The sequence below is a fragment of the Xyrauchen texanus genome, chromosome 10, assembly GCF_025860055.1.
Source record: "Xyrauchen texanus isolate HMW12.3.18 chromosome 10, RBS_HiC_50CHRs, whole genome shotgun sequence".
NCBI classification, from domain to species: Eukaryota; Metazoa; Chordata; class Actinopteri; order Cypriniformes; family Catostomidae; genus Xyrauchen; species Xyrauchen texanus.
This window is the reverse complement of record NC_068285.1, coordinates 47,076,458-47,139,299: the sequence shown is the minus strand read 5'-3', so window position 1 is coordinate 47,139,299 and position 62,842 is coordinate 47,076,458. Positions and strand designations below refer to the sequence as shown.

Here is a 62,842-nt window from a genome sequence, read left to right as displayed (position 1 = left end):
GAGTGATACTTAATCTGCTTCTTGTAGATAGTTTGCCGCCAAAAGGTATTCTACTTCCTGAGAGTCATGTGATTGAAGGAACAGTCAAGAGGTATGTTCAGTTTGACTTTCCATCAGAGTAACAGGGGGGACATTCAATTCAGGGACACAACATTTTTTGAAGACTTTAAGCAATACAAATTTATTAATAAAAAAAACAAATATTTTGGTGAGGAATATTATAAATAAGAATATACAACAATATTGAAATTTTTTGAATTTGTTTGATTTTTATTACTTATATTTGTGGCTAAAGTTGTGCAAGCTTACTTGGGGACATGGCAGTTTAGCCTACTTGCACTAAAATCAGAGTGCAAGTTTTTTATTAATTAATCCTGGGTACATATTATTGTGTTCTATGGTAGAGGGGGATTAACTACGTAAAATGAGCATTTAGAAACAAATATTAGTCAATTTTTTACACCAAATATACCACATTATGTCATGGGGACTCAAATGGCACTGAATGCTAGGAATGACCCAAGTATATCACTGCGGCACATATGATGCTATCTTCTTAATACTGTATAATTAACACTTATGTTGTTTAAAATTAAAAGCAGTTCATGAGCATGTCTTTGTTATTTTGCTAGCCATCTTAAATGGATCTTTAACTTTATCTGCCGTTCTTTTGATTAACATAGTTAACTGATGAACGTAGTTACACATAGACTACGCATAATGTAGGAAAGAGGGATCCCTTCTAGACATGACCTGTAAAATCCTGGAGGGACTGAGAAGTGGTATTTTGGAAATCATTCAACGATGGATCTTGGCTGCCCTCTGTTTCTGGTACTGTGTCTGAACAATTTAATTCCCACTCAGAACTAGGTTAGACATATGGCTTTGATTTTCTAATATTTTTACATTTCAGTTTATATTTTTATAATATTTTATTTATATAAAAATGTTGTAGTAAAATTTAATTACAATAAATGTAGACTTCTATAGCTTTATTATTTCACTTTAAAAACTGCTTTCACTTGCACAATAAACTGCCATGGCAACAGAATTTAAGATATAAAATATCCTTTTACAACTTTACATTAGCAGTGCCTTGACATTTTTCTAAAGAATTTTTAAGGAATTAATGTAATTTCAAAGTCTGATAAAATTGCCTTACTTCATGGTTCCAGTTGCTGGCGCTATGACCATGACCCATAATAGCCGAATAAATGTGATCAGCCCCATTACCAAACATACTCCTGAATTTTCATCAAAATCATACAATGCACACAGAAGATATAAGGAACTTCCTGTTTCACATTTGTGCCCTTCATTTATTGCATCGCCATGTCAACACCATTCAATATATCAAAAATCAGTTTGCAATTTAGCATCTTCAGTGTCTTGGCATAATATTGCCAGTTTGGTACCAGTCACATGAATTCCCTAGTAGGACTATTCAAAAGTTCAGGGATGCAATTCAATCCAAAATATCCGACTTCCTGTTGGGTGGAGCTAATGACTGTAATTTTTTAAAATGTTGTCCAGCTTGATGAGAACAATATATGTAGCAATGTTGGTGACTGTAGAATAAACTGACCCCACCACTTTTGTCAAAATGTGGTGCTACAGAGCTGTCCAGCCACACCCATGTGTTACCTTTTGTCAAAACCCTAATGGCCAACAACTCTATATTTCTGCAAAATATATTGAAAATTCAAGAATGCCAAGTACCTCAAAACATGTGAATATACATAAAAAGGAATTATGACATTTAATGCATTGTCATGGCAACAGTATTTAAGATATCAAGAATCCCTTCACAATTTTAAATCTGCACTTTCTTGACAAAATTCTAAAAATATTTGAAGCAATTCAGGTTAACATAAGAGTGATATTTCAAAATCTGTTTAAATTGCCACACTTCCTTCTGCCAGTTGGTGGTGCTAGGACCGTGACCCACAATAGCCACATCAATGTAATCAGCCTGCAAGGCCAAAATTTGGCTCAATTTTTATGTAAATCACACAATCCACGCTGAAGATATGAGACACCTTTTTCCCATTTTTTTTTTACATTACTTTAAAGCGTCATCATGGCAACATCGTTCTATATATCATAAATCTGTTCACAATTTAGCATTGTCAATGTTTTGGCATGATGTCACCCACATTTGGTACCTGTAACAAGAAATCCCTAGGAGGATTATTTCAAATTCCAGAGCATGCATTTTTCAAACAATCCAAAATGTCTGACTTCCTGTTGGGTGGAGCTTATGACTGTCAGCACAACATTTGTCCACTTGATGAGATATTTATGTGTACAAATTTGGAGACAGTAGCTCAAATGGGATGTGCTACAGAGCCCCCAGAACATGCCCATCTTCTAGGTTGCGCTACAGACCCCTTTGCCCCCCAGCTCTAATGGCCGACGACTCTGATGTGTTTGCAAACTTTCAAGAATGTTCACGCATGTTAAGTACCCCAAAAGTACCAAAACCCTTGAAAAGAAGAATAATTTTTAAAAGAATCAATAGGGTCTCCGCACTTTCAGTGCTTGGGCCCTAATAATCCTTAGAAGAACAATGGGGTCTCCGTAATTTCAGTGCAGGGCTCTAAATAACCCACATCCTACGTTGAATGGAACACAACATAAATCGGTGGAGTTTAGGACCGCGCGGAAGTCGCTGCTTTTAGAGGGTCCTTTAACTCTGACACGCAGTACACTAACACATAGGTGTGAACGAATGCCTGGACTTTTCTGCATGTTTGCACAGAATTTCATTAGTAAAAATTTCAGTAATAAAACAACTACATGACACAAGGCTGTTAATTTGAACTAAAAATCATATTGTTTGCTAATGTTCTCCAGAGAACGGTACGTTTATCTGCATTTGATTATTTAAAACAGAAGCCTACAACATCTCGTTTGACTTAATGGAGCTGAAAGTCGCTATTCTCCTCACGCTCATACATGCTGTATGTGGTCAGTTAGAAGATGTGACTATTGATCGATACTCGATACCAACGCACTGCTCGAGAGAGGTCCAGATCGGAGATTATGTTCGGTATCATTATAACGGCACATTCACGGACGGACGGAAGTTTGACTCGAGGTGAGTGAGATCATCAGATCTGCAGCATTCTTCTGAAAGATTCATGAAGCTCTTTATGATATAAACTAGAGACGATTTGATAAGTGAGGGACACATTAGGACACGGGTCTTTAATGATAATCTTTGAGAGGATTGTAGACATCTTTAAAACTTAGGGTGTATTTATAGATAAAGATTGCTTGGGCAATGCCTTTTGAAGGCAGAATTTTTAATGAATCAGAATGATTATTTCATTTAAGCTTCACATGTAAAAGTCAGGCAAGCTTTCTGTAAATGGTACAAGGCCGTTATTCTTTTTCTCCAAAGCCTGCGTGTTCCTGGCATAGGCCATTCACTTAAAACGTTATAAAAGTGTAAAAAAAAAAAAAATGTGGCCTCTGAAAATTCATGTGAAGGCTAAATGGTACAGAATTTGAAAATCATTATCAAATCACCTTATGCACCAGAGAAACTAGCGTGCAGCCATCTTGAAAAATTTGTCTCGGAACTTCCTTTCTAGCGGATATCTATGGTGTTGATGTCAAAGTATAATTAGCTAGCGAAATGGATTTACAGGTTATAGAGTTGTCAAAAGCTATTTTGAATATTTTAAAGTGTTCATGGGGTGTCATAAGAACTGGACACAGATTGGGGAGATTTTAAAACAAGAGTACTTCATTCAAAATACACAAGATCCTACCTTCAAGATGTGGATTTACTGAAGTGCTCATTAAACTCCAAGAGACAACACAAAGTCATTAAAAATATATCGTACAACACCTCTGAACATCTTTTTGTGACATTCACCCATCATGTTATTGTTGAGATGAGCAGAGTTTTTTAGTGTTAAACCGGGATGGGGTAGGGTTGCAACCAGGGCCTGGCTCTGTTGGCACCCTAGGCGAGATTTGTGATTGGTGCCAAAATGCAGGGATTAATCTTTCATACTCACTTGAGCAGGGGTGTGCAATAATTTAGGTACAAAGGCCACATCAGCCGTTAAGTAGAACATGGAAGAGAGAAGATAAAAAGTTCTGTATAGTTGTATCTTTTAAGCCCAGAAGTACTAGAGCACTCAATGAAGGATGCACTTTACAATTTTCTGAAGTGTTTACTGATGGGACCATTCTGTTTTGCTGCTACTTTTCTATCATGTGATAAAAATATGAATTGTTTATTTCACCATACTTCAATGCAGTGGTAATTTAGGATTCAATTTAACACTGTACATCAGGAGTCTGGTTTAATAGTAAAATATATTCTGAAATTATATATTCTAAAATCTTATGTTAATGTTTGCCGCAAAGTGGATAAAGTTGTTTTATTCTGAAAACATTATCAACCTGTTTACATGCTCATAGGTCATGATGTGAGTCTCGTCAATGGTTTGTTTGGCATCCCATTCAGCACACAACTGAATAAAACAGGCTGCATGACACTGATAAATGATCACTGCCACAGTAACATTCACATACCGGAGGGACTTCCGCATTTCACAAATAACACAAAGAACAAATATATTCTTCCCTCACTTGGTTTTGCTCACGTGTCCCCTCCATGTTCAAATTATTTGAAGATCTATTGGGATTTTAATAAAGTTCTTCGCTGAAAAGGTTTGCTCGCAGACATGGCACTAAACAGCACACGCATCCTCATAAATGGACACTGAGTTCAGTTCAATTTTATTGTCAGACTCAGAGTCCATTAGCAAACATACAACATTATAACACACAGACTAGATACAATACATACAATAAAAATTGAAAATAGACATGGCCACTTTTATAAAAGATATTTATACCAATGTTTCCACAGAAGTGACTTGTATTGTACAACACTAAGCATTGGATTTGACAGCAGCATAATAATGGCGTTCTGAGAATCATCAAGTGGACAGATACATTTATACATCAGATTTCTCAATAGAGCCTGGAAAGTGTTGACTCTTGCATTACAAAACAAGTCACTTACTCTACACCACCTAGGTTTTTAAGCAAGATCTGTATATAGTCATTATAGGCAACCTGAAGCTTGTGTAGGCTTGCCTTTTTAAAGTTAGCCCACAAGGGAGCGGTGTAGAGAGGAGTGCAATATGCTCTGAAGCAGTGGTTCTCAACTGGTTTTCAGGATCCAGATTTTCCATTGGAAATCAAGTGGCGACACACAATAGTAAAACATAACCTGTATTTAATGTATCCTGGGTCGTGTTTCCTTTTTTATGTTGCGTAGTTGTTCGTGGTTTTCCAGTACAAGGACACGCATCAAGTGACATTATTTTTGTTGTTGACGTCAACAGAAGTTTTCTCTCCCCCCTTTTAAAAATTGAAGTGCATATTTACTTATATAAGCCCATTTATTATCCCATTTGTTTCCTAATTTCAAACATAATTTAAACAGAACACACATTTTACACAGGAGGAAAGGCTCCTCATTACCATGGTTAGGTCAGTGTTGCTAGTCTTGAATAATAGTAATAATAACAAATTATAGTATTTATGAAAAAATAAATACTAGTTGAAACGCATCTTGAAACGTAAACTGCCACTGTTAATATGAAATTAGGTCTAATAGATTCTAAGGATAGATTAATTCATATGAAGTTATAACATGTTGTCAAAATATAAACGTTACTTTTACTCATGTAAAATCATGAACCAATTTTGTAAAGTTGATGATGTGTAATAACAATTTTTTTTTTTTTTAAACTTTGCGCATAGCACAGTGTTGCTCTTTTCCTCCTCAGTGCTGTTTGGCATGTCTGAACGGGCCAAAAACTCTAGCCCTAGCCCGGTCCTGGCCCGTAGTATTCAAGCCCTAGCCCGGCCCTAGCCCAACAACATCTGCAATTAATCAGCCCGAGCCCGACACCAATATTTAAGCTCTCTGACGTGCGCTCTCTCTAATACACGCAAACACATGCTAATAGGTAAAGTTATTATAGGCCTCAAATATAAAGTTACAATTGCATCCACCATTGAAGGCTTCAGAGCTGTTCTCCTCTCCTCTAGTGTCCTTCCTGCTGTGCTGAAAAGGCGTTCGCTGCTACTGCTGCTTGCACGTATGCTCAACACATGATGGGCTTGACAACAAAGGAAGGGTCTTCTCATGTTCACTCCACCAACCCAGCAAATCTCTGTCGTCTGGGGTTAAGGTTGAGGTATATGTGAACCTAATCCACAGCTGTGTCATCACCCTGGGCGACATTCTCCCACTCCAATTCTAAGTTTGACAATGTTCTATTTTTTTTGCTGCCGGTGGCGGCGGGCAGCTAGCTGGCTCCTCAGTCGCATTTCCACTGGTTGCTCGATAGCTTGCGATCCAGTTCTTCTAATCTTGCAGGATGGAATCTCTCTCAGTAACACAGAACATCGGCAACTGGTTGAATTTTGGCCACAGGAATATTGCCAGTTTATGGAGTGGCTGAATTTGGCCGTTCATGTCAATCCACTCCAAGTGGCGCTGACGGATGGTGGCTTGATAAGGCATGGCTTGATAAGGCTGGGAATGATGCGTCAGCTTCTCGTGCCACAACACAAAAAGGTTCAAAGTTGGATATTGATCCCCTTCCAACTCCAGCTGGGCTTCGTAGAAGGGTTGGAGAAAAAAATACCAAAAAATCCAGAACATCTGGGGACACATCAGCCTTCTTCACGGCTCTCTGGAAATACAGTGCTGTAACGTGTTTCTCCCATCTGCATAACGGTCTTGGATAACTGGCTTGCCAGACCGCTTTGTTTCACGAACCGGACTACTTTCTTGACAGCCGGCAACGTTGCACCAACCTCTGGGACTGTTACTGACAACTCAGTGATATCCAAGGCATGTCGGAGGACCGTGTTGTAGATGTGATCCTGACAGTCCACTGTCCAAGCGCCGGTAAGGTCGTAATGCAGCAACAATATTCGAACCTTGGTCTGTTACCCACACCACCTTATCATTACTGAGGGATCAAACTTCAGAACTGACACAAGCTGCTTCTGCAATTCCTTGTGGATATTTTAAGCTGTTTTAGCATCATCGTGAGGGAACATGGCAGTTCTGAGTACATTACTCTTCAACTTGAAATCTGATATATATATATAGTGACATGTAAACACCATGTAACTGACCTTGCGGTAATCATCAGTCCACATGTCTGTGGTCATCCCAACATTAACTGAACATATCTTTTATCTCAGCAACAATCGCTTCTCTTTTTGTTGTTGCCTTTTCGTGGCATCTGCGAGAGACCGTCGTGGGGCCAGGCAGCAACTTTTCAGCAGACAAGCGACCATAGACTGCCCGACGTTAATTAGTTCCTGGGCTAACTTTATAAATACGCCTCCAGCCACCGTTTGAAATGGGCTTATGTCTTCGCAGCAGAAATCCACACACTTCTCGGTGACTTGGGATTTGGCATTAGCTGGCACTGGCTTCGAGAAGAACTCGGACATTGATAACTGTCTCGTGGTAATAGAGCTAGCTGTAGTGCAGCCGTGCTCGACATACCGTTGTAGATGAGATGTTCCTGTTTTTTTGCTGTCATGAGCAAGAATAGTTTTGCAGATTCTGCACTTCACATGATCAAATTGGCTCCTTGTTTGTTGTGGTAATTAAATTGAAATTCTTCCCCAAAATTAGGAAGTTTTAGAAACTCCCCATGCTCCAACTTCTCCCTGATGCTCTGCATGGTCAACTGTGAACTGTCACATGTATGCTAATGCACATATACATGCGTATCGGCTATGTATAATATTTATAATATTAATTATAGTATTATAATATATTATATTATTTATAATTATATACTACATATTACTTATATTACTTTATTTGGGCACAATGAAAGGAGAGAAGTTAAAGGAGTCCGACCCGAGCCCTATCTATTAAAAAATGTATTGGCCCGAGCCAGACCTGAATCGACTCAGCGTGTCGGGCTCCGTCGGGACCCGACGGGCTTACAGACCTCTAGTCAGGGCAGCTTACTGTTTGTGGAGTTTGACTTGACTTCCTCCGTAACGCTTTAAACTAGAACAATCTCACTAGAATTGAAATGGGTCACATCAGTTTTGAGGTTTGCGGGCCACAGTATCAAGGGAAGGCTGGTTGTTGCGCGTGTGCGCCAGAGAACAGAGTAGATCATGTTCGAAAGCTGATTCCGTTACACTCGTGCGAAAGTGCAAATGAGAAGCCTTTAGCTGATTGCGAGATTATCATTAAATCTGCCTCGGCAGTCCTACATAGTCTTATCACTTGGGCGGCCGCTGAAATATCTTCAATGGGAGAACCACGTCCTTGTTCTTTTCCTGCTGTCCGCGACCCAGTCCGAATAGACCTGCGACCCAACAGTTGAGAAACACTTCTCTAGAGACTTATCTTAACATGATCTGAACACATGTAGAATTGTCTTGCCAACATATTAGCTTGAGAATATAACATACGATGCTGCCTATACATATCATTGTCATCATACATTTGATCAGTAATGAAGTGCCCCGGCCTCTTTTGTTTTATTACAAACACATTGTACTTGCCCTGACAAATAAAAATCTATTTTGTTCTACATATCATGGCAACACTCGTTTTAGCATTGTATTGCACTATGTTTGCATCACACGTTTCTTTGAGCATAATATTAAGCATTTTATTTAATTTTTTTCAAAGAGGAGAGAGCATACATGGTTGCCAGATTGCACAAATTAAGTTTGACATAAGAAGAAATATTTCCTATTTGTGCATGTATAAATCTCTGATTGGGGTGTTGCATCTATTATCTGGCAATCCTGAGCATCTTAAAAACTTGTGGATGCAGGATTGGTCCCAAAGCCTGATAAATTAAAGATCTAATAAAAAAAACGTTCTAAATCGACCCGCGGGCAGTAGTTTGCCCTGGTCTGCAATTGAGGGTGCTCTAAGGTTTGTTTGAGGGTTCATGAATGCTTTAGACCAATGGCTCTCAACTGGTTTTGCTTCGGGACCCAGATTTTACACTGGACATATTATAATCCACCATAGTAACCTTTATTTAATGTATCCTGGATAGCATTTTTTTATATATTACATAGTTTTGTTCATGGTTTTCAAGTATAAATGCATTTATCAAGTGAAGAATTTCTATTCTTCTTTTTTAGAAGTTGATGAGCATATTAATTTATATATTTCCTGGTTTATTTCCTAATATCAAACATTCTAACTAAATATATTACAAAGGAGAAAAACTTTATTTCTTTTAGCGCTTTATGTATTTGGCCTCATAATGAAATATAAGTACAAGCATAAGACCATGATGGCCCCTCACTACCATAGCTAGGTCAATCTAGCTAGTCTTTCTAATAATAATAATAGTAATAATAATAAGTTATAGTGTTCATGAAAAATAGTATAGATTCCACTTATTAGAGTATTTAATATGAAACTAATAACATTTAATATATCACATTTACTGTTACTACTGTAAAATTGTGAAACATATTTGTAATTTTAAAAACAACAACTATATTTTGTCATATAGCACAGTGTTGCTATGTTCCACCTCACTGCTGTTTATGATGTCTGTTTGAGAGGTTTGACTTCCTCCATAGCGATTTAAAAGTTCTCACTAGAATTCAAATGGCATTGATGCGTAGTGAGCGCACGTACCAGAGATACAGCAGATCAGAGAGCAGAACATTGGCGTGAGTCGTTCATTACACTCACGCGAAAAACAAGATTAATCGCCTTTTTGCATGTATGAAGCACTGAAATTTCATTTTGGCAGCCGGGGAAAAATTTTCAATGACAGAACAATGGCATGTTCTTTCCCTGCTGTCCGTGACCCAGTGTAGTTTTGGGTCGTGACCCACCAGTTGAGAAACACTGATTTGGTCTACAGTCCTAATCATTCTTTTAAAAGAAGACACTTTGGAGTTTTTTGAATGCAAGCAGCAATATAACTGAAATTAAAACAACATTATTGAAGCTAAAAGGTGCAATATGTAACAATTTTCATGTAATATTTGCCTTTTTTTCCCCAATGTGTGAATGGCTTGTAATGCAACTTAAAAAATGAGCCCTTCCCAGACTTCCTAGGTTTCCTATTAAAACCTGTAGACTGATTTTCATGCGAAGGTATCGGGTTGGCTTTGCCGGGTGTGGAGTGGAGGTAACGCCGCTCCACACTCCTCCCGGCGTTACCTCAGGCCGGGGTGTCAACGGTCCAGGGGTGTCTGGGGAGGGGTGTGCTTTGCGCCCTGTCTGATCATCCCCGCCTTCCTCGACCTGGGAGGAGACTGGAGGGGAAAACAACAAAAAAAACTAAATAGGAAAGGGAAAAGGCCAACACGGTGCGAAAGAGAGAGAGAGAGGTGAGAGAGAGAAAAATGAGAAAAGGGCCGTTCCCTACTTCCGGGCGGTCGGGCTACTCTGTCACCCGGCAGATGGCAGCGGCGCTCCCCTGGGTGGACAGTAGTGTCGAGGACTCTGCGACGGGCATCCCTCCTCCTTCCCGGGTTTCAGCACCAATGTAAGGGGGTTAAGATGGGCAAGGAGGAGGCGAGAACCGGCTTGTCAATATAAATAATAATTTAATGAAAACTTAAACCAAAACACACAAACGTAAACACACACATGATGGACATGCCCGTAGTTCTCTCTCTCTCGTCGTCACCGGCCGCCATTATCCCTCGCGCACTCATCAGGCCGATTGGTGACCGGCGTGCTACATTCCAGCCCGTGTGATGTTTATGCGCGCTCCCGAGTGCCTTGCCTCAGACAGCGACAACAAAATGCAACACTAGGTAACTTTAACTTAGAGATGGAATCCAGCAAATGGCCAGCTCCCAGAAAAACAACACCGACTCCTACACAAACTCAGAGTAAGCCAAACACACTGTAGAGTATCTAGGTCAGGTTTGGGGAATGTACGACTAATATTAATGATCGTAATCAATGATTAATCATATGGTTTTGACTAGATAACAATACATACAAAAACGCCCCAAAGAGGGCTTATATAGTCCAAGAGTCTGCTTCAAATATATATAGATAATTAAACACAACGAATTATAATTAATTAGGAATATACAACATATGCAGACAGGCTATATTAATTTTAATAACACCTTAATGGAATTGACCCGTAGGCTACCGCAACCAGTCAGTTCGTCCAGCGAACCGCTTTGCTAAATACTCCTGATCAATTCTCCAGAAGGTTTATTTTTAGTATAAGCTTATTCATCAAAAGCACGTTAACTTACTTTGATAATATCAGCTCGTAGCTTAAAATCGCACATTAAAGAGGCTTTGTTTTATGACCAACAAACACAGACAATCAAGCGTATAATTGGGTTTAATACAAGGAACTAGGATATATCACTACACTTAACAAACAAACATTTAACATATAACATAAAATGAACAAAGTAAACACAATAAGGAAAATAAAGAGATTATTATAGAGATAGTAAACTTATTTCAACAGTTAACCCTTGAGAGCCAGCACGGAAATTACACACTGTAACGCATTTGAATTTTAATGAAATAATACTTGCACAATGGACCTTTGTGTAGCTGAGCAAGACTGCGTGTATGTCGTGTCCTCGTGGCATCCGTGAGATGGAGGATTTCTCTTGGTGTTTCCCCGAGCGTGGGTCGCTCGCGGGAAGTTCAAAGCGTCTTAAGAGTACCTGCTGACGAGTTGAGTGTTCCGGAGGGTTGAAGTGTTCAGGAGAGTCCGAGGGAGGAGAAGGGAGCCGGGGTGAGGGAGAGAGAGGGTCCGAAGAGGTCCAGAAGAACGGGGGAAGAGTGCAGAAGAGAAGAGAAGAGAGATGCTAGAGGTAAGAGGCCGATTCAATGCTGGGGCCGGACTTTTATGGTATGCAGGTCACCCCTCCTTTGGGAGAAGTGACCCAATGAGACTCCTCCGTTTTGGGCGTGAGTTTATTGCGTTTTTCGTTTTTTGGGGATTAAACATATTTCCTTAAAAATAAGCCCTTCTAGGTTTTAAATGAGAGACACACACTTTGTTGCCAACTTTTCACGTGCCTTTCTCACATCGTAAAGCACGAGGATTTGGATTGTCCATCTGTCAATAGCGCATTGTACTTTACAGAGTAGCTGGTGCCATTTCAGTGATCTTACAGGGGTTCTTTGTATTCAGAATCGATGAGTCCACTGATTCTCCACCATACTTTACAACACACACACAAAAACATTTATCTACTGAATCCCGCCTGGCTAAGCAGGAACATCGGCAGGGTATTTGATTCCCGGAGGGACCTTAGTTCTGTTTTGGGATCAAAACCGACCCTGAATTGGCCTTCTTCTTATTGGACAGGTAAGTTTACATAACTGCAAAGAATGTGCACTAAATATAGTGCCATAAGGATTGATCTGTGTAATTTTAGCTAACTTGATCTTGCTTGCTAATGCTGACAAAGTGCAAGCTACCTTGCTTCGTAACTTTCAAATAATTTCAACAATCTTCTCTTTATTCTAAACGTCAGGTATACAGGATACATTTAAGGAAAAATGCTGATTTATTGATCATAGTGCAACATAACAGTGCAGTGCAACAGTAAACTGTCTAGTATAGTTCTGTAGTATGTAGCTGTATGTGTGTATCAGTATGCTATGTTAGCTGATAAGTAGTTTTAGTTTAGTTTCAAAGTTCGTAGTAAAACAATCAAAACTGTATAATTTGATTTATGCTACCTCATTTGTCAGCATGATGCCGGTGGATCACGTTAGTCTCTATGTATGATACGCTCGCATGCGTCCCTATGAAGTGTGTGCACGAGCGTGATCACGAGCAACAGGTAGCTGCTGCAGTTCACTTTACGGCCACATGTGTAATTAATAACAAGGGTTTCTGAATCTTACATACTGCACCTTTAAGTTTATTTGAATAAATTACACTGCACTTAACTTGCACTAAATTAAATAAAATAATAAAAACAGCCCACCATGTCTGTTAAGAGGTTCTAAATAAGATATATATAAACATCAATGGCTGACGTGAACAGTCGTTAACTTGTGATTCTTACCTTTTATATTGTATATTTATATACAAATTTTGTCCACATATGGTAAGAATACGATATATCGTGTATAAATGTGTATATATAATCGTGTAGCGCTAGTGCTCAATATATGGGTAGAGGGGTGCATAGTTGTCACGAGAGGGTGCATTTAAAAAAAAAAAAAAAAACTCATGCAGCGGCTCTGTCATTTTGCACCGTAGGCAACCGCTTATGTCGCCTATGCCACGGGCCGGCCCTGGGTGCAACTATATACATGTGAAAGTGTATGTTTTATTTTATATTATGTTTATAGCAATTTTAATCACATTTAAGCCTCTAAAAAGTTTATGGTGATAAATTAATTTTAAAAAGTAAAATTGTAATTTTCTTTAATGTTGAACTTGGATGTGTAAGGATACGAGCTGTCACTTTTGGAAATGTCATATCAACTACACATTTTAACACATTATTAACAAGTTGAAACCTAAAAATAAGCAGAATTACACTTATAACAATTTAACACTTGTATTGTGAAAAAGTTAATTGTCATATCTGTCTGAATGTGATCTGCCAGGTCCAATTTACATCCACAGGTGTAACGGAAAACACCTCATGAGCATTTTCACGTAGTAAAGGGGTGCTATAGACTCACACCATCAACTCTTGGTGAAAAATACTTTCTGTGCTCCCACATGTAATTCATTTTGATCGACTCTTCTCAGTAGCTTCAATTCAAACAGGAAGTTGGATGACAAAATTTGGAAGAGCAGAGTGCGGAAATGTGCAGGGCTGAATAAAGTGAATAGTATACAGAATTTCCCATGCTGCTCTACTGCATGATATAATTTTGTAATGGCATAACATGAACTGAAAGACCCTTTAGCTCGCGTTCTCTCTCTCTCTCTCTCTCTCTCTCTCTCTCTCTCAGTCTGGATAAGGGTTTTCCAATCGTTGGCCAAGTCGGTGTTGAATCTAAAGTTATCCCGGGTTTGGATAAAGGAGTTCAGGGAATGTGTGTGAACGAGCGAAGGAAGGTCACCATACCACCTCACTTCGCCTATGGAGTCTTGGGAGCTGGTAACATTATCTTCTGCTTTTCTGTAAAAATAAATAAATAACCTCTTAAGACCAGAGCATGACTGTGTTGTGCATTTTTTCATTTCCCTTTTTGGTTTGTAACTAGCGACACCTTATAAACATGCAAAATAAATAAATAAATTCTAGAGCAAATATTTAGCGGGACTAATTTGTAATTAAAAAAAATAAGAATTATATACATTCTTTTTTTTTTTTTTATCAAATTGTCTATTATTTTCCAGGAGTGTTAATTCATGTTTTTGAGATGTTTCAGACATTACAGCTGATTTTCTATAAAGCTGCTTTGGAGCAATGTGTATTGAAAGCACAAAAGCTACACAATTAAAAATGATTTGACTTGATTTGACTTTATATTTACCTAATTGCCTGATGAAGGTCGTGTGACCGAAACGTTGCAATAAAAGTTTTGTGATATTCTTTGCAAGCTAAGGTAGTGTGCTGGAATAGTTTATTTTATTTGTTCCAGCAATGGAAAAGTACATCAAAACTGTTAATCACATTCAAACCACGGGCGGCATTGTCGCTTGGTGTCGCTAGAAGCCCTGTTCCCACCACCAGCAGCATAGTATGACGAAGCAACACGATCCCATTCATTTTCAACGAGACCACAGTGACTTCCGTCGACATTGTTGACTATTGGCAACAGAGATTGCCCTGGGGAGCAATAAGTGAAGTTGAGAAAATTTCACCTTTTATGCAAATGATGAGCGACATTCCCGTGCGACTACCAATGAAAGTGAAGACAGTCTCCAAGCAGGGTGAGTGTGAGACACTGGAGTACAGGCAAGATGGAGAAGTTAAAAGTTTCTGTGAGGGATTTCACTGTTCTGTATAATTTGTCTGTAACCACATACATGGATTTGGAATAATAAAATGATGCGTGGAAAACTGTCGGCATTCTGAGTTTGATACATATATTGATATAACGTTCATCTTGTTTAATGATATGATGCATGAAGCACTGCTGCATTTTATATACAGTGGATTAAGAATGTATTCAGATTTTTTCACATTTTATGTTGCAGCCTTATGCTAAAATGCTTTAAATAATTTTTTCACATCAATCTACACTCCATACCCTATAATGACAAAGCAAAAAACTGATTTTCTGATTCCCTATTCCACTCTTGCAGTGTCTTAGCTGTGTGCTTAGGGTCATTGTCCTGTTGGAATGTGAACTTTCGGCACAGTCTGAGATCCTGAGTGCTCTGGACAAGGTTTTCATTAAGGATATCTCTGTATTTTGCTACATTCAGCTTTCCTTCAACCCTGACCAGTCCCTGCCGCTGAAAAACACCCCACAGCATGATGCTACCAACACCATGCTTCACTGTTGTGATGGTATTGCTCAGGTGATGAGTGGTGCCTGGTTTCCTCCAGATATGACACTTGGAATTGAGGGAAAACCGTTCAATCTTCATTTCTTCAGACCAGATAATCTTGTTTCTCACAGTGTGAGAGTCCTTTAGGTGCTTTTTGTACTTCTTGCACTGAGGAGAGGCTTCCGTCTGGCCAATCTGCCATAAAGCCCAGATCGATGGAGTGTTGCAGTGATGGTTGTCCTTCTGCAAGTTTCTCCCATCTCCACACATGATCTCTGGAGCTCAACCAGACTGACCATCAGGTTCTTGGTCACCTCTCTGAAGTGGAGCGACAACAATTTTCCCTCTCCGCTCAAAACATTATTTTATCACTCCCAGCTCAATTCCGGTTTGTCCATTTCCCCCTGCCCATGTTCACTCCATGGTCAAATTAGCACCTAACTCCCTCTCCACTGTGAAGTTATTTCAGTCAGCTTTTAAATATCACAACTTTTCATACAGAAGATGTATTAAATTAAAAATAAATACACAATACTAGACAAAAAGCTACAATATGCTTTATTGGAACACTAACGTTAGCCAAGGACTAAATTAAATAGTTTTTATAGCTTACTTTTGAAACATGTCAGCAGCATTCTCTGGGTTTGATCAATTATATAAATTACTAGATTCATTTTTTTTAATTATTAAATTAAAAATAAAAATTACCAAACAAAAAAGTACCAGAACAAAAACAAAACATTAAATCTGTAACGAATCCCGCTCCTCTAGTTCTCCCCGCTTCATCGAGCTCACAGGCTCGCTCCCCGAGCTCACACGCTCACTCCCAATCACCCCCCTCTGGCTCTCATGCACGCTCCCAATCACCAGAGTATTAGTTTCACCTGTACTCGTCCCAATCACCTGGTTATTCGTTTCACCTGCACCGCTCATTTTCTCCCCTATATATCACAACCCTTTCGTTTCACTCTTGTTGGTTATTGTTTAGTTTACCCCTTCGCTTTGCCAGCTCTAGTGTTCCCCTAGCTCCCCTGTCTATTCTACTTACCTGTTATACTGATTCTGATTTCCCCGGCTTCGACCTTACGCTTTCCTCGACCACTCTTCTGTAGATTCGCCCCTTTGCCATATCCTGATTCCCCGGCTTCGACGTATCGCTCCCCATTACTACTCTTCTCTGGCTTTGCCCTTTTGTACTTTTGCCTGCTCTTTAATAAAAGCAGTTTTCTTTTACATTGTGACTGTCTCTTCTTGTGCGGGTTACAGAATAACCAACCATACAGAAGACAGTCACAATGGAATCCATTGAGGATCTCCGCAGCTCGCTAGAGCGGATTTGCATGGCGCTTTCTGCCCAAGGATCTACGGTTGGGAAACACGACCAAGCGCTCACGGCTCAGGGACAGCAAATACAGGAAATACTGCAAACGGTACGTACCATTTCCGATCAGTTTCAACCTGTTCCACCTGTGTCTGTCCCTGTACCCGTTGATGTTCCCACCGCATTTCCCAGCGCCGCAAGCTTTCAACCCCCCGAGCGGTTTGACGGTTCGTCGGAAGCTTGTCAGGGTGTTTTAATGCAATGTACTGTTTATATGACGTATCACCCCCTTTTAAGCACTGACAGTGAGAGAGTAAATTTTTTAATCTCACTGCTCTCGGGTAAGGCACGGCAATGGGCCACTGCATTGTGGACTGCCGAGAGCCCCCTTTTGACGTCATATGATCAGTTTTGTCACCAGATTGCCGTGGTTTTTAATCACCCGGCAGCTGGTAGGGATGTAGGCAGCCGCCTCGTGTTTTTGAAACAGGCGTCACGCACAGCCGCTGCCTACGCACTTGATTTCCGCACCCTTGCCGCGGGTAGCGGGTGGAGCGACCCCGCTTTGTTGACTGTGTACCGCCTGGGTTTGAATGACCAGCTCCAAATGGAATTGGCATGTCGAGGAGAATCGCTGTCGCTGGAGAACTATATTCAGCTCTCCATCACAGTGGATAACCTGCTTCGCGACCGTGCTTGTCGGAGCCCCTCTGTCGTCCAAGAGCCTCTGCCTATACTGTGGCACCCAGGGTCACCAAATTGACTCATGCCTAGCCGGTCCCCGGCGTTCCCTTTCCAAAAGCCAGGTGAGAACGTCTGTCTTTCTCAACGTTACCCAGAAACAAGTCTGCCTCCCGGTAATGTTGAGTTTTAACAATGTCTCTTTTTCTACTCCAGCCCTAGTGGATTCCGGGGCAGCGGGAAATTTTTTTAGACGATGGCTTGGTCCAGAAACTATCCATCCCACTCAGTCCGGTCGTGCCACCTCTCAGAGTTAACTCTCTAGATGGGGCACCCCTCGGTTCGGGTCTCATTTCCTTCCAGACCATGCCATTGTCCCTCCAGGTGGGCTTGTTTCACAAGGAGCTCATCCAGTTTTTTATAGTGCACTCACCTAGAGACCCTGTGGTTTTAGGCCACCCCTGGTTAGCGCTTCATGACCCCCACATTTCCCGGCGCACAGGGGAGCTGTTGCGCTGGACCGACCACTGTTTGTCACATTGTATTTCCCTTCCGGTGTCCTCCACCTCCGTAGAGAGCCCCGAAGTGAAGTCTCCTGTCTCCATCCCTCTTGAGTACTCCTCCTACGCTGATGTGTTCGAGAAGACCCAGGTTAGTCTCCCCCCACATCGCAGTGTGGACTGCGCCATCGATCTCCTTCCGGGGTCCCCACTCCCTAAGAGCCGAGTGTACCCCTTAACGCTACCCGAAACCAAAGCCATGGAGGACTACATCGACGAGGCGCTCAGTCTAGGCATCATTCGGCCGTCCACCTCCCCGGTGGCATCTGGCTTCTTTTTCGTGGGCAAGAAGGATGGCGGGCTTCGCCCCTGCATCGATTACCGGGCCCTAAATAAGGCTACGGTGAAGTTCAGCCTACCCCTGCCTCTCATCCAACCGTCCCTCGAGCAGGTCAGTAAGGCTAAGATCTTTACTAAGCTCGACCTCAGGAGCGCGTACAACCTTGTATGCATCCGCAAGGGAGACGAGTGGAAGACTGCGTTCATCACCACCAGGGGGCACTACGAGTACTTGGTGATGCCGTACGGCCTCGCCAACTCCCCCTCGGTGTTCAAGTCATTCATGAATGACGTCTTCCGGGACATGCTAGACCTCTTCCTCATCGTCTACATCGACGACCTTTTAATTTACTCCTCCACACTCTCTGAACACACCGTTCACGTCTCGAGAGTGTTACAGAGACTGCGAGAACACGACCTGTTCGTGAAGGCAGAGAAGTGTGCCTTTCACCGCCCCTCCGTCTCCTTCTTGGGCTACGTCTTATCTGCTGGAACTATGGAGATGGAGACCGACAAGGTTGCCGCAGTCCTGTCCTGGGCCGTGCCCAGCACGCTTAAAGAACTCCAACGATTCCTGGGTTTCGTCAACTACTACCGGCGTTTTATTAGAAACTTCGGCAAGATCGCCGCACCCCTCACGTCCCTGACCCGAGGCAACCCGAAGTTCCTCACTTGGAACACACCCGCCCAGCAGGCCTTCCAGGCCCTAAAGGAGGCCTTTACAACCTCCCCAGTTCTCCAACAACCCGACCCCACTCTGCCGTTCATGGTAGAGGTGGATGCCTCAGAGGTGGGGGTGGGAGCTGTACTCTCCCAACCACACGGGACTCCCGCCAAGCTATAACTTTGCGCTTTCTATTCCCATAAACTGTCCTCCCCCGAACAGAACTACGACGTTGGGAATAGAGAGCTGCTGGCCATCAAGCTAGCCCTGGAGGAGTGGCGTCACTGGTTGGAGGGCTCTAGGTTCCCTTTTGTCGTTTTTACCGACCATAAGAACCTGGAGTACCTCCGCTCAGCCAAGAGGTTGAACCCTCGACAGGCCAGGTGGGCGATGTTCTTTACCCGCTTTAACTTTTCTGTCACTTTTCGGCCGGGCTCCCAGAACATCAAGGCTGACGCCCTCTCTTGTCTCTTCGACCATGGCTCAGAACCCCCGGGGTCGGAGACAATCCTCCCCATGTCGTGCATCATCGCACCCGTTAGGTGGGAACTGACGGAGGCCATCCTGCAGGCTCAAGGCGACGAGCCCGCGCCTCCTCAAACGCCCCCCAACAGGATGTATGTACCCACCATTATTCGCCCCCAGCTCATGCAATGGGTTCACACTTCCCTCTGTTCTGGCCACCCGGGGATTACCCATACTACCGAGCTCCTTGCTAGGAGATTTTGGTTGCCCTCGCTCAAGGACGACGTCCACGACTACGTCCTCTCATGTCCGGTCTGTGCCCAGTCCAAAACACCTCGTCACCTTCCCACAGGACTCCTCCAACCGTTACCTATCCCTGACCGACCATGGTCCCACATCGCCATGGACTTTATTACCAACTTGCCCCCCTCTGACGGCCGGGCAAGTAATCCTTGTGGTAATAGACCGTTTCTCCAAAATGTGCCGCCTGATTCCCCTACCTGGGTTACCCAACGCGACACAACTGGCCGACCACATGATCACCCACATCTTCCGAAACTTCGGTATTCCCGAGGAGATCACTTCCGATCAGGGTACCCAGTTCACGTCTCGCTTCTGGCGGGCCTTCAGTGACAGACTGGGTATCCAACTCAACTTCTCCTCGGGATACCACCCCCAGACCAATGGCCAGACCGAGCGTCTCAACCAGGAGATTGGCAGGTACCTGCGAGCCTACTGCGCCCAGAGCCAAGGCAGCTGGCACACCTATCTCCCCTGGGCCGAATACGCCCAGAACAGCCTGGTCAGCTCTTCTACTGGTCTTACCCCTTTCCAGTGCGTCCTGGGCTACCAACCACCCCTTTTCCCGTGGGAAGCGGATCCCAGTGATGTTCCGGCGGTGGATGCCTGGGCCCGAAGATGTGCCCAGGTCTGGAGAGCCACCCATGACCGGATTCAATGCTCCACCCAGACCCAGAAGACTAAGGCAGACCACCGACGCCGTCCTGCACCCCTGTTCCATCCGGGCCAAAGGGTTTGGCTCTCGACCCGAGACATCCGCCTCCGTCTCCCGTGTAAGAAGCTAAGCCCCAAGTATGTCGGCCCTTTTAAAATTATTAAACGTATTAACCCAGTCACTTACCAATTACTTTTGCCACCCGCTACAAAATTTGTCCTGTGTTTCATGTTTCCCTTTTGAAGCCCGTGTTCTATAGCCCCATGTTCCGCCCACGGCAGCCCAAACACCCCTCCACCACTTTCGATGTCGGTGGTCAACCCGCCTATCACGGTCCGGGCCTTGCTAGACTCCCGGCGTCGGGGTGGCGAGTTGCAGTATCTGGTCGACTGGGAGGGCTACGGACCTGAGGAACAGTCGTGGGTACGATCGAGAGATGTCCTGGACCAGGCTCTCAAGCTAGACTACCATCGCCAACATCCCGATCGTCCAGCACTGCTTCCCAGAGGTCGCGCTCCTGCAACCGCAGCGGCCGTCCGGAGCCGTCCGTAGCAGAGGGGAGTACTGTAACGAACCCCGCTCCTCTAGTTCTCCCGCTTCATCAAGCTCACAGGCTCGCTCCCCGAGCTCACACGCTCACTCCCAATCACCCCCCTCTGGCTCTCATGCACGCTCCCAATCACCAGAGTATTAGTTTCACCTGTACTCGTCCCAATCACCTGGTTATTCGTTTCACCTGCACCGCTCGTTTTCTCCCCTATATATATATCACAACCCTTTCGTTTCACTCTTGTTGGTTATTGTTTAGTTTACCCCTATGCTTTGCCTGCTCTAGTGTTCCCCTAGCTCCCCTGTCTATTCTACTTACCTGTTATACTGATTCTGATTTCCCCGGCTTCGACCTTACGCTTTCCTCGCCCACTCTTCTGTAGATTCGCCCCTTTGCCATATCCTGATTCCCCGGCTTCGACCTATCGCTCCCCATTACTACTCTTCTCTGGATTTGCCCTTTTGTACTTTTGCCTGCTCTTTAATAAAAGCAGTTTTCTTTTACATTGTGACTGTCTCTTCTTGTGCGGGTTACAGAATAACCAACCATACAGAAGACAGTCACAATGGAATCCATTGAGGATCTCCGCAGCTCGCTAGAGCGGATTTGCACGGCGCTTTCTGCCCAAGGATCTACGGTTGGGAAACACGACCAAGCGCTCACGGCTCAGGGACAGCAAATACAGGAAATACTGCAAACGGTACGTACCATTTCTGATCAGTTTCAACCTGTTCCACCTGTGTCTGTCCCTGTACCCGTTGATGTTCCCACCGCATTTCCCAGCGCTGCGAGCTTTCAACCCCCCCGAGCGGTTTGACGGTTCGTCGGAAGCTTGTCAGGGTGTTTTAAGGCAATGTACTGTTTATATGACGTATCACCCCCTTTTAAGCACTGACAGTGAGAGAGTACATTTTTTAATCTCACTGCTCTCGGGTAAGGCACGGCAATGGGCCACTGCATTGTGGACTGCCGAGAGCCCCCTTTTGACGTCATATGATCAGTTTTGCCACCAGATTGCTGTGGTTTTTAATCACCCGGCAGCTGGTAGGGATGTAGGCAGCCACCTTGTGTTTTTGAAACAGGCGTCACGCACAGCCGCTGCCTACGCACTTGATTTCCGCACCCTTGCCGCGGGTAGCGGGTGGAGCGACCCCGCTTTGTTGACTGTGTACCGCCTGGGTTTGAATGACCAGCTCCAAATGGAATTGGCATGTCGAGGAGAATCGCTGTCGCTGGAGAACTATATTCAGCTCTCCATCACAGTGGATAACCTGCTTCGCGACCGTGCTTGTCAGAGCCCCTCTGTCGTCCAAGAGCCTGCTACGGGTCTCAATTCGCCTAAACTCGTTTCTCCCGAGTGCTCTTCCAAATCCGAACCCATGCAACTTGGTCGCGCTCCACTAACCCAGGCAGAACGAGCTAGACGGTTGACACAGAGCCTCTGCCTATACTGTGGCACCCCGGGTCACCGAATTGACTCATGCCCAGCCGGTGCCCGGCGTTCCCTCTCCAAAAGCCAGGTGAGAACGTCATACTGATTCTGATTTCCCCGGCTTCGACCTTACGCTTTCCTCGCCCACTCTTCTGTAGATTCGCCCCTTTGCCATATCCTGATTCCCCGGCTTCGACCTATCGCTCCCCATTACTACTCTTCTCTGGATTTGCCCTTTTGTACTTTTGCCTGCTCTTTAATAAAAGCAGTTTTCTTTTACATTGTGACTGTCTCTTCTTGTGCGGGTTACAAAATCAAATTAATAATAAAAAAACATTATTAGGCCTATGTATTATTGCCTAATTATTGCCTCTTATTTTATGTTATTGCACTTCTTTTAATTACATTATCAGAATTTTCTACACGTTGTTTTTTGTAATCAACTAGATAAGACTAGCAAAATGATATATCTAATGCAGATTTATCTTTTAGAAATACTAGCTTTTTAATTTTAGTATTTTAAATTGACCTGTCTCTGTTCGCATCTGCTGAGCTTCTTCATCTGTAAAATGTATTATACATAAATTATTTCACGTCACAAAAATAAATTTTGATGAAAATCGATTAAAGTCACATCTACGCAAATTAACATCTTGATTAGTTCAGTTGGTAGTTTAGGTCATTAAAAGGTCAATTCTATTTAATGCGGGACAAAATAGCCTACAGCTTAGATTGCGACGCATTAGATTAGAACAATTATATGATTATTCAAAATATTTAATAGGGGGTATGTATGTATGTATGTATTACTGATCTTTACATTTTCTCTCCACATGTGAACGGATTATCATTGTGTTTTCTGGACACACCTTTTAGAAATTTACAACAAACACTTGATCATGGCAATCACCTCCCCACTCGTGTTCTGCTTCACCATCCCATCAATAATTTTCAATATATGCCAGTTCATGTAGGAATAAAGAGACGAGACACAAGCATGTAGTTAAGTCAAGCTTTACGTGAACACAGAAAGCGAAAGTAACCTTCATGCTGGAGTTCGAATTTTTGAAGTTCCGAAAGGTTTTACATTTTTTACTTTCTGGTTATATCAGAAATTCCATATTTCCATCATGCAATAGTGTTTAACACTGCGTAACACATGGTGAATTATTGCATTAAAGGCCATTAGCAGTTGTGCCCGTGATGTGTCATTAGTGGAACACTCTTGGAGCGAGAGAAAACAATGACGCTCCGATTCTTTTGAAAACCCACTCCTCGCTCCAGGCAAAATAATTCCGCTCCACTTCCACTCTGCTCTTGTTACCTCACATACTCTGGTCCTGGTTGTTCCAAACTTCTTTGATTTAAGAATTATGGAGGCCAGTGTGCTCTTGGGAACCTTCAGTGCAGCCAACATTTTTTTTTTTTTGCTTTCCCCAGATCCGTGCCTCAGCACAATCCTGTCTCTGAGCTATGCAGGCAGTTCCTTTGTCCTTATGGCTTGGATTTTGCTCTGATATGCATTTTCAGCTGTGAGACCTTATATAGACAGGTGTGTGCCTTTCCAAATCATGTCCAATCAATTTGCCACAGGTGGTCTCCAATTAAAGTGTAGAAACATCTGAAAGATGATCCAGAGAAATGGAATGCACCTGAGCTCAATGTCAAGTGTTATATCAAAGGGTCTGAATACTTATGTCAATGTGATATTTCAGTTTTTTCTTTTTAATAAATTTGCAAAGTTTTCAAAGATTTTTTTTTTGCATTGTCATTATAGGGTATGGAGTGTAGATTGATGTAAAAAAAAAAAAAAAACATATTTAAAGCATTTTAGCTTAAGGCTGCAACATTAATTAAGGGGTCTGAATACTTTATGAATGCACTGTAACATGCTCTCCCCTGAAGAATGTGCATTTTTAGAGGCAAAAGAACTGATTCTCATTCATTTTACCACAGTAATGTAGGTGACGCAAAGCACCTTTCGTCTTGTCTGCCCTCTGCATATGACAAATGACAAGAAGTACTTTACAAGCAGATTGAAAAAAGAAAACTTATCCAGTCACACATGTAACATTGGTTCCACGAGATTAAGGGAACGAGACATTGCGAGAAGCGCTTTGAGGATTCCTTCTCCGACTACCTATTTGAAACCCTTGTACAATAACCTTAGGCAGGTAGCCTTTTCTAGGTTTAATCTGGGACTCTAGATGGCACCGAATATGGCTGCTGCGTTGCGAGCTCCGACACAACAATGCAGTTTATTGTTTGTTTTGTTTACAGTTTTCTTGTTACTGGGGACTTTAACAAAGCCAATTTTAAAACGATCGCACAAAAATACCACCAACACATCAGCTTCAACACATGAGGGGACTGGGTTTTGGACCATTGCTATTCTCCTTTCCGGCATGGCTACAAATCCCTCCCCCGCCCACCATTTGGCAAATCAGACAACTCTTCCGTTCTGCTTCTGCCCGCTTACAGCCAGAAACTGAAACAGGAAGCACCCACCCTCAGAATGATCCAGTGCTGGTCAGACCAATCAGACTCTAATCTACAAGACTGTTTTGATCACGCGGACTGGGAGATGTTCCGGTCCGCCTCTGATGACGACATCGAGGTTTAAGCTGATAGCATAATGCGTTTCATCAGGAAGTGCGTAGAGGACGTTGTTCCGACCAAAATAATACGGATCTACCCCAACCAGAAACCATAAGTTAACGGCGATGTTCGCGCGGAACTTAATACGTGGACCTCCGCTTTTAATTACGGGAACGCGGAGGAGCATAAACAAGCCAGTTATGCCCTCCGTAACACTATCAGAGCAGCCAAATGCCAGTCCAGGCACAAATTTGAAGGACAGTTCAACACCACCGACTCTAGAAGTATGTGGCAGGGAATTAACATCATCACGGACTACAAAGGGAATAAAAACTCCACCGTGAATACCGCTTCCTCTCTCCCGGATGAGCTTAATACATTTTTATGCTCATTTCGAGGAAAATAACACCGCCCTCATTTAGAGAACTCTCGCAGCCGACGCTAAAGAGGATGGTTCACTCTCCGTCTTTGCGGATGTAACCCGATCCTTCCAGTGGGTGAACATTCGTAAAGCCGCGGGTCCAGACGACATTCCGGGCATGCGCGGACCAGCTGGCTGGTGTTTTTATGCACATTTTCAACCTGTCTTTCTTCCTGTCTGTAGTCCCCACATGCTTCAAAATGTCCACCATTGTGCCTGTACAAAAGCAATCAAAAATCACTTGTTTAAATGACTGGCATCCTGTTGCTCTGACCCCCATCATCAGCCAATGCTTTGAGAGGCTAATCAGAGATTACATCTGCTCTGTGCTGCCCACCTCTTTGGACCCATTGCAGTTTGCCTACCGCAACTCCAGTGATGATGCCATTGCATTTACAATACACAATGCTCTCTCCCATCTGGAAAAAAGGAACACATATGTGAGAATGCTGTTTGTAGACTACAGCTCAGCATTCAACACCATAGTGCCCTCCAAGCTTGATGTGAAACTCTGGGCTTAAACAGCTCGCTGTGAAGCTGGATACTGGACTTCCTGTCAGACAGACGTCAGGTGGTTAGAATGGGCAGAAACATCTCCTCATCACTGACCCTCAACACTGGAGCCCCGCAGGGCTGTGTTCTCAGCCCACTCCAGCCAGTATTCCCTGTACACACATGACTGTGTGGCAACACGTAGCTCCAATGCCATCATTAAGTTTGCTGACGATACAACGGTGGTAGGTCTGATCAATGACAATGATGAAATGGCCTACAGAGAGGTGGTGCACACTCTGACATGCTGGTGTCAGGAGCACAACCTCTCCTTCAATGTCAGTAAGACCAATGAGCTGGTAGTGGACTTCAGGAAGAAAGACTGAGAACACAGCCCCAGCCCCATCACCATTAATGGAGCACTGGTGGAGAGAGTCAGCATCTTCAATTTCCTCGGTGTCCACATCACTGAGGAACTCACATGGTCCGTCCACACTGAGGCCGTTGTGTAGAAGGCTCACTAGCGCCTCTTCTTCCTGCAGTGGCTGAGGAAGTTTGGAATGAACCACCACATCCTCATACGGTTCTACACCAACACTGTAGAGAGCATGCTGACTGGCTGCATCACCGCCTGGTACGCAATAGCACCGCCCACAACCGCAAAGACCTGCAAAGGGTGGTGTGAACTGCCAGAATCATAACCGGAGGTGAGCTTCCCTCCCTCCAGGACATATATAAAAATCAGTGTGTGAAAAAAGCTCAGAGGATCATCAGAGACTCCAGCCACCCAAGTCATGGGCTGCTCTCACTGCTACCATCAGGCAGGCGGTATTGCAGCATCAGGACCCGCACCAGCCGACTACATGACAGCTTCTTCCCTCAATCAATTAGACTTTTGAACACTTGATCTCTCATGATCAATATACACTAGAACTGCACTTTTATTAATCTTATCTCACACTGGACTGTCAGTGTATAATTATATTCTCCACAGTACAACTACAGTATATATTTTTTTGATACTTTTAATTTTTTAATTTGTATTGTATGTGCGTTCTATATTGTGTGTATTGTTTACTGTACATTGTATATTATTATTGTGTTGTGTAATTATGTGTAAATTTGATATGTAAATTGTGTTGTGTAAAAATGTCTCGTCACTGTCATGACTGCTATGTTGCTCGGAACTCCACACAAGACTTTCACCTACTGTTGCACTTGTGTATATGGTCGTGTGACAATGAAGTGATTTGATTTGATGTTCGCCTTTGACCTGGTCCGAACTCTAGGTATGAGCTGTCGACCAGTAGTGCCTGCATATCACCCACCTGTTTAAATGAGGCCAGAGCCAACAAGAGTACAATCTTAAGAGAAAGCACACGCAACTCGACAGATTCCATTGGTTCAAATGGGGGGCTTGTGAGCACCTTCAGCACCAGGTTTAAATCCCAAACTGGGATTCTAGCATTGCAAGGGGGGATTAGGTGCCTCGCTCCCTTGAGGAACTGAAAAGTAGAACATGTCTGCCCATGTAGGAGCCAGCCTCCTGGGCCTGGTATGCCGACATAGTCACCACTATTCCCATCTGACTTTATACTGATGTTTTTCTTGGTTCAGTTAACCCATCAGACTCAATACTGCAGATCCCTTTTAAGAAGGTTACTTTAATGCTGCATCAGAAGCTGATACTAAGGTACTCCTCTTGGGAGGCTGTACCTTGAAAACCCATCACAGCAATTTGATTAGCTGATGGTGCTCTGCCCATGCTCATCTACCATGTGTATATAAGGCAGTGCCAATGTCACATCCCCAGAATTTTCCTCTTTCAGGGACGCGTGTATATATCGCATGCCTTTCGAACACTACAAAAGTTTTAGCTGATATAATCTGCACCTGATCAACCACACTTTCTACTCTTCTCCTTGTGTGCCACAGCAGAAAAAGCATACCCTTGTAAACACTTAGCCAGGTGTTTCTGCCTGTTTCTGGCAAGCCAGAAACTAAAGATCACATTCACTGAAGATTGAAATATTTCACTAGTGTTTTCTACCTGCGAGCAACATCCCCCTGGCTGACAGGCTTGAGTGCTGTTCCCTGCCAGAAGCCGAGTTATATTCGTGTTACCTCCAATGATTGGTTACTGATAGCTTAATCGAAGATACAGTAAAAGTGTGAAAGCACAGGAGACTTGTTGCTAGAACATTGAGACTTCAGTGTGCCTAGTCAGTAAGTTTCCTTCTTAGGAAAGAAACTCAACTTGGTAACCGTGTCGGCACTGGTCCAACTAATGTATTCTGTCCATTCTCCTACACTTGACAAGGTTCAAGCTTGGGAAGAACTCTTCCGTTGTTTCAGTGCCAAAGGGTGCTGGGCGTAATGACGGCTGCAACCTCCATCACCCTGCTAGGCTTGCTACGAATGAGACCTCTCCAGTGTTTGCTTAGCCTGAGGTTCCCTTATTACTCTTGGTGACACAGTCACCTTCACCTCATAATAACACATGATTATTAAGCCATGCTAGCTACTGAGGAGAACCAAGTTTATCGGAAGGTGTGACACTCAACAAGACAGGCAGACACATAGTTCTCACTATGCACAAGTCCAATGCAGGCAAGGAAGCCCTGTAGGGTGGATGTCTGGTGTTTGGTTCCTACAAAGGTGCACAAACTGTGTGGCACAATTACCATAGAGGAGTTCGGTCAAGTGCCCAACAATGAACCTGGTGAGCCGAATTCTCCTCTGGAGCAAATCATGTCTCCTACTTGTGAAGCACACCCCGAACACCAGAGCAGGTTTACTCTAGCATCAGGATGCAACAGGATGATGGATTAGAGACTACACCCTCAATCAGATGATTGCCTGCAAACTATACCATGCCTTGGACACCTTAGCTTGCAGAAATAAGCCGTGAAATGCGAATATACGTTTCCCCCGTCAGCTTGCTACATTAAGTATTGTGCAAGGTAAGGGAAGACAAGACAAGGAAAAAGTGATACTAGTTGTGCCAATGGCCCAGCAGCCACTGTTCCCCTATGTGGTAGAGCTGCTAGATGCTCCACCACTCTCTAGGTTCAGTTAACCCGCCTTAATTCTGATGTCTTTCTATTTTCTCTTTTTCCACCTGACTCACTACTGATGTTTTCCAGGATCAGTTATCCCACCTGACACAACACTGGTGTTTGATGTCTTATTGCTGGATTTGTGGAATAAAGAAGACAAAGTTCAAACACGAACCCTCCACAGACCACAGAAGTGCAAGCGGACAGTGACTCCCACTGACTTTGTTCGATACCATTACAATGGAACACTGCTAGTGGGAACCTTATTTGACTCCAGGTGAACCAACTTAAAGCCGTCCATCTGAGCTTTGGAATATTCGTTGAAAATAATAATAGTTATTATTATATCTGATAATAATAGTACAGTATAAGAACAATTTAATTCATGTTTTTTTATTATAATTTGTACTATGTAATTTGTGTGTGTGTGTGTGTGTATATATATGTATGTGTATATACAGTCTGGTCCATAAATATTGGGACATCGACACAATTCTAATCTTTTTGGCTCTATACACCACCACAATGGATTTTAGATGAAACGAACAAGATGTGCTTTAACTGCAGACTTTCAGCTTTAATTTGAGGGTATTTACATCCAAATCAGGTGAACGGTGTAGGAATTACAACAGTTTGTATATGTGCCTCCCACTTATAACCTTTATTTTACCAGGAAAGAAAACTCACTGAGATTATAATCTCTTTTTCGGGAGTGTCCTGGCCAAGATAAGCAGCTTAGTTTACACAGACATTTTACATCAAAGTTACAACACACAAACATAATCAGATCTCATTACGTAAATAAAAAAAAAAAAAAAAAAAAAAAATGCATCTGGTTAAAAACATTTACACACACTTAATTTACTCAGATGATTATCTAATAAATATTTAAATTGACTACAAGATACTACATCTTTTAACTTCATCTCAGTCTGGAGAAGATTCCAATCCGATGCTGCGGCATATTTAAAAGAGGTTTTACCCATCTTAGTTCTGGCAAAAGGCACACACAAATTGTAGGTCGATTTAGAACGTAATGAGTAATTACCAGGTGACTTCTGTTTAATAAGACAACAAAGATAAGAGGGTAAATAACCCAATATAGCTTTGTAAATCAATTGGTACCAGTGCTTTTTCCTTCTAATACTCAGCGACGACCAGCCAACCATTTTATATAGGTCACAATGGTGTGTCGAAAATCTGCAGTCAGTTATAAATCTCAAAGCACCATGGTACAGAGCATCCAGAGAGACAAGAAGGTAAGAGGGGGCGTGCTGATATACTACATCCCCATAATCAAGAACTGGTAAAAAGGTAGCAGACACTAGTTTCTTTCTCACATTAAATGAGAAACATGATTTGTTTCTAAAATAGAATCCTAATTTTTTCTTAAGTTTTTGCCTCAGATATTTAATATGTGACCCAAAACGTAGTGTGTTATCGATAATGATACCAAGGTATTTGTACTCCGATACTGATGTAATCAGATTACCCTGAAAAGTCAAAAGAGAGATTGAATTCTCAGTAGAGATTTTGGAGTTTGAAAATAACATACATTTAGTTTTTTTCTCATTTAAGACCAGCTTTAATGCACAAAACCTATTTTGTATCATATCGAAAGCAGACTGTAAGAAAGCCACAGATTGTTGCTTAGATGAATCTGAACAATATATAATTGTATCGTCTGCATAAAAGTGAAACCTTGTATTTTCAATATTAAAATCCAAACAATTTATATATATGCTAAATAATAACGGGCCAAGCACAGATCCTTGAGGGACTCCCTTAACGACCTCCAATGGATCTGACTGAAAACCTTCCACCTGAACACATTGGGTTCTTCCCTTTAAATAAGAACTAAACCATGAAATAACAGTTTCCGATAGTCCCACTGATCGAAGTCTTTTTAGTAACACATCATAATCCACAGTGTCAAAGGCCTTTGATAAGTCGATAAAAAGACATGCACAATGTTTCTTATCATCTAAGGACTCCACTATGTCATTTAAGACTTTTTAAGAGACCAAAAGTAATGGGACAATTGGCTGCTCAGCTGTTCCATGGCCAGGTGTGTGTTATTATTACCCTCATTATCAGAATTTACAAGAAGCAGATAAAAGGTCCAGAGTTCATTTCAAGTGTGCTATTTGCATTTGGAATCTGTTGCTGTCAACTCTCAATATGAGATCCAAAGAGCTGTCACTATCAGTGAAGCAAGCCATCATTAGGCTGAAAAATCAAAACAAACCCATCAGAGAGATAGCAAAAACATTAGGTGTGGCCAAATCAACTGTTTGGAACATTCTTAAAAAGAAAGAACGCACCGGTGATCTCAGCAACACCAAAAGACCACGGAAAACAACTGTGGTGGATGACCGAAGAATTCTTTCCCTGGTGAAGAAAACACTCTTCACAACAGTTGGCCAGAACAAGAACACTCTCCAGGAGGTAGGTGTATGTGTGTTAAAGTCAACAATCAAGAGAAGACTTCACCAGAGTGAATACAGAGGGTTCACCACAAGATGTAAACCATTGGTGAGCCTCAAAAACAGGAAGGCCAGATTAGAGTTTGCCAAACAACATCTAAAAAAGCCTTCACAGTTCTGGAACAACATCCTATGGACAGATGAGACTTGTACCAGAGTGATGGGAAGAGAAGAGTATGGAGAAGGAAAGGAACTGCTCATGATCCAAAGCATACCACCTCATCAGTGAAGCATGGTGGTGGTAGTGTCATGGCGTGGGCATGTATGGCTGCCAGTGGAACTGGTTCTCTTGTATTTATTGATGATGTGACTGCTGACAAAAGCAGCAGAATGAATTCTGAAGTGTTTCGGGCAATATTATCTGCTCTTATTCAGCCAAATGCTTCAGAACGCATTGGACGGCACTTCACAGTACAGATGGACAATGACACGAAGCATACTGCGAAAGCAACCAAAGAGTTTTTTAAGGGAAAGAAGTGGAATGTTATGCAATGACCAAGTCAATCACCTGACCTGAATCCGATTGAGCATGCATTTCACTTGCTGAAGACAAAACTGAAGGAAAAATGCCCCAAGAACAAGCAGGAACTGAAGACAGTTGCAGTAGAGGCCTGGCAGAGCATCACCAGGGATGAAACCCAGCGTCTGGTGATGTCTATGCGTTCCAGACTTCAGGATGTAATTGACTGCAAAGGATTTGCAACCAAGTATTACAAAGTGAAAGTTTGATTTATGATTGTTAATCTGTCCCATTACTTTTGGTCCCTTAAAAAGTGGGAGGCACATATACAAACTATTGTAATTCCTACACCGTTCACCTGATTTGGATGTAAATACCCTCAAATTAAAGCTGAAAGTCTGCAGTTAAAGCACATCTTGTTCGTTTCATTTCAAATCCATTGTGGTGGTGTATAGAGCCAAAAAGATTAGAATTGTGTCGATGTCCCAATATTTATGGACCTGACTGTGTGTGTGTATGTGTGTGTGTGTATATATATATATATATATATATATATATATATATATATATATAAGAATAATTTCAAATCAGATGATTGGAATTTTGGACAGTCAAATGTTTATTACTGTGTAACATCACCATTTCTTTTAATAGCACTTATAAAGTGTTTGGGAACTGAAGACACAAGTTTGTGTCATAGCAAAATGTTTCCCCATTCATCCATTATGCAGGTCTTCAGATGTGCAATGGTATGGGGGCTTCACCATTGTATTTTGCCCTTAATAATGTGCCACACATTCTCAATTGGAGACAGGTGAGTACTACTGGAAGGCCAATCGAGCACTTGCACACTCTGCTTAAACAGTCATGCACTTGTAAACCAAGCAGTATGTGGTCTGCCATTGTCTAGCTGGAAAATGCAGGGACGTCCTTGTAAAAGATGACGTCTGGATGGTAGCGTGTTGCTCCAAAATTTGTGCATATCTTTATTGCAATTATCTGATATGAAATTAGTGTATATTTTAAAATTATGTATTAAATTAATAAAACTTACAAGGCAAAACATCAAATAATGTTTTGTTGTAGTTCTTTTAATGTAGCACAGGGTGAACATTTCACCCTTTTTTGTTTTCAACATTTTCCATACTGTCCCAACTTTTCCAGAATTGGGGTTGTACAATTATTAATATTGTTGGTTATTTCTCTGTGTTTTTAAATCTTGAAATATCAGGATAATTTATTTTCACAGCCATTTTAAGAACTCAACATATGACACATATTTGGGTCATGGCAGTCTCATCAAAGGCATCGAGGAGGGCATTCTGGGAATGTGTGTTGGAGAGAGGCGATCAATTATTATACCACCATTCCTGGCCTATGACAACAAAGGATATGGTATGATGCTTTACAGTGCTTGCATGCTCTATATCAAACTTTTATGATCATTTTTACATCCTGTTTTGCAGTATTATATATATATATATATATATATATGATATTCCTGATTGTTTTAAAGCATAAGCTGAAGGAAATTCCTTTTCAGGTACAACGATCCCTCCATATGCAACATTAATATATGATGTATTACTGGTGGATGTGTTTAATGTGAATGATAATGTGATGGTGGAGGTTCAAGAGATTCCTCAGTCATGCAGGAGAAGAGCAGAGGTGGGAGATTTCATCCGTTACCATTATAATGGAACATTTCAGGATGGGACTGTCTTTGATTCCAGGTCAGTCAATCATCTACAAAAGAGGTCAACTACCAGTGAAAAATTTGGACACACCTACTAATTAAAAAAAATAAAAAATTGTACTTTTCAGTTTTTTGGTAATTAACATTTTTTATTGATTCAAATAAAACAGAAAAACACATACACACCGAATCAACATTTAACTTTTAACCCCCACTAATATCCCTCCCCAAACACCAGCCCCACCCTAACCCCCAATGTACACCCCGTGGTCACATATAATAATACCAAAACTGGAAAATTAATAAAAATAAATAAAATATATAATAAACAGCCATAAATAAATGAAACTTCTCTCTCCCTAGCCCTTCCCCGAGAGTACCCCAAAACTTCCAAATACCTACCCCTTTCTAATAATCAAGTCCCCAAACCCCAGCCTTCTACCTGCCACCTCCTCAAAAGCTGCCACTCTCCACTTCTCACACCACTCCGGAAATTATGGCACTCTGTCTGGCTTCCAACCCCTTAAAATAATTTGTCTCAATCATAATACTAGTCAGAACCCAATTTTTTATATATTTGTCCCCCAAATTATGACCGCCTCATTGCACAAAATACAAAATCTGAGGCAAAATAGAATATAAGTGCCCAAAACATCACACAAATAACTCTGAACCTTCAACCGAAAATCTTGGATCTTAACACACCCCCAAAAGACATGGTTGTGTCTCCAACTTCAGATTCACCAGCAGGTGTGGGTGTGTCTTTAAGACCAAGCCTATAAAATCTAGAGGGGGTCCAATAAAATCTATGTATAATTTTGAATTGCATAATGTGCACCCTTTCTTCTCTAGATGCAATCTTAAAATTTTTTAGAATCCTTGTCCACACTCCTTCCTCCAAATCCAAGTTCAAATCTTTCTCCCATAATCTCTTGATAGAAGTTAAAGCTCCGTCCCTCAAACTCTGAATTAGCAGGGAGTAGTACACTGATGCCTCATGATCTTTTCCAAAAGCAGTAAACTCTCCCAAAGTATCTGCCGCTTTAGGGGGGAGTGTGCTACTCCCAAAAACAATACAGCGCAGGTGGCGCAGCTGTAAATACCTATAGAACTGAGATCTGGGAATCCCAAAATGTTGAACCAAATTCTCAAAAGATCTCAACACTCCACTCTCATATAGGTCACTGTGTGTAGTAACTCTCCCTCACAATCCAGTCTGACCAACAGAAAGGGGACTTATTAATATGTAATTTTGGTTATATGTAATATGCTTGAGGCAACATTTAAATAAACGTCTGAATTAAAATTAGAAATGCGAGATAACCAGGTGTGACTTAACTTTTCCGGTTAGTTTGATAGAAAGGCTTTGCAATGGCGAAATAGGGACTAGGACTTCCCGTTCAATAGGAAACCAGGGAGGGGCTCTCTCAGATGGAAGCGACCAATGAGCCAAATGTCTGAGACCGAATGCATGATAATAAAACAAAATCTTGGGTAGACATATGTAACTTGTTGAAATATAATCTGAGACGTTTACCTTTCTAACTAAAGAACTTCGCTCTGCTATCAAATTGCTTGAAATAAGAGAGGGGGACATCTACAGGGAGAGATTGTAGCAGGTAGTTGAATTTTGGAACACAATTCATTTTTTTTTATAATAATAACCTTCCCAATCATTTATAATGCGATGAAGCCCACCTGCCCACATCACTCAAACCTTTTTATTAAACAGTCAAAATGAACTAAATCACACAAATTAGCTGGGAATGATTTTAAAATGCCCAAATACTTAATACCCTGTTTGGGCCACTGGAAGGTGCCCGGCTGAAAAGCAGAGCCAAAGCTTCAGATTTAGATAAATTGACTTAAGAGAAGAAACTAATAATCCTGTGGAGACAAGGCATAGATCTAATGGGGTCAGAGACGAATAATAAATAGTAAATGGTAAATGGTCTACAATTATATAGCCCCTTTTTAGCCTTAGCGGTATTCAAAACGCTTTACATCTCATTCACACACCAATGATGGCAGAGCTGCCATGCAAGGCGCTAGGGAAGGTGCCATTGGGAGCAACTTGGGGTTCAGTGTCTTGCCCATCTGCAACGTTTACCATTCTAAATAAAGGACTTCGCTATGCTACCAAATTGCTTGAAATAAGGACATTTCAGCATGTGGAGTCATGTGGGCCAAGAATCGACTGCCAACCCTGCGATTAGTGGATAACCTGCTCTGCCACCTGAGCCACAGCTGTGTGTGTGTGTGTGTGTATATATATGTATGTGTATATACAGTCAGGTCCATAAATATTGGGACATCGACACAATTCTAATCTTTTTGGCTCTATACACCACCACAATGGATTTTAGATGAAACGAACAAGATGTGCTTTAACTGCAGACTTTCAGCTTTAATTTGAGGGTATTTACATCCAAATCAGGTGAACGGTGTAGGAATTACTACAGTTTGTATATGTGCCTCCCACTTTTTAAGAGACCAAAAGTAATGGGACAATTGGCTGCTCAGCTGTTCCATGGCCAGGTGTGTGTTATTATTACCCTCATTATCAGAATTTACAAGAAGCAGATAAAAGGTCCAGAGTTCATTTCAAGTGTGCTATTTGCATTTGGAATCTGTTGCTGTCAACTCTCAATATGAGATCCAAAGAGCTGTCACTATCAGTGAAGCAAGCCATCATTAGGCTGAAAAATCAAAACAAACCCATCAGAGAGATAGCAAAAACACAGCTGTCCCTGTGTAAAATAAAATCTCATCTGCGTAAAGCAAAAGCTTATGTGCCACACCTGCCACCAGCACCCCTGGAAAATCATCCTCCTTTCTTATCGCGGCTGCTAATGGTTCCACGGCAAGACAGAACAATACTATCCTGAGTAAAATTATCTGAAATTAATCAATTTGTTTGTACCGCCGCCACCGGGTGTCTATAAAGTAACTTAATCCATTCATTAAAAGTATTCCCGAACCATATATTTCCAAAATCTTAAAAAGATAATTCCATTCGACCATATCAAACGCATTTTTGGCATCAAGTGAGATGGCAGTGACTGGAGTCTGATCATTCGCCACTGAACACATGATATTGATGAAACGCCTAATGTTATCAGATAACAGTATACCAAATAAACCCCACCTGATATATATGTATAAGAGGTGTCATAACTTAATTGGTTAGCCAGATTGTTTGACAAAATTTTAACATCTAGCTGGTTCAGGGAAATTGGACGGTAACTCTTACACACACTTGGATCTTTGTCCTTTTTAAAAATCTGACTGATCCGGGCTTGTGTCATGGATGGCAGAAGCTTTCCATTCTTTTATGATTCCGTATAAACTTCTAAAAATAGTGATGCCAGTTCTGTAGCATAAGATCTAAAAAATCAGCGGCAAAGCCATCTGGCCCCGTAGACCTGCCTGTAGGCAGGGCCTTAATTAACTCGCAAAGCTTAAGTGCTTCCCAAACCACACCCACAGAGGATACTGAGAAGCAGTTGGTCTCTATATAAACATTGATTTCAGCCTTTAACATTTGTTGGAAATCAGGATTTTGGAAAGGGGATACATTAAAGCAACAACTATATGATTTATTTTTCTACAAACACAAAGAATGTGTAGATTCATTCACAAGTCTTGAAGGTGTGTTCCTCCATAAAAACAAATTACAGCCATTAGCAGAACCAGCACAATTTGTTTTAAATAAAAAGAATTAAATAAAAAGAATTTCCATTCAGTTTCCTCGGACAGTCAAACGAATGTTCAGTGAGCCGGCTGTTTCATAAGTGCAGCAGATGGCTTAATCCTTCCAATGTCCTGCATAAAATACTCCACAAAACAAACTCCAGCCAATAGGAGGCATAAGCAAAAAGAACAAGCAGATTCATCCACAACTTGCTTGTTGTGGGCATGTAAATATTTTGCAGCCATCCTCAGTAGCTATTCTAAATTTGTACGGGAACTTCAATGTAAAAGCGATCCTTCGTCGATGCAAAAGTTTCTTGAAGGAGTGTTATTCCACTCCAGCCGGTAGGCGGAACCAACACAAAAAGAAACAAAAAATGGCGCCCAGTTTCCTCAGTCCAGTGTATGCTCAGCAAGTCAAGCTCACTTGGGGGCCATATGAAAATCACCAAAAGGTTTGCTCACCCCATTATCTCTATGAAAGACAGTGCTTGCTGTGGGCATGTCAATATTTTGTGGCCAACCTTATCTATTCTCATCTATTCTCAGTTTAGCCGGAAACATCAGTGAAAAAGCGACCTTCCATTGATGTAAGAGTTTCTTGCATTCCTTGAATCGATCACGTTTCTCTCTTGTTGAATTTGCAAAGTCTGGGAGCAAGAAAATGCTGTGATTCTTCAAAGAAAGCCTTGCTTTACACCTCGCCTCGCTCAACACAAGATCTTTATCGGATCTCAGAAATTTGGCCAGAATTGATCGGGGCCTGTCTCCCTCAGCCGATCTGCGATCCGGCTGCGAGACTTTGTGAGCTTGCCTGATTTCCAGTTTATGGCTTGTTATGTCGAGCAGACTCAGGAAGAGCTCGCCTAGGAATTTCACCATACCTGCCTACATGCTCAGGAATTCCAACATTTCGGCCGTTGTTTCACAGATAACAATTCTCCAAATCCTCCAGTTTTTCCCAAACGCATTCCAAGTTTATCTTGGTCGCTAGTGGATTAGCAGATAATTACCTCTCCGATGACTCCAGATAATCGATCTGTCTCTCGACATCCCTGATTCTTGTAACCAACTCAGTAATCAATCGACATATTACAGCAAGATCCTTTAAGTCAGCAACAACTTTCGTCAGCATCACAGAAATTTTGGACAGTTGACGTTGAATTTCTCCTGCCACACCGTTCAAACAGAGTCCCTGATATGTGGCCCTGTCAGAGGTATCAGCTTGAGCATGTAAGTGTCTTTTAGTATCTCCAGAGCCTCCGGATTTTTAATTATTTGCCATGTTGACTTCAAAGAACAGATATGTAGCAGGGTGTATCAAATCTCACTGGTTTATGACATAAAAATAATTAAAAAACTAGCAAAGTGCGCAGAGCTCAGCGTTTAAACATCTGCTCCTCGCATGGCGTCACGTGACACACCTACTAATTATTTATTATTTCCAAATTTTTGGAAAGTCGTCAAAATGTTTCAATAACAGAAATGGAAGAACGGGAATAATGTGACCATAAGTCAGAACTATTTTATATACCAGCATCTTAAATGTTAGTTTTGTAAAGTAATTAATATTTATATTTGTCAACAAAACTAGTTTTAAGAATTCAAGTATACGATCATGAGAAATAAGTGTGTTCAAACTTTTGACTGGTAGTGTATTTGTTTTGATGAAATAACATGTTGTTAATTGGTTGATGAAGGATTTTTCCATCTACATTTTATATTTACATCAAGTTTTTTGCCGTGTTGAGCATTGTAACCATTAAGAGACATGTCTGTTGTTTGCATGAATGCAGTGATGATGAATCAGAGTGTTAAGATTAGTAAATGCTCAGAAAAAATCTGCCTTTTTTTGTTTGTTTGTTTTTTGGCATTGTGTATGCAGACTTTATTGCTGCTAAAACTCAATTTAGCTAAAAAATTTAATAAATGAAAACACACGGGGCAGGGAATGTGTAGACATTTTTGAATGATTTGTGTCCCAATTCTGTAGAAATCTGTGGGGCAACAGTCCTAAAGAGCGAGTTTAGCACTGTCAGTCTGATGCATGTTTTATGCCTCACATGAACACACTTTTTAGATTGTTAAAAGTGTAGCCTAAGGCCATATCCACACAAATCCAAACATCATCATTTTCCAAAGTATCCGATAATGGAGAGCGTTTTGTAAACGCTTCGTTTTTGTAGAGGAAAACGCTGTTCTAGTGTGGATGAGAGGTGAAAATACAATGAAATTTAATATGTTTCAAACTAAAATGTATTCATGTGGATGTGGCCTAATATTGTATGCAGTATTTTAATATAAATTTCATTAATCAAATTTAGTAATTGAGATTAAAATAATACAGGAAATAATAATTATGTTTTTTGTCATAATTGTACAAACTTTAAAATCATTAAAAGTGTTAACATTGACCAAACAATCCAAGTTAAAGTTGTTTAAAGACATATTACTAGTACACATTACCTAAGTTTGATTGATTTTTACATTGATTGTTTTTTTTTATTATTATTCTCACAGTTATTCTCGGAACAGTACTTACAACACTTTAATTGGCATGGGTTATGTGATTGCTGGCATGGATAAAGCCCTGCAGGGTGTGTGTGTGGGCGAGAGGAGAAGGGTCACGGTGCCACCTCATCTGGCATATGGAGAGAATGGATCAGGTACAGACAGAAAACACTGGCACCTCATTATGCACATAATGCAACAGAGTTTGCCCGTAACTTTGAGCTAAATCCGTGTCTGCCCCTGCTCTGATATGCGATATAAGACTGTGTTGCATACCAGCCTATTACTGTAGTATTAGGATGGCACGTAACAACAAAACGAACCGTGACTTGTCGTGTACATGTCTCAGTCACTTCACATGCAAGCAACTGATTTTCGGCAGCCTCAAGAAAAATCGGGCAAACGGAATAATGTATTGTCCTCGTAATATGTTGGTCGACCACTACGTAGTGTAAGGTTTCAATTTTAAATGTGGTGTAATTTAAGGTTAGGCTGACTTTCTGTCTGCATAGTTCATGATGTTGACAAATATTTTATGCGTATGCCACTTTGTGTAGCTTTCAATACAACACAAATGCCCAAATAATTTCAACAGTAATACTAGACAATCAACAGAATAAAAATGAACATTAAACAAACCAATAATTTTACCAGACTGCCCTACAAAGCCAAATGATACACCAACACTGAAGTATTTACACTGGATTATAAAACAGTCTTCATTTTCCCTGAATCTGAGCATATGTAGCATTTATATAAAAGATATATAGAAGTTGAGCCAACAACATCTTTTAACAAGACAGATAGAGACCCATTATTTTGGTAATAATTTAAAATGGACAAAATACTACTGCTTTTTACCTTTTGGAAGCAGTAAAATTAAGCATAAGTATACAGTGAACTAAACCTAAATCAAAAACATTGTTTTTAATTATTAAAAACATTTTCTTGACATTTGCCTTTCATCACCATATGACCATAACATACATTAATATTGGGCAGAAATGCTTTGTAATTCTTGTTATATGGTTTATATCATAGCCTACGAAACATGCTGTCTAAATGAAGGATGACTGCATTTAGTTGTCAATATACTTGTATTTAACCTTACAATATTTTATTGCTGGATGCAAACATTTCAAGTTCTACATTGTGTAGTGCATTTTAATTTCAGATTATCTTATTCAGAATACAAGTCTTGTAATAAAAATGACAGTGCTTACAAAGGGTGGTCTTATAAATATGATGAACGAAATATGTTTTCATTATTTTATAAAAACAAACTCAACCGCTAACACTGACTAGTCTAGTTGTTACTATGGATATTTAGCGATTGGCTGCTGTCACTGTTTGGATGCTAATTATTGGCAACTGCCAGCAGCAGGGTCCTAATACTCCTTTGACAGACATTGGCAGGCACTTCCTGCTGTCAGCTGCCGTTTTTTTGCTGAACCCCCTCTTGATGTTGTCAGACAGTCCAGCATCTGACAGACCACTTCCTGGTCAATTAAAGATGTCTTGATTATTAATCTGAAGAAACCATACAGGACACACTGGGCCAACATGTACAATATTCCACCTGTCATCACATTTGACCACTGTCAACTGGAAGTGTTTGATCAGTTTTCATCACTGACAGACCCCAGACACTGATGTCAGCACATCGGATAAGCAGCTGTAACCTTACCACTAGTGTTCAGTTTGTAAATTAATCATTGACATGATCATATTTTCAGCATTATATGATTAGCATGAAACCTTCCCAGTATTCCCTTGCCTTAAAGTATGTTGCTTTACATTGGAAGTAATATGCATAAGGATATTCCTCAAATCATTTACAAAGCCACATAAAGTATTACAACTTTTAAAGGTATAGTTCACATAAAAATTTAAATTTTCTCATCATTTACTAACCATCATGCCATCCCAGATGTGTATGATTTTCTTTCTTCTGCAGAACACAAACGAAGATTTGTAGAAAAATATCTCTGCTCTGTACTGTGGGTCGATACAACCCGTGTGAATGTCAAGTCAATTCATTTTTATTTCCATAGGGCTTTTCTCTACACACATTGTTTTACAGCTGCTGTACAGAAAATGAAAATGTAATATCTATAATGTCTTAGTCATCATTGTGTAGTTTGTCGTCATCACTCAGCGACACGTAGCTGTGGAGTCCGACACAAAGCAGGAACGGAGCTGGATCTGGCCGGCTCTGGTATGAATCCTGAGGTTGAGACAGGGAAACAAATAGAACAATATTAGCATAGATGCCATTCAAGTTATTGCAGAGTTTTGCTGAGAAATGTTTCTGGTTCTGGCAGACCTAATTAAAGCAGCCTTATTGTGAGTTGATGGATAAATTAGGTGTATGCCTGGCCAAATAGATGAGTCTTTAGTCTAGACTTCAACTGAGTGAGTGTGTCTGTGTCCCGAACAGAGTTAGAGGGAATATTCCATAGTTTTGGAACCAAATAGGAAAGGGATCTACCTCATTTTGTGGATTTTGATATTCTATTAACAGGCCAGAATTTTGTGATTCAAGTACTGCAGATCTAGGCCATTCAAAGCTTTGTGTGTAGTTAACTGAATTTTAAAATTAATATTAAATTTAACAGGTAGCCAATGTAACGATGATAAAATGGGGCTAATATGATCATATTTATTGGTTCTTGTTAGCATTCTGGCTGCTGCATTTTGAAGCAATTGAAGTTTATTTATTGATCTTGCTGGACATCCTCCCAGTAATGCATTACAATAATCTAGTCTTGAGGTCATGAACGCATGAATTAGTTTTTCAGCATCAGCAACAGAGAGCATGTGTCGTAATTTAGCAATATTTCTGAGGGTGGAACAATGCTGTTCTACAAACATTGATACTTTGATTTTCAAAGGACAGATTGGTATTAAATATAACATCTAATTCTTCACTTTAGAAGATGATGTAACAGTACATCCATCGAGAGTCAAATTATATTCTAGCAGTTTATTTTTAAAGGCTTTTGGTTTTGTTGGAATTGAGTAAGGACATTTCTGGCCATCCAAAATTTCAATGATACACACTGCTATTTGGAGAATTGTGAAATTTCATCAGGTTTAGAAGAAATCTAAAGTCAATCAACTTTATTAACTTTTGTTTGATTAGACAATTCTTCGTTTACACATACAAAGTGGTAGCACTCTGATAAATAGGACCTAAACCATGCTAATGCAAGTCCTCTAATGCCAACATATTATGGCCTATTCAAGAGAATATTGTGATCTATGGTTCGAAGGCAGCACTAAGATGTAAAAGCTCTAGAAGAGAAATTAAGCCACGATCAGATAAGAGCTCATTTTTAACATGTCATTTGTAACTCTGATAAGTACTGTTATGGGGCTTAAATCCTGACTGAAATACTTCATATATACTATTTCTCTGTAGAAATGAACATAGTTGGGAGCACACTACCTTTTCTAATATTTTCGACATAAATGTGACAGTTGAATTCGGTCTGTAATTAGCCAAATCTCCAGGATCAAGTTGTGGTTTCTTAATAAGCAATTTGATAACTGCCATTTTAAAGTTTCTTGGGACATGTCCTAAGCATAGCGAAGAATTAATGATATTAAGAAGAGGTTCTGAGATTACAGGGAATATATCTTTTTTGGTATTGAATCTAATATATGTTGTGGCTTTAATTTTTTTTAATACGTTTTTTTAGCTCCTCGTGACCTATGATGGCGAAGGATTGAAGATGCTCTTGACTGAGACAGTTGATTGCATAATTCCAATTTTATTTCTGATGATTTCTTTTTTATCAGTAAAGAAATTTATGAAGACATTACAATTGTGCTGCGATGGAATATCTGGTTCAGTCGAGGCATTATTCCTAACCAATTTAGCCACAGTATTGAATAAACACCTAGGATTGTTATGGTTATTTTCTATGAGTTTACTAAAATATGCTGACCTGGCAGCTTTTAGTGCCTTTCTGTAGCTACAGACAAAATCCTTCCATGCACCATGAAATACCTCTTATTTTGGATTCTTCCACTTACGCTCCATTTTCTGAGCTTCTTTCTTGTGAGCATGAGTGTGATCATTGTACCGTGGAGCAGTGCTTTAATCAAAGGTGGACGACCCTATCAAGAGAGCTAGAGAAGACTAACTTCATATTTTTTTGGTTATTACATCAAGTTCTTTTAGAGTTTTTGGCTTACAGAGTATGTGAGACAAGTCTGGAAGATTATTAGTGATGTTACAATTGGGATATTCACCCAAGCGGCCACTAAAGGTCGCTAGGCGGTGTTAAGACTTTTAGTTTAAGTTCTGTGAATTCCTGGTCTTGTGTGATATCCTGTTTCCCTCATGTTCATGTGTCTTGTTCTAACGGGTTTATTGTCTTGTTAACTTGTTATCAGTTCTGTTATTGGTTCCTGTTTAGTAGTCTTGTTATCTTGTTATTAGTTTAGTCTTGTGATTGGTTGTCTTCGTCAGGTGTTTCCCTTGTCAGGTGTATTTAAGCCCTCTTGTTTGCTTTAGTCCCTCGTCGAGTATTTTTTGTTGATTGTAACTCTGTTCCTGTGTCCAGTCTATCCATTTCCGAGTTGAGTCCAAGTTTATAGTTAAGTCAAGTCATTTCTGTTTGTTTTGAATAAACATAATAAAACTGCAAGTAAGGTCTTCAACTCTCCTTCTCTAGCCGCCAAGCCCGGGGGGACATGGCTGCCAGGCCCGAGTGGCCCCCGGACATGGCCCAAGTTCCCCGGTCATAGCCGCCAGGCCCGAGTTCCCCTGGTCATGGTTTTCAAAGTCAACGAGCCAGTGTCCACACCTGCCACTGCCCTGATGCCTCGTCTGTCCCAGAATCAGCACCTGAAGCCTCGACCGTCCCAGTGCCAGCGTCCTCGACAACGGAGGCCATTCCCACATCATTGTTCACGACTGTCCAGAAGAGGAGGAGGAGGAGGAGAAGGGCCCTTACTCCCCAAGTCGATGCCAGCGCGCACAGCCACAGATGTCATTCCCCTGTCACAGCCTGTGCCCACAGCCATGGAGGCCATTCCTGTGTCACTGTGTCACTGGCTGCGTGTGCTCACGACCACAGATGTTTTTCCCCTGTCACTGTCAGTGCCCACATGGAGGCCGTTTCCCAGTTGCTGCCAGCACCCCTGAACACAGAGGCTGTCGATGAGCCTGTTCAGTTCCCCGAGGCTGTCGACGAGCCTGTCAGTTCAAGCTTCCATGGCTCTGCCCTCTGAGCCTCCCATGGCTTCGCCTTCTGAGACTCCTGTGCCTCTGCCTGCTTCTCTAGTGGCTCTGCATGCCCCTCCTTTAGTGAATCCATCTGAGACTCAAATATCTGATCCTCCAGCGGCTCCGCCCGCTCCTCCTCTAGCTCCACCCCCTCCTCCTCTGGCTCCACCCCCTGGGTCTCAATTCCTTACTTCTCCTTTAGCTCTGTCCCCTGAGATTCAAATTCCTGATCCTCCAGCAGCCTTTGCCTGCTCTACCTCTGGTAGAGTTCAATTGGGACATGTTACAATTGGTACATTCACCTTAGCGGCCTCTAGAGGTCGCTAGGTGGTAAGACTTTTAGTAAAAGTTCTGTGTATACCTGGTCTTGTCATGTGATATCCTGTTTCCCCTCATGTTCATGTGTCTTGTTCCAATTAGTTTATTGTCTTTTTATCTTGTTATCAGTTCTGTTCTGTTATTGGTTCCTGTTCAGTAGTCTTGTTATCTTGTTAATAGTTTAGTATTGTGATTTGGTTGTCTTTGTCAGGTGTTTCTCTTGTCAGTGCCCTCTTGTTTACATTAGTCCCTCGTTGAGTATTGCTTTTTTTATTTTGTTTGTTCCTTTGTCCAGTCTATCCGTTTCCGAGTTAAGTCCAAAATTAAGTCAAGTAATTTCTGTTGGTTTTGAATATCAGCACTGTAATAAAACTGCTCTTGGGTTCTATACTACTTCGGCTTTTCTTCAGCCTGCCGATATGGTACAATTGAAGCTATCTTTAGTGGTCAAAAGAATAGTTCTACCTGAACGATAGCATGGTGTAGATTGAATGACATTAGCTGCTCAGGTTTATAAAAATAACCTGGGGGAGTAGATTCATTTAAACTAATATATTCCTCCAATTTAAGCCAGGTTTCAGTCAAGCAGAGCAAATCCAAAATATGATATGTAATAATTTAATTTACAATTAGTGATTTGGTTGAAAGAGATCTAATGTTTAGTAGCCCTACCTTTTTATACGATGTTTATCTTAAATATTTTTTTTCAGGTTTTACCTTATTCAGATTTTGTCTAAATTATTTACTGAGGGGTTTGGTGGTTACAGATACCGTCTCTATATGATATCTAGGTAATACAGTCTCTGTGTGTTGTTTGTTTATGTGACCTGTGTAACGTCTCAACGCAGCTTGCAGACATATAGTTAAGCCATTCTGTCTGTTTTCTGACCTTGGCCCCAGTTAGTCAAATACTTTCACTATTAAGACTATGAGCCAAATTACTAAAGAAGAGAGTAGCACCTTCCCTGGAGGTCAGGTCTACCCCAAAAACTCTTCCAATGTCTATAATTCCTATTCTTTTCTTCAGACATCCAGCCATTCATTTAAATCAATCTACTATAAACCTTGTCACCAAGATGAGCAGGGTGGAGGAGACCAGAGCATATTACAGTGTCTGACCTAATTTTTGCAAGTTTACACATCTTTTTTACATTATCTATAGTGATCTTCGACTGGCAAAGCCGGACATCGAATGGTGATCAGACCTTTGTAGCTCAAAAAATTGCATAAAGTAAGTGAATGTGGCGATGTAGAGTAAAAAAAAGGACTTTCATTTTTATCTGTTTCTCACCCACGCCTACCATATCACTTCTGAAGGTGTGTTTTTAAACTCTGGAGTCATATGGATTACTTTTGTTTCCTTTATGTAATTTTTGGAGCTACAAAGTTCTGATCACCATTCATTTGCATTGTAGGGACCTACAGAGCTGAGATATTCTTCTAAAAATCTTCATTTGTGTTCTGCAGAAGAAAGAAAGTCATACACACCTGGGATGGCATCAGGGTTGAGTAAATGATGAGAATTTTCATTTTTGGGTGAACTATCCCTTTAATTGTTTGTAATGTTTTTTTTGTTTAACCGCCAAATAATCACTAATTAAACATGTGACATTTAAATACAACATTTATTTTTTATAGTCAAGATCATTCACTATTAAGATGAATTTGATTTTGCAGCACAGTAGAATTAGTTCTGAATGCCTTTTGTGTAGTACTGCATGTTTAATGTGTATCTTCTGTTGTGTGTGAATGTTGTCAGGTGAGCTGATTCCAGGATCTGCTGTGCTGATATTTGACCTGCACATCATTGACTTTCACAACCCTAAAGACAGAGTGGACATCAAAGTGACGTACAGACCAGCAGACTGCATCCTGACGAGTGCTGCAAATGACCTCATTCTGTACCGCTACAACTGTTCGCTGTTGGATGGCACGCCACTCTACTCATCGTAAGTTTCAACTTCATCATCATAAACGTTAACCACACACACAGGACTCAAATTAGACATTTAATAACCATTTACAAGGATCTTCTAAATAAGATCTTGAGAAAGGAAGAGGTTTAAATTCCAACACACACAGACATACAGACAGACAGACACAGACAGACTTGTTTTTATATAATTGTGGGGACTCTCCATAGACTTCCATGCATTTTATGGATTTTATACAGATCTAACGACAATTTTATCCCCTAACCATACCCCTAAACCTAACAGAAACTTAATTTAGTATGTTTAATAAGCCATTTCCCTCCTGGGGACCATTGGCTGTATGTGATCTCAGGTTTTACTATCCTTGTGGGGACATACATAAACATGGATACATTTAAGATGTGACCCACCAAACTGGAGATTACATCCAAAGTGGTTGGGCAATGCAACATTTATTGAAAATATGGAACAACAGATTGACCTATATTTCAATATATATACTTCAGAAACATTAGCTAGTACTAGGTGGGAAGCATTTAAAGCCTTTATTAAAGGTCAAATAATTCGTTTCACTAAAACAAAATAAAAATTATGTAATCAAAAGTTAAATCTTCTGGATTCTAAATTGAAAGACCTAGAAAAAAAGACAATTTCAAAACAAAATTAATGATACAAAAATTAATCAGGAAATTGTATTTCTTAGAGCCCGATATGAAGAGATATCCGCCTCTAGAGTGGCAAGCAGTATGATGAAACTGAAACAAAGCTTTTATGATCAAGGAGAAGGGACAGGGACACTTTTAGCATGGAGAATCAAACAGTTGCTGTCAGAAAGTGCTATTAATTCTATTCAGGAAGATGGGGGAGATATTACGACAGATCCTGTCTATATAAATAATGTGTTTAAAGAATGTTTCAGTTCTTTATACAGCTCAGAATATACAGAAAATAGGAAACAACAAGAAACGTTTTTAAAAGAGGTTAAAATTCCTAAGATCTCTGTGGTAAAAGACAATCTTGAAGCAGATTTATCAGAAGAGGAAGTTTTAAGTGCTATTGAGAATTTGAGAGCGGGCCGAACTCCTGGACCAGATGGAATTCCTATTGACTTCTATAAGAAGTTTAAGAAAAAATTTGCCTCTCTTATCTTAAATATGTTTAAAGAGTCATAACAACAAGGTGTACTCCCACCATCTTTAAGAGGGGCACTGATTATGCTCCTTATTAAACCCAACAAATTAAAAACAAAGTGTGAATCCTATTGTCCAATTTCATTATTAAACTCTGATACAAAGATACTTAGTAAGATGTTGGCAAAAAGACTAGAAAATGTCTTCCCAAATATAGTGGACCGTGATCAGAATGGATTTGTGAAAGGCCTCCAGGGATTTCACAACATCCAGATGTTGTTTCGCATTTTACATTATAAAAAAGATTCTCCAGACACAGCAATTTTATCTTTAGACGCAGAGAAGGCCTTTGATAGGGTAGAGTGGCCTTACCTCTGGGAGGTTCTACAAAGATTTGATTTTGTATTTTGCTCATGGATTAAGTTGTTGTATACACACCATATGGCAGAGGTTCTGACCAATGGAATAATATCTAGGCCTTTCAAAGTAAATAGAGGCACCCGGCAGGGATGTCCTCTGTCAGCACTTTTGTTTCTCTTGGTAATGAGAAACAGTGCGAGCTGAAAGCAACATAATTGGAATTAAGATCGGCTCAACGACACACTACATATCCCTATATGCAGATGATGTTTTATTATTCCATACTGAACTCAGCCAATCTATTCCAGCTTTACTCATCTTATTAAAAGGTTCCGGAAGTTTTCTGGCTATAAGATAAACTCCTCTATTTTATTTCTTAATTAAGAGGAAAAGTCAAAATTATCATACTTCCAGTCTAAATGTTACAGATTAATTTACATACTTAGGACTTCAGATTATGGCCGATATAGAAAAAACAACCGCATTGAACTACAATGCCCTAACAAATTCAGTTACTAAATCCGTAGATAGATGGTCAAGTTTACCAATTTCATTCATTTGTAGAATTAATATACTGAAGTTGAATATACTACCCAAATTACTATATAATTTCCAAAATATCCCTTTGCCCCCCACTAATTCATTCTTTACCAAATTACGAAGAATGTTTATCCAGTTTATTTGGAATAATAAACATCCAAGAGCCTGGACAACTTTACCTACCATATGATAGGGGAGGATTGAAACTCCCAAATATTCAATTATACTATTGGGCATCCCAGTTAAGGGCGATAATGTTTCATTTTTCATCAAGTGCTCCTCCTAAATGGCTAGAAATAGAAAATTAATTTGTGAAATCTAAGATTTCTTTTAACTAATATCTTTATTCAGCCAATAAAACAAATGTACAGAACAATTTGAGTGCAATATCATTTAATCCAATAGTACTGAACATGATACATGTCTGGGGGAGAGTACGAATTCATCTAAAGGAAAAAGAGTCTTTATCTGAATTTGGGGGAATGATCATTTATACCTAGTCGAAAGGATTTAGGCTTTCGACTCTGGGCTGAGAACAGTTTGCGGAAAGTTAAAGACCAATACAAAAATGGTGTTCTAATGTAATTTGCTGATATTACTGACAAGTTCAAAATCCCTAAAAACAATTATTATAAATATTTACAAATTAAGAATTTTATACGTACTGCCCGGGGACAAGGACTTGCTGAGCCAGAACTAAACTAATCAGGAGAAATTTATTCTAAACCAAGCCATCGTGGAGGACACATATCTTGTTTATACAACAGGTTCTCAGGAGTCATCTGCATCCAGATTAGCCATGTGGGAACAAGACCTCGGATTGAAGCTGGATAAGGAAAAATGGGAGCAAAAATTTGCAAAACCTCAAACACCTACAGATACAGCAGACTAAAACTATTACAGTACAATTAGCTTATGCGTACTTGTATAACTCCGGTAAAATTAAATACAATTTATAGCAATATACCAGATAGTTATTTTAAATGTAACAGTGAAAAAGGCACTTTTCATTGTATGTGGGAATGTGATAAAATAAGAGTTCTGGAATAAATTAATAATATGATATGGCATATAGTCTCGGTGAGATTACCACTGGATCCTGGGTTTTTCATTCTTGGCATATATCCAGATAACTGGAATATAAAAAATGATACTGAAGTATTGATAGACATGTGTATTCTACTTGCCAAACGGCTCATCGCCATTTATTGGAAAAAGATAGAAAGGCCTAATATAACTCGATGGTTAAGAGAAATATCTTAAGCATATAAATATGCTTTGCGATGGAAAAGATAACATACATTCTTCAGGGTATAGAAGACAAATTTAAGAAGGTCTGGAATCCCTTTTTATTATTTATTGAACATGGGGATATTAACATTATAATAGAGGAGGAACAAAATGCTTGGTTAGGTATAATATTCATATGAAAACATATTTTAATGTGCACTTATATTAACCCTACTTTATTGCTTATATCTGTGGTTATTATTGACTGCAATGTATGGTTGACTCTGACTCCCAAAGTACACATTGTGTTATCCATTATGTGCTATTGCACTTTTCATGTAATATGAGCCCTAGTATTTGTTTTGTTTTTGTACATTATATGTGTTGTTACAGACATGTGATGTACATTGTTTTGTAAGTGTTCAAGAAAATATAATAAAAATAGTATTTACAAAAAACATGGATACACATGTATACACACACACACACCCACACACCAAGAACTCTTTCCCATATCTGACACACAGCTTGAGACATTGTGATGTGGTTTCCTCCTTACCTACTCCAAGAATTCCAACAGAACCAGACAAAGAAAGAAAATGTATATCCCTTTTGGGGTATTTTGAACCAGATGATAAAGAGTTTATCTTCAAATTCTTGCAAGATATTTTTAAGATCTCATTAACACATACCTGACAAGTAATTTTTCAAGCTATTTCTAAAGATATTTCAAAGTAAATTCTAAAACATGGAGAAAGCAACTATTACTTATCATGAACTGAATATATTTAATTCAAATATTTTCGCACTTGGAATCCTGCAAGACATTGAAAGCCCTGTGGTTAAAATTATATTTTGAAAGTAATGCTTATTTCTGAGTTTTATTGTATTTCTTTTTTTTACCCCTTGTGTTTCTAATTGTTTTAATAATTCTAATACTAGAGCTCCAATGGGTATCGAAGTGTGTTGTATGGAAAGTTGATTATTTTTGCATGTTTTTATATGGTTGATTTATGAATTAATTGTGTGCAGAGATGATTACCCAGCACCCCCGCGTGTGACGTTAGGTCAGGGGAAGTTGATTGCCGGTTTGGATGAGGGGCTGCAAGGCATGTGTGTGTCTGAGAGGAGAGAGATTACTGTACCACCACACCTTGCTCACGGCACCAATGGAGGTCAGTCAACACTTTATCACAAAGTCTCTGCTGTGCTGTGTGAAGTGTTTCAAATCAATGGCTCTGTTCCAAAAGATGAAAATTCTCTCATCGTTATTGGTATTGATTTTGACATTTCATTTCTTTTGATTTGGTTCACCAAAAATAATTGCATGGAAACAAAAGCAGTTATTCATGAACAGAACAAGTCTAATGATCTTTTTATGAAAATTGGCTTGTCTACAATACTATTAAGAGACTACAGCATTGCAGTTTTTAAGCATCATAAGCATTTTTTTCCTTCAAAGATAACAAATCACATGTCATTGTGAACTGCTGAGCACAACTTTTTTTTATCAAGCTATACTAAATTTTTTAATTTTTTTTATCTAGTAGCCTAAAAAATAATTATGTGTGTGGTAGTGGGGGGCGTGGAAATTCTTTTTAGATCGGGAGATGAGAATGGTAAGGATCATCACCTGTCAATGATTGTCTCTAACAGCTGTTTGTCATTACAGTGAGAGTGGAGACAGGGTGTTAAAAGTGAGCCAGATGCCAGTAGAGGCGAGAGAGAGAAAGCCCTGCAAACGCACCTGCTTAGGCTGTGTGATTGTTAATCTGAAAATCTGTTTATCGTTTGAGTTTGAAGTTTCCGTCCCCCACTTCCTCCTTGTCCACACTTATAAAACCCTGTTACATTGGTGCCGGACTTTGGAGGAAGAGCTGCAGCAATGGAATCCTCACCACTGTCATCCGAGCCCTTGCAGACACAACATCAGGCCCTCTTGGCCCATGAGCAGTGCTTCCAGGAGCTCAAATGGAAGATCGGCGGGCATTACGGAGCCTGGCACCCCAAAAGTCCTCAGCGGTGACCCAGGAGGCAGTGATGACCATGTCCCAGCTCATGTTGACCAAGATGGGGCCCAAGATGACCCAGAGGCATTCGTGGGGTTCTTTGAACAGACCGCAACCGTCTCCAGATGGCGATAGCAGAGTGGGTGATTTGGCTGCTTCCACTGCTGTCCAGGGAAGCCCAGCTCGCGGCTCAGCAACTCCCCGCAGACATCCGAGTGGATTATGAGGCCCTGAAGAAAGCGATCTTACAATGGATTGGCCGCAATCCAGAACAACACCGCATGCTGTTTCGCTCCATCATGCTCGGCGAGGTCAGCCACCTGTTGCCTGCTGGAAGTGGGTCCGGGCCGGAGAGGAGTGCGATGCCAAGGTGGTGATCAATCTGTTTGTGTTGGAGCAATTCATAGCTCATCTGCCAAGGGGAACCGCAGTGTGGGTCCAATGCCATCGCCAATGCCATGTATGATGCCGTCCAGCTGGCAAAGGATCACATGACAGCCTATATCCGTGGGGCGCAAGCCCTCATCATCATCTCTATCCTATATCGCGCACTCTCTACCCTCCCCTTCTTCTCATCCAATTCCCACTCCCCGTAAGCGGGGAGTCCCCCCCGCCAAACCGCTTGTTTGTCCTTGTATTACTGCCCACATCAAGCTCTAAATTACTTGCAAAGTGGCAAGGACCCTTTAAGGTCACACAGCGAGTCGGGGAAGTCAATTATGAGGTTAAAGAGCAACATGCAGTTTGGACACCCCTATATAGCATAGTGTATGTTGATGATAAAACAACTAGATTTTCTGAACTGGAGTAATATATATTTAGCCATTAACGATATTTTGAGATTAATTGTGATAAAATAACTTCCGCGTCTATAAAGCACTAACCGGAAGTGACGATGGCCGAGGGAGTCTGGTCAAGCTCAAGCTCAGGTTACAATGGATGCGAATGAAGAAACAGAGTTCTCCGGTGTGGACGAACATGCCTATGATGGCATTGTGCAAACTACTAAATTCATTTCAGAAGGCAGACAATTACGTTACGACAACCTGTCCTAAAGCTCAGTCTCTCTCCCTCTCTCTGTATTATTATACTAAATATTTAATATTATAAAAAATATATTATATAAAAATATTATACTATTATTATTACGAAATTACACAAATTAAGAGTAAAAGTAAGACTTACTCTGCTAAGTGCTCGTTTTCGTTGCACAGAATGTCTGCTAACGTTAGCACTTGGTCCTCCAGTCCCGCCCACTCCAAAATCCGGTGTAAACTTTGACGGTGGACTTGATTCCATCGAGTGCACCGAGGGAACAGCATCAGTAATCAGCCTCACGTGGTCCTTACTCCGAAATCCCATCCGAGACTCCAACAAATCTCCAGGTCGATAATTCTCCGGAGTGAAATGTGTGCCACAAACGACCGAGTGTGTGGTAACAGACGCGGCAGTGAAGTCTGCTCTCTTCACCTGCACAAAACGCACCCAAGACCGAAAAGCCTTGTTTTTCCTAGAAGGAAAATGATGGAAACGATGTCCTGACAGGCTGGAATTCATGCAACCAGCACAAACACAATAATTTACCATTATGGCTTCTCTAAAACTCGATCTAAAACGTTCTGTCTCTCACTACTGCTCTAACTACATCAACACCCAACAATGAGAGAGCTGAACGCGAGCTCTTTTATTTGCCTCGCCCTACGTCATATGACACGTTGCTATAGCGGGAAAGGCGTATTCCAGAGCCTAGCACATTTTCATCAAAATCTCTACATCAAATGAGATTTCATTAGTAATTTCTACATATGTGTTTTTAAAAGACCTCTGCAGACAATATAAAGTATTAATTCAGTTATAAATTCAACCTGCATGTTGCTCTTTAAACGAATTGATAGGGGCGGAGCAAGGGAAATTTACCACCTTAACCTCTTAAAACCGTGGAGGGAGGTGGTCCCCATGGCTTTGGCGATGGTGCAGGAATTGAATGTAAAAGCCAGTCGAGGTGCCCCCATCACTTGCGGAGGCCACCTCTCACCGTCGCAAGTCACGGACGTAGCCCGGTTGCAAAAAGAATTCTCCAACGTGTTCTCGGCCCTTCGCGGTCGTACAAACCTCATAGAACGCCATATCGAAACAAACCCAGGGGTAGTGGTATGCAGTCGTCCCTACCGATTACCAGAGCACACAAAAAAGTTCTGGTTCTGGAAGAATTAATGGCCATGCTCAATATGGGGGTAATAGAAGAATCCCACAGTGACTGGGCCAGCATTGGTGCTGGTTCCGAAGAGCGATGGTTGTTGAATGAGATTGACAATGACGAACTGAACAAAAAAACACGCAACTCTTCCACCCCTTCAGCCGGTCAGCAGATCGTTTATGAACGAGATGACTGTTCATTCAGTTCATCAAGTTTACCAGTACATTCAGTTCATTCATGAGCAACATGACCAACTATTGTTCAGTGAAGGGGTATATTCGTTCAGAAGGTCAAGCAAATGATATGCTGCCTCACAGAACACACTTCATTGCTATTGGCATAGTCATGCCATAGTCAGTCTTTACAGGCATGATTAGCCACCAAAGCAGACTTGGGCTTCAAAATAGAGCTCATTGGCTTCGTCAGTATACGAGAGATATCAGTCAGTGTATATAGGTGAATCAGAATGATTCGTTCATTTAAAAAATTGAAATTTCAGCTTTGTTGGTCCTCACACGTGAATGGGTACCAAAATTTCTAAGCTCCAAAAGCACATAAAGGCAGCATAAAAGTAACATGACTTCATTGGTTAAATCCATGTGTTCAGAAGTAATATAATAGGTATGGATGAAAAACTGAAAAACTGAACACTTTTTTTCTTTTTTATAAATTCTCCTTCCTGCCCAGTAGGCAGTGATGTGCACAAAGAAAGCAAATCACCAAAAACACAAGAAGAAGAACGTGAAAGTGGAGATTTATTGTAAAAAAAACAAAAAACAACGCCTAAATATGATTTGTTTCTCACCCACATTTAAATAGCTTTCTTTAACACCACCACTAGTTCAAAAATGAACTTTTTCATATCTTTTGAACCATTTGTCCTAGAAACAAATTTATTTTTGCATTTGATTACCCCCTCATAATGATTCCAATGGACATTGGAATATGCATTAAAACGCCGGCCATTACAGTGGCCGCCATCTTTGATTATGACGTTTACAGTTTAAGCCTTTCACATTCTTTAAACTTTGTCTGATTTTCCCAATCATCCAAGAAAACATCCAAGGGGATGAATACTTTTCAGACTGAGCTGCACAGATGTGACTTCATTTTGATTTTTGCAATTGTTGAGAAGTTACAGCACCATGAAGTTAACGAGGTTGACATAAAATATGATTTAATGCTAAATCTTGGCAGCACATTGTCCTTTTCAAACTTAATATGCTTCAGATGGACCATGATCTGAAGGTACATGCACAGTTTAGAGACAGCACCACCTATGGGTCAAGAAATGTGAAAAATTGCCTTTTTGTCCTTTTTATTTGAACTGCATGTCCTAAAATCATGATTTCACCATGTTTGGTGTCTTTCATGAGAATTTCAATGATACCAATTACTATACCATACTGCCTCTCCGCCATATTTAATTTTATTCAAATGTGAAATAGCTTTTGAATGCATTGCCGGATTTGAATGAAAATGCGTCTTCGACAACATGTCCTGAGGGGTACCTGATCTGTTTGGAGACAGCGCCACATAGTAGACAAAATGCTTGGTCAATTTAAAAAAACTTTTTTGATTTATCATTGCTTCCTTTATTCTAAGTAGAAAATGCAGATAATAATTTCTTAGTTTATTTTTTTTTTCATTTAAATCCTGCTGACTCTCAGGTTCGCATAAGTCTTTAGCACTTGTACAACTTGTGGCTATGTAGTGTAGTGGTCTGCGTGGTTTTGGTGTGAGACTTGGTGATTGAAAGGGCATTGGTTTGAGCCTAGCTCTGGGCAACTTATTATTATTGTGGCAGACTATAGAACCGTATATAAGAAATTTGGACTTTTGGCACTCTGATAGAGGCATAATTTGTGGTCTCTAGGACCAATTCTATTGCTCCACCACCAGTTTAAATATTTACTTTTTTTTTTGTGTGTTCTTTTGGAGACAGCACCACCTGTTGTTCAATAGATAACCAACAGTTCTTTATGCTGACTCTAAACTTGGATTGTCTCACTGCCATTATCAGCCATGAGTGGCACAGTGCGTTATGCACTGGACTATGAATCCAAAGGACATGGGTTTCAAACCCCACTTAGGCAGATTGGTTTGATTGCTTTTGTACTGGAGCTTTTTATATTATGACTACTGAATGGTTGCAGGGCTAATTCAATTTTCATTTAATTTTTTTTTTTTTTAAGTTATATAAATATAAATGTCACAGTCTCCCTCTTGTTTCCTAGGACTCTTATTTTGAAGTGTTTCCCCCAGACTACGTTTCCCAGTATAATCTGCCTTCATCACTGCCATCTGTTCCCGATCATTCTCACCTGTTTTCCATTCCCTCATTAGCTCTTGTTTGTGTATATATACCCTCTAGTTTTTTCATTCCTTTGTCAGTTCTTGTTTGTTGTTATTTGAGTTCACGTTTGTTTGTTTCACTTTCATCATCTTTATTAAAGCTTGCAATTAGATCTTACGTCTCCTGACTCATCTCAGCAATGACTCTTTACAATGAAGTTGATCATGGTAACTGCTGTGCTTACTCTCAGCTTGGTATGTCCCTGTGATGGCTGTCATCCATGTGGCAGCATGGTGCGGTGGATTGTGCACAGAGATGTAATACGGAATGGCACACGTTTGAACCCTGCTTGGGGTGACTCACAAACCAGTGTGCATTTGCAATATACATCATTGCCCCTCTTTGGGTCCTGTAAAGGGAGTCTATGGCAGCCCGTACGAAAATGATAAAATCCGGTACCTGGATGGTGGTGGGCATTAATAGCCACCAGACAAAATTTGGGGTCTCTTGGACAAAATCTATAGCATCAACTGTCCTGTGTGCTGACTCTCAGTGGGTTGGCAGAGATATCAGAGAATTTGACTCTGTTGAAGGAGGAAGAGAAATCAATCTTCACTTCTGCCGGCAAAAGGGTGAGACGCAAATTCCTCAGCGGTCTCCTTCGGATCCGTTAGCGGTCTTGGTGGAACACAGAGAATCTCGGCCCATTCAGCGATATGGAGATTGTATGGCCGAAGTTCAGGTACGTACATTACTTCCTTGGGCAACGAGGCTAAACCTGGGAGCAGCAGGGCAGCAACTAGACACTGCGTATATTGTCGCTGGATCTCCGCGGTTTTTATACTCGCAATGATGTCATGGTTGAGGGATGCGTTCTCTGATCCAATAGGAGTTTAGAATTTGATCCTTCTAAATTTCACACCTATGTGTAATGTGAGCAAGGCATGATGGGATCTGTAGCCTGTTTTGGACTTCCTTTGTTTGATTTTGGTACCATTTGTGGTATCAGGCTTCTAGTGTTCCTACAGGCCGCTGTCAGGCTTTATGACTGTATGTAGGTCTGCCTTTGTCTCCTATCTGAGTATATGAGGCCCAACGCAAGTCATCCAGGTTAATATACATCATAGCCACTTTTTGTGTCCTATGGGACCTATAGACCAAACAGGCAATTTAGGGGACTTGGATATATAATAAACAATAGGTAAACAATCCTAGAGAGTTCAATGTCTCTCCTAATAATAACAGAATGAGATTGATGTGTTTGTGTGCTTGCAGTAGAAAATTATGACTGGGACATTCATAGAGCGTTTCATCAAGCTTCAGATATTCTCCACTGCAATAATACAGCTAGAATTCTGACTTCGTCTGTCTCATCACATTCCAATAAAAATCACTATGCTCTACTTTGTTGGCAATCTATCTCACATTAATGACAGATTTATCACAGAATAATCATTATATGCTGTATATACAGTGCCTATAAAAAGTATTCACCCCTTGGATGTTTTTATATGCATTTTTTATATATTGAAGCAGCAAATCTGCCTAGAACAGGCCATCTTCAAAAACTGATTGACCATGCAAGAAGGGGACTAGTGAGGGAGGCCACCAAGAGATGACTACTCTGAAGGACTAAGCTTCAGTGACTGAGATGTGAGAGACTTTGCATACAACAACTGTTGCCCGGGTTCTTCATCAGTCACAGCTTTATGGGAGAGTGGAAAAGAGAAAGCCACTATTGAAAAAAAATAAAAACATATGAAATCTCAGCTAGAGTATCCCAGAAGGCATGTGGGAGACTCTGAAGTCAGCTGGATGAAGATTATATGGTCTGATGAGAAAATTTGCTTTTTTACCATCAAACCAGACGCTATGTGTGGCGCAAACCAAACACCCTACATAATCAACCGTGAAGCATGGTGGTGGTAGCATCATGCTGTGGGGATGCTTCTCTGCATCAGGCCCTGGAAGGCTTGTTAAGGTAGAGGAAAACCTGATGCAGTCTGCAGACTTGGGAGAAGATTTGTTTTCCAGCAAGACAATGATTCCAAGCATACAGCCAAAGCTACATGAGAATGGTTTCAAAACAACAATTTTAAAGTCCTTTTGACTTTGATATGAAAGAGTCTTTTTCATTTGATCAGTGTCAAAAAAGCCAAGCGAAGTTCACTACGATTCAGTATTGAAATATAAACTATAAAAACATCCAAGGGGGTGACTACATTTTATAGGCACTGTAATTCTAAATAATGAGATTTCATATTTATTCATTGCAGCATTTAACAGTCTGTTTGCACTGCTTCATGGTATAGAGGAATTTTACATGAAGCTTTTGTGTGGCCTTTGCAGTGAGAAGGCAGCATTAAATGTTCCAGTTGTCGCTGATCTTCTCTGCCCGTGTTTTTTCTCTCTCAGCATCGGGTGTTCCCAGCAGCGCAGTGCTGCGGTTTGAGCTAGAGTTGCTGCAGATGCAGAAGGGGGTTCCTGAGGGCTTTCTGTTCATCTGGCTGCAGGACAGTCCTGAACCGCTTTTTACTGCCATGGACATGAACCAGGACAGGGAGGTGCTGCTGGAGGAGGTGCGCACACTGCTGCCTGACCTGTTTGTACCAACACAAGTGTTTCCTGTTCAGGGTCATACAAAATAGCGCAATATATGATACACCCCTTTCAGAATTAATACAAATATAAGGGATAACATTTATCATATAGCCACTGTTTGGAAAAACTCAAATGTGCAGAAGAGACATTTGCTCAAGACAAAGCTATCACAAAAGACTCAAACTCACATATTAAAACTACGGGGATTTCAACTTTTGAACAGAATGTAAATTCAGGTATTACTGTGTCTTGTGTAATATATGTAAATATCTATAATATCAAATAGCTTCATCAGGACAGTACTAAATAAAAAACGAAATTCAATTTCGTTTTTGGCAAACGATTTTGGCAAATTGATTTTTGAAATTATAAACATCTGGCAGATTCTGCAAGGGGGATGCAAACTTATGCACTCAACTGTATATTGGTTGACATTAATCTTAGTGGTTATTTAAATAAATTGTTTTTAGATCACTTGAGAAATAAGTTAAAATAGTTCGAAAATAAGTGTCTTCACACGCTCGTATGTCAAACATTTCAGCACGTGATTTTGCTTCTTTACAGTTTTCAGCATTCATTAAGCTGCAGGTCTCTGAAGGCAGAGGACGCATCCATCCTGGATTAGACCGTGATGTTGTCATTAAGGACATGTTCACGAATCAAGATCGCAACACAGATGGTAGAATCACTGAAGATGAGCTGAATGTCACAGTAGATGAGGAAAAGATACAGAAACACGAGGAGCTGTGAGTTCAGAGGATCCCACAGGATGGGCTGTTCTCAAAGTATATGATGTTTTAAAGGAGAAATTTTGGTTTGTGATTCTCTTCTCATCATCACTCGTGGTGGAGCTGCAAACGATTGCACTATAAAATCATACATGACTTATATTTCCTGTTACAATATCACTGATGGCCTGCCAGTGTTGACATTACTTTCACATAGCGCATTTATGACCTTCACATCATTAACTCACCCTCATGTACAGTCTCAGTCACCATTCACTTTGATTGTATGAGGGAAGAAAAGATGCAGTGAAAGTGAATGGTGACTAAGGCTACGGGTTTGGAATAATAAAGTAAATATTGACAGGATTTTCATGGGAGGCATGCATGCACTATAATTGTAGTAAAATAATAGATTTGTGTCTTTTAAAATGAAATGCATATTGTGATACTGTTTGTTGAAAAAAAAAAATGTTTACGTCTTACAATTGATATATAAAGAAAATGATTTTTAACTGTTAAAGTGAAATAAAAATGTTGCAAGTTTTTTGAAGTAGTTTATCACTATATTTCCCCTATTGAGGATTACTGACATATTGCTGTACAGGGCTGGACTGGTAATCTGGCATACTGGGCATTTTCCTTGTGGGCCGATGCACTTTTGGGGCAATCAGGGGCAGAATGGCCATCGGGAGAACCAAGCCGAATGGGCTGCGATAAGCAACAATGAGCCGCCATGTTATGCAGAACGGACCACAAACAGAGCCGCGATATGCAGAAAAGGAAGTCTTTTCAGTTGGGCCAGTTGCCGGTAAAACGCCTGGCCTGTTTCTCATCCCAGTCCAGCCCTGTTGCTGTAGTATAATCACATAACTGTTACATTAACATTTAATCTACAGAGCATTCAAATACTAATAGAATTAGTTGATATTAATTATTTGGTAATCCACGGATGGGTGTGCTAAACAATTTTAATGCATGACGTGGAGGTGAAAAAGTGTATTCAAATCTTTTAACGCACACTGGGGATTATCCAATTTGCAGTATACCATGGTCACTTGCCAGCAATGATTAGGCACAGATCAGACACACAAAACGGACGGACGTGACATCTCTCTATTACGGTCATGACCATTGTAAAAGTGGCACTTACTATTCAATGATGAGAAATCATCATAAACGCATTGGCCTCTGAGACACTGGTATGGTGTCTAATAAAGCTGCAATGTAAGATTGAAATCCTGATATGGCCTTGTGCGATTACAATACTGAAAGCCTGCGACCAGCATTGACCGCTTAAGTCAGTGATGCGCGAGCTAGCAAAACCCCCTAGTGGTCATATTACAATTCAAATAGTTTTGCCGGACTGCAGAAGACACCTGAGAGTTCCCTTCTCTCCCCCATGGTGCAAAACACAGCTGAATGTCAATCCATACTTTCCTCTTTGGTTGTGAAAGGGGAAAGTGGAGGTGCGTTTCTAGTTTTCTCCAGACCTGCTACACAATATTTGTGTCCGGGTGTAGTTTGAACCAGTGGTGTAGCCAAAATCAAGGCTTTGGTTGTGCCAAATGAAAACAGGGGTGCACTGAATCACAAAGAGGTGAGTACTGTTGGCAACTGTAGCAGTAATTTCTTATTTTGTCATGTTTCATTTCAAAATGACTAAACAAATTAATGCCACTTTTTATCAATAGATTAGGTAGGCCTGTTAATATATCCAAATATAAGGATTAAAATATAATGTTCCATACATATCTTAGCCAATATGAATAAAGGATTACATCATGTCTGACTTTCTAATTCACTAACAAAGGACTAGTAGACCATTCATCATGAATAAACGCATACAGTGATTTGCATATAATCAAATGAGAACATTTAGCCACTGAACCATTATTTTAAATATAAATGAAATCAGTCATGAAAACAGGCATTTAAAGGGATAGTTCACCCAAAAATAAAATTCTCTCATTTACGTACCCTCACGCCATCTCAGATGTGTATAAGTTTCTTTCTTCAGCGGAACACAAATTAAGATTTTTAGAAGATTATTTCAGCTCGTTAGTACATACAATGCAAGTGAATGGGTGCCAAAATTAGGATGTGCTAAAAATCACATAAAGCAAGTAATCCATAAAACTCAAGTGGATTAATGAATGTCTTCAGAAGCAATATAATAGGTGTGGGCGAGAAACAGATCAATATTTAAGTCATCTAATACCATAAATCTGTTCAGTAGAAGAAAGAAATTCATATATCTCTGGGATAGCATGAGGGTAAATGATGAGATAATTGTAATTTTTGGGTGAACAATCCCTTTATGTCTCATCTTTACACATTTAAGTCAAGCAGGGTTAACATTTAAATGATTCACACATACCCCATTAGTGGTTTGGGCTTTCGCATTGGCACACTTCTTCCAGACTACGGCTGTGCACAGAAAACGTTATCTCTGGGTTCCTAC

At 40.6% G+C, this 62,842-nt stretch overlaps 1 protein-coding gene across 1 annotated transcript; it reads left to right on the top strand.

Moving 5' to 3' along the window:
- Nucleotides 1-2,699: 2,699 nt before the first annotated feature.
- On the top strand, nt 2,700-60,917 carry fkbp10a (FKBP prolyl isomerase 10a). Its single transcript, XM_052135538.1, has 10 exons — nt 2,700-3,100; nt 13,985-14,133; nt 29,041-29,230; nt 33,149-33,294; nt 33,443-33,632; nt 39,809-39,954; nt 47,116-47,305; nt 51,583-51,725; nt 59,468-59,631; nt 60,218-60,917. The coding sequence occupies exons 1-10, from the start codon at nt 2,922-2,924 to the stop codon at nt 60,401-60,403; spliced, it is 1,683 nt and encodes a 560-aa protein (XP_051991498.1). The 5' UTR covers nt 2,700-2,921; the 3' UTR covers nt 60,404-60,917.
- The last annotated feature ends 1,925 nt before the right edge of the window (nt 60,918-62,842 follow it).

Excerpts from the sequence above, each read along its gene's own strand:
- fkbp10a (XM_052135538.1), top strand. The coding sequence starts at position 2,922 with ATGGAGCTGAAAGTCGCTATTCTCCTCACGCTCATACATGCTGTATGT. Across the intron at positions 3,101-13,984 it reads GGACGGAAGTTTGACTCGAG|TCTGGATAAGGGTTTTCCAA; the intron begins GTGAGTGAGATC and ends TCTCTCTCTCAG. Across the intron at positions 33,295-33,442 it reads CTATGACAACAAAGGATATG|GTACAACGATCCCTCCATAT; the intron begins GTATGATGCTTT and ends ATTCCTTTTCAG.